The 72,089-nt window shown below is 42.7% G+C and overlaps 2 protein-coding genes across 2 annotated transcripts; both read right to left on the bottom strand.

Annotated features, from left to right (window-relative positions):
• Nucleotides 1-866: 866 nt before the first annotated feature.
• Nucleotides 867-2,849, bottom strand: foxi2 (forkhead box I2). The gene is made up of 2 exons (XM_070920846.1): nt 2,243-2,849; nt 867-1,456 (listed from the first exon to the last, which is right to left on the bottom strand). Exons 1-2 carry the CDS (start codon nt 2,847-2,849, stop codon nt 867-869), a joined length of 1,197 nt encoding a protein of 398 aa, XP_070776947.1.
• Nucleotides 2,850-15,299: 12,450 nt separating this feature from the next.
• Nucleotides 15,300-18,663, bottom strand: LOC139297796 (phospholipase A and acyltransferase 4-like). The gene is made up of 4 exons (XM_070920595.1): nt 18,649-18,663; nt 17,910-18,018; nt 17,474-17,742; nt 15,300-15,416 (listed from the first exon to the last, which is right to left on the bottom strand). The coding sequence occupies exons 1-4, from the start codon at nt 18,661-18,663 to the stop codon at nt 15,300-15,302; spliced, it is 510 nt and encodes a 169-aa protein (XP_070776696.1).
• Nucleotides 18,664-72,089: the final 53,426 nt, after the last annotated feature.

Here is a 72,089-nt window from a genome sequence, read left to right on the forward strand (position 1 = left end):
ACAATGCCTATTAGCATAAATAGCATAAATAGTCACAAACTATCTTTATAATTTACAAAAATACACATTTATAAAGTCCGCATGTATTTACATGAGCCTTAGTGCTGTGGTTTCAGTCAACGTAGAGGATACAAAAATAAGGCAAGCCCTGTCTGGGATCATATTTGTATTAAATCGATTGTCACTACATTTGGAAACAGTCTAAATATACAGGTAGACCCTTCTCGGCAGGGCACTCTCATCTCATGCGATTGTCGTTTTTGAGGTAATGGCGGTCTCACAAAGGCAACTTTGGCAGATTTGATTATGAATAAACAGTTTCAAGATATGTAATCAACTGTGAGAATTTGGCCGCTCCAAAGAAATATGGGCTAGATTTGGCAAAACTGGCAACAACAAAAAAATCACACGTACATGTACATCTTCAACATGACAGAGTGGTCGGGAAGGTTTCTGCTGAAACTGCCAAAGAAATGTAAGATAGATGTTTAAAATATTACAAGTGTTCAGTGGTTGTCTTACTTTGTGAGTAGCATTAAGAGCAAAGTAGGAGCTTTGATATAGTAATAAAGTAAAAGAATAAGAAGATAAGTGCTCATTTTCTGTTTGACTCTCCGGCTGGTGTTTCCACAGTTTGACTGCTTGTCAAGTTGAGTCAAGTTTGGCTAAAATACTCTCTCTAGGTCTCTAATCTCTCCGGTGAGCTGATCAGTGAAGGGGGTGTTGCGTTCGTGGTGCAGAGAAGCCGCTACCCAGCATGCACTCTGACCTCTCTGCTGAAATGCAAGCGTGTATTTGCGTGTTTTCAGAGGGATTCACCGAGCAGCAAGCCCCTAAAACAGTGAGAAGTTGGGGTGAATCGGCTCCTATAGCTCGGCCCCTTCCCGGGGATAAATCAAGCTGTTGACGCTGAAGCTGTTGTAGAAGTGACTGTTGAACTGTCCGCTCTGCCCGCTGCCAAACGTGTTGTAGTACACTCCACGGTTGAAATGCAAGCCCTCGCCGTGCTCCGACGCCCCCGTGTCCTGCCCGCCGTGGTTGAGGTGGTACGGGCTCAGGGCCGTAATGTTCCTGTTCGACAGCTCGTTCACCAGTCCCAGGGACCCCTGCCGGCTGGGGCCCCCCGAGCTGAGCGTCGACATGCCGCTGTAAAAGTTGTTAAAACACGGAGCGGTCGAGGCCAGTCCGGGTGGCGAGGACGAAGAAGAGCTCTTGTGGTTCTCGTTCATCGCCTCCATCTCTGGGGAGGACGGCCCCAGGAGCTGAGGACTGTCTGAGGGCTTCAACGAGGCCCCCGCCGCCGGCCTGCCGTCCTCCACTTTTGTGGCCCCTGCCGCTGCCGCCGCCGCTCCTCCTGCGCTGCTCGGATCGGACCGCCTTTTCCTTTTCCTGCGGAAATTTCCGTTGTCAAACATCTTTTCACAGTTTGGGTCCAACGTCCAGTAGTTTCCTTTTCCTGTAATTGGAGATGAGACACATAACATATTATAACTTCATTATTCCAGTAAAATGAAACGTTTCTTTTCACTTAAATTGATCCTTTTTCAACATATGACTCTAAAAACCAATCTGTCTTAGCAAACTTATCTCCCATATTTTCAAACGAGTTGTTCTCTCATATTTCTGTAGAAGACAGTTTTGAGCTTTTTCTGAAGTCCTGCACATCTGCAACAATACCAACACCCTCTTTAAACCGACTGTCATTCTAGTTTACAGACTAAAGTAGGATTTAAAAGTGCATTCCAGTCATGTTCGAGTACAATACATTTACACTATTTTGTAGAGTAAATACTACAGTAATATTTCAAGGAAAATAAAATATATCTGTAATTCTTAATAGGGGGCCTTTAATCCTCTTGTGTTTATTATATTGTGTTTTTTTTAAATTTCTTTGGAATTACTATTTATTGGAAAACACTATTTCTTTCTCTTTTTTTTTTTTAACACTACAGCTGCTACAGTTTTTTAATAACTCGATGCTTTTAAAATAAATAAGCAGATTACCACACAGCATCATTGGTGTTATTAGAGAACATTATTTGGAGTTGAGGTTCTATGAAAACTACGATGAAGTGTTTAAATTCAGTGGGTATTCTATTAATTATTAGGTAATTATAAGTTTCTCTTTTCTTTCTCGTGTATCTTTTTAAGGATTTCAGTGCCAGTTTAATTAAATGCTCTCCTGATTTCCACTCAGACTTCAGGTGGCTGTTGTGTGGACATTATTTATAGGAACGTGTACCTGGATCGTCCTCGTCCCTCGGCACTTTCTTGAAGCAGTCGTTCAGAGACAGGTTGTGCCGGATCGAGTTCTGCCAGCCGGCTTTGCTCTTCTTGTAAAAGGGGAAATTGTCGGCGACGTACTGGTAAATCTGGCTCAGGGTCAGCTTCTTCTCGTGTGCGTTCTGGATGGCCATGGCTATGAGCGCGGAGTAGGAGTAGGGCGGCCGGACCAGCTTCAGCAGCTCCTCCTGGCTGGCGATGGACAGCCAGCCCAGGTCGGGTCCACCAAAGCCAGGTGAGTTTGTTATGAACTGCCGCTGCGAGCCGTAGGAGGGCGGGATGAACGACGCCGGGTTGTTGCCGTGCAGGTAGGATGCGGAGGAGTTGACGCCCGGGCCGTTGAGCCACAGGTACGGGTTCGGAGACGACGCGTAATCTCCGAGGCCGTAGCCGGCGGGTCTCTGCGCGCCCTGGAGGCTCTGCTGGTGGTACATGCTGCTGAAGTTGTCGCAGTAGACGGCGGCCATGTCCGGGGCCTCCTGGGCGCCTTTAGGTGGGAGAGAGCCGACGGTAGGGGAGGTGTGCTGGTGGTGCTGGTGATGGGGCTGAGGGTCGATGGAGTTCATCACTCCCCGCGGGAAATCCCAAAGGAAACGTTGAAGCGGTTCAGGTGGCCTCTCCCGGTGCGCAGGCGGCAGCAACAAGTGTCAGGGAGGATGGAGGAGTTTGGGGAGTTTTAATAGTATAAACCCTTGACAGCAGCCGCATCCAGGCTCCAGATTACTGCCGACAGCCAATAGACACACGCTGAGTAACAGGGGGGTGTGGTCATGCTCTCCCTCATTCAGCTGAGTGGGTCAGTGGTTCCCAAATGTTTCCCCTGTCAAAAGCTCCTGGAGAGACACAGCAACAGGCTGCTGCTGGGCTCAGGTTGTACCTGAGGGACCCAGGCTGTGATTATATAACCTGAGTCAACAGACAGCAAACCTGACTCACGCTGCAGCTACAACCTTTACACTTTGAATATTCTGTGCAGACTGTGTACGCTTTAATCCTTGGCCATGTTTTCATCCAAAGTGAAGAGCTTCATGTGATAGGACTGTCACTAAAGACTCTTGTTTCCAGCAAATCAGTGATGAAAAGCAGAAGCACTAAAACATCTCACGCACAACACAGGCCGTGCTCTGCAACACTGAATCACACACGTACGACATGTTCCCTGAACTGTTCTTTGGAAGTTGAATTCAGGGAACACAGAAACACGGAGGGCTTCGTCCTGAAACACAGGTTGGGTTTCAAGTGATGGAAAAGCAGATTGATCGTTTAACATTTAGAAAATTGACGATCAAAATAAATTCTCATTTCCATATTTGGTTCCCAACCTGTGTTTACAGGTTTCCTGAAAAACGAAGCAGGAAACGAACAACCAGGCTTCCAAAGAGAGCTGTTTGTTTTAATTTCCATGCAGTAAATGCTAAAGGATGCAGTGAAATTACATGTATTCATATTGTAAACTGTCGAAAGGTCTCGACTGAAGACGTGTTTATATCGTTACATATCCTCAGGCCAGAAATAACTAATCTGTTTCTTTGAAGAGTTTAAAACTTGCTTTTGTGCCTAATTAAGGTGTCTGGAGAACATTCAGTTTATGCTTTTTATCTTTTCATCAAGGCATTTCTTAATCTTTCAGTTTCTTTCAGACGAGGATCTGCTTGCTAAAAAGCACATTTTATTAACTTGAGAGAATCAGTTTTTATTTAGCAGAAAAATTACATTTTATTCCCGAGGATGAATGAATAAAGAACGTTCTTCTGTCATGTTGTTTGTCAATACATCAGACCAGCTGTCTGATCGGATGAGTTGGATCATATCAAGATTTTACATATAAATTTGCTTATAAAATGATCTTTTTACTTTAAAGAAGTATTCATTCATTCACTGCATGTTGAGTGTGGAACTGACTTCTTAATGAGTCGGTATTTCTACTCAGTTATTGTGTGAAAGGACTTGAAGACAAACTCACCTCCTCTTTCTGGACATACATTCCTTTCTACCTGCTCACCAGGCTGAGTGGTGCTTAAAGACCTCCAGGAGCTGCAGAACTCAACCATGTGAAGCAGCCATGATACTGCCATGCAGTTTGGATTAACCCCTTAAAATCCAGTTTCCTAAACGAGCTTCAAGTTTGTTAAAAATGATATTATTCCACGCTGTCTGAAAGTTTTACGTCTTATATTGTTTTGTCTCGTTGCAAATGGAAATATCTTTGATGTGCCGGCAGCAAACCGACACAGCAAAGTGAAACTTATCCTGAATATAAAGATAACATCTGAACGAAACCCACGTGTTGTTAGCTGATGACCTAGTTTACATGTTTACATATCAAATGTTCTTGTTCATTCCTCTGTTTTAAAATGAATAATTAAGAAAACAATTGTATTTATTTCTTCACTTAGTCATAATTATGGCCTTGTTCTCGTACGTACACGCTGCTTTCCATCACAGTGTTCTTCTATGATTGTTCTTTGGTATCATTTCTCTAATTATGCAGTTATAGATTTTGTAATGTACTCAGGTGTCTCTTTAAAACCAGATCTCTAGTTATATTAAGGTTATAATAATGTTAATTTAAAATTACCAGACTACTAATCTACAAAACATATTAAATTGAGACAATGAATGGAATCAGGGCTGCAAACACTTCAACGTAGTTAAATGCAAAATAAGGACACTGTCTCTCACTGCAGCCTTGCACTTTAGTGTAAATCCTCTCTGTCGCTCTCTGGCTCAGATATTTTATCGAAAGAATCACTTGTGGAGGGACACTGCCACCTTGAGATGAATTTCTTTGTGGTCAATCCCAGCGCGCCGGCTACTCTAGTCTAAATACTCAGGGCTTTTATGTAGGATCTTACATTCACCACAAGATGGAGGCAGCTCACTGCTCAGAGAGGAGTCTGAACTGCCTGCGCAGGTCATGAAGCGTCCACAGGGGAGAGCTAAACGCTGCTGGAAACGTCTTTGGATGAAGATGCCAAAGAGCCTTCAAACTGTTGGACGTCTTCGCCTCAGAAATCTAATATGAAAGTGTGGTTTTACTGAGAGCTCCTGGACATAGAGAACGTCTTTGAAGAAGTTGAAGTATGCTTTCTGACAACATTAAAGGGTATTCCAGCCCAGAGAGTCCAGAGTAAGACTCGTAATAACGCAAATCACTTGTTTTATGGTCTTAAAACAAAGGCAAACAGTTAACATGAATGTTTCTTTGGCCTGGACCTGCCTGCATTTAGCAAAAACCCGCCGGTGTCGCATTTCTTCTTGGAGAGGAACTTTCTAATAAAGCGGAGCCTGACCCCCTCTGAGCCCCGCTGTGATTACTTTGGTTGGTATTGACACATTATCTGCCAACACTTCCCTGTTTTTCAGCATCTGATAGACTGAGGTTTTTCTCTAATGCAGCCTTTCCACTGAGATCCAGGCCGCAGAGTAATTGTCCGCGCAGCACCAGGAGTCGCTCTGTCTGACTGTAATTCTATAATATTGGGGTTGGCTATGACAATAATCCCCGGGGCTCATCGTGCGTTGCCAAAACTGTTTCACAAACTCAAATGTATGTATGAGAATCTGAGATTGCGGAAAAGGGAAGACTCTCTGGCTCTGAGGCTCCTGTCAGCAGACTCTTTTAAAAGAAGAAAGGTTTTGTGAAGATACAGCAGCTTGAGTTGGTGAATCGTGACTTTTGCTCTCTGAGTTAAAGAGCTCAAAGGATGGAAAACAAGAACGACAATACGGTTTTACATCTGGCATGAAGTGCAAAGAAAGCGAACAGAAAAAGTATAAAACATTTAGCACCCAATAGCATAGCTTGAGTGTTTGTGCACGTGTGACATGAGATCAGATAGAAATACAACTCATAGTCTTAAAACCTTAATGGGACGTTGCCATAAGAGCATAACAGGCAGCAGGATGTGAAAAAAGGAGCAGACAGTGAGCTCATCTCTCTCTGCCACGCTGTTTCACCGGTGAACCTGTGAAGAAACGCCAAAAAGACGAGTGGAACAGTTCAGGGCTGCTGGCATGTAGCTGCCACGTACTGTGTGTGAATTATGGAGAAAACACGGGTTCTCATTCGAAACCTATTTCTCATCCAAACAATACATTCTAGATCACGTGTTTCATTGTCAAGAGAAAGGGTCATTTTAGGAATTAAAGATGTAGCACACACCAAGACAAGAGCACATCATAAATAATTATAGGGAAGGTATTCTTATGGTAGTTATTTTTTTTATGTGAGAACATGTAATTACAGACAAAAAAGGCAAAAGACAGGGAAAAAAAGACAATTCCAGACACTTAAGTATCACAAACACATAATTTTAAATTGTTTTGTTTGTATTTTTTGTTAGCACGTGAAGATGTTGGAGATATATATTTTGGCTGTCAACAGACTGATAAATCATTTCACAGATAAATAAAGAGAGACAGATAAATGTGTTATATCCAGACTGAGGCAAAGACACCACATCTAGGTTTGTCAGAACCTTCTGAAAATCACAACTTTAGTTTGTTGACGGGTGGTTTCCAGGCTTAGGCATCATATATGCAGTTAAAGGACCATTTTTCACGCATTTACAGCCTTTTATCTCCATATTAGTACATTTCGTCATCCTCGTGGGATGAGGATGGATGGACGTCTTCGTCAGAGTTTTATGTGATCAGAAGTCTTGCTTCTGTTCGGCCTGTGGTTTCATCAGCAGAGCCTAGAGTACCGACAGGTGTAGTGGTGTATGTAGTAGGCGTTTCCTGTCATGACAAATGAGTTTGATTGTTTGTTCAAAAGGCTTAAAATGACACGTTTCGAACCAAATCACAAAGATGTTCTTTTGCTCTGTTGTCGACCCATTTTTGTCATTAAGGTGTGAAAAGATTGTAGGAGAAACACACGTGGAGATGAGGTTAAACGTTTTAAAAGTGGTCCTGTATGTTACAGAAATGAAATTCCCACCATGTTCAAAGGTAACATGAAGTCTAATAATATAATTAACGGCATAAAATATGGTGATTTTTCCATCTCGGAGTGGTCACACTGTATATAATCAATAAAATCCTCATGTACATAAACAGGTCAACTTGTTAGGATTTACTGCTTTACCATTACTGGTTGGGGGGCGGGGGGGGGGGGGGGGGGGGGGGGGGGGCTGAGCGGCACATTTTTGCATGCAAAGACTATTTATTCCAGTTTCCGAGACAGTCGGACCCATTCAGCTGACGCACAATCTCCACCATTTACCTCCAGTCTATTTCTGTGACACATTTCGGCCAACATGTCGGGCTCCGTGAATCCACCCGTGTTCCGCCGAGCGGGATCGTTTACACAGGAAGACTTTGGAAATAAACATTTGCACTTATTATATGTCGCATGCGTCTTGGGGAGCAAACACACACACACACATGCGCAGACACACATGCGAGCGCAGCAGAAGACAGATAAGAACATGTATGCGCACACAGAAGGCATTCATGGCAGGCGGTAATAACATAGTGCTGCCTGTGAGGGGCCAGCCACAGTCCTGCGGGCAGAGCGGGGACATACAGGAGATGTTATTGCTCTATATGTTTATAACGCTGCCATGGAAAAATAAGAGGCTCTGCCACAGGCATTTCCTCAGTGCCTCTCTCCCCAGTCACCTCTCAGCCTGTGTGGGAGGGAGGCGGGGAGCCTTTAGATGAGGGCTGGGCACATGTCACACTTCATCATTTTCAGAAATAGGCATCCTAATTTCTCTTTCTCTTTTTGCATCACCCCCCCCCCCCCTCCTCACCGCCCGGCTGTTGTTTCTTTACCCAACCCAACCATTTGTTGCATCTACTGTCTGGATTCACGCAGCGCTGACCCCTGCAATCCTCTTATTTACTTGAAATGTTGACTTGGGAATTTAAACATAAACATTTGAAGGAGAGTATTTGCTGCATGTGTTGTTTGGTTGGACCCTCACGCTGCTCACTACTGGCTGCTTGTGTTGTTTGGTTGGACCCTCACGCTGCTCACTACTGGCTGCATGTGTTGTTTGGTTGGACCCTCACGCTGCTCACTACTGGCTGCTTGTGTTGTTTGGTTGGACCCTCACGCTGCTCACTACTGGCTGCTTGTGTTGTTTGGTTGGACCCTCACGCTGCTCACTACTGGCTGCTTGTGTTGCCCGCCACCAGGCCAGGACTTTCAGTTGATTTCACTGCTGCTCTTTGAAGTTGCTCCGAGTTTGTGTTTCAGCTGCTGGTAATATCTAAAAATGAAAACATAATGTCTGAAGCTGGGTCATGTTGTCAAGCCTGTTGTTGTTGTTGTTGTTGTTACAAGTAACCGAGGCAAAAGGATGTAGCTTGTGGCCTGGTCAGCCTTACGGTGTCAGAGTGCTTGTAGATCGTTGAACAGCATCTAAAACCACCTTTTCCACTTCGGGGGCCGCTTCATGCAGCTGTGCAGAGGTGTGCAAGTCTGCATGATTTCTCTCTCAATATCTCTTTTTATAATTTTCACTACTTCCATCATATCTCCATATTTATTTTTAATTTTTCATGGATATTTTGGACAGACACATAAAACCACCTTACAGTTTCTGATTTGTGACTGTTTTATTATTTATCATTGTTAACAAAGCAGATCAATAAGAAATACAGAAAGCAAAAATAAATAAAGGAAATAAACCTCACGTGACCAGACATCTTTAAAATCCTTGATAAATACAAATCAAGAAATATAACTAATATCAACAACGACACACAACGATAATATAAAATCAATGAATGAAAAACAAAACAAAGAATGACAACCTGTTATCTCCATATTTGAATGATTATTGCGTCTCTCTCTCCTCTCTGGGACAGCAGACTTTCCGCCCTGCCTTCAAGTGGAGCCCTTCCAAGCAACTATAAACACTTTCACAACGTAAGTCCTTTGTTTTAAACATACTGAGACCTAAGAAAGTAAGATACACCACATCAGATTTTACATGTGCACAAACAGCCAAACTTCAGACAGTAGCCAGGCATGGAGCAGGTCGTGGATCCGTGAGCAGGGTTTCCATCTGATGCAGCTGTAGATGTCTGGTTTACAGTTTAACATCAGATTTTTACTTTACTTTCACTAGACAAGATGTATTAAATGATCTGGCTGTATTGTGTGTTACATTCCCCATAGAAACTATGTTAACGGCCTTTTATTTAGTGTGATGATGAGTTTCTACTTATAGAACTGGAGTTACATCCAGGTAACTTCCGTTTTACCTCGACGTGCTTCATAGCCTCCGTGGCCCTAACATGAACCTCAGCAAAGGTGACAGGCCCGGGTCTGAGCAGCTATGGTAGCAACTTGATGGAGAACATGAATATGAGGGAGGCATCTTAAATATTGTGTTGAACCAGCTTTCAAACAGAATATACTGTATTTATGACTCTGAGAATAACATTCGATGATTAGGGCTCTTTGAGCTCTTCTTTTTGGCCCAGCTTTCATTTACTTTCCTATCATATTCCTATTGAACGTAAGCTTCAAGGACGCACGAAGCGCAGGAAATTAAACGTGTTGTAGTTGCACTAAGTCACTCTAAATGATAGTGTCAGCCTATAACGTGAATGTAAATAATGGCTGAAATCATGTCACATTTAATTATTTTCAGATACAGCCATCCACGACTCCTCTCTGCTCCTCTGAAACCAACTCTCTGTTTGTGATCCAAAGGATAATTAGGCCTCGGAGCACGGCGGTGAATGTTTGGTCTCACTCTGCTCGGCTTTAAAGAGAATGCTCTTTTTGGATGCTGCAGCGCGAGCGCATATATCCCCTAAAAAGGCAGAACTGTAGCTGCTCGTGCCTCTGATGTGCCATCCAACTTTAAAATACAGCTTTGTAAGCTCAGTCTTCTTCAAAGCCTTCTTTTCTTTTTTTCACCCCCCTCCTTTGGCTTTTTTTCCCCCCTCTTCTGCCAGCCCCGACTCGACTCTGCCCGCTGCCTCGACATGATGACTGGAACTGAGTGAAGAAGTCGGGTGAGAAGCCTGAAAGGAACTGCAGCTAATTCATTAAACAAGCTACTAACTCATAAACTAAAAAGGAGTCATAGCAGCATGAAAAATACCAAGAAGCCGCCATAAAGCGAGACACTGAGCCACTGGTGTTTTGTGGGTTGATCACTGCTCTGTTCAGAAATCGCAGCGACTAACAAGTGTAAAAGAAAACACTCCTTTCATTCTCTTTGACTTGGAGGCTTATTGGTTTTTTTAGTAAGGACTCTGTGTCTTTAACGGCACAAACATCATTAACCCAGGCCATTGTTATTCTAATCTCTCCCTGTCAGCGGCCTCGGAGGCAGGGCCCAGGTCTCGTTGAAACAGTTTCCTCATTGTGAGCTCGGAGGGAGGGGTGGGGGGGGGGGGGTGGTGGTGGAGATGGTGAGGTGGCTGCTTCAACCGCTGCCACCTGAGCTGGCATAGGCATCCAGAAAACCTTACATTTAGGGTGGTCCAACCTGCCATCTCCAAACCACGTCCTCCTGGCTCTCCTCTTTATGTGGTCCTAATTCCACCTCCCACCATCCCTTTCACCCTCCCTCACAAAAAGCCCCTCACACGATGAACAAAGTTCCACTGGCCCTCATTTGTTGACTTATCTGGCATGGCAGCAGTTTGCCTTTTGAAAAAAAAAAAATCTTTAAATGCTGTTTGTCGGGCTTGTTTTGCAGTAGGGAGGTGGCGGACTGTTATCCCCCCCCCCCCCTCCTCGAGACATACAGGAAGAGCCCCTGCCATCTCCTCTACGACTTGAGCAGGTGCAAAGACGAGGCTCAATGACATCTTTGTACCAAATGGAAGAAGTTTGGGGGTTTGACAGCACTCCTGGCGGGGCCCGGCGCCGCCTCCCGTCCGCCTGCCTTTGGGGGAACTTGAACGTGAGACGTTAGTGGTGGCAGGCCGCGGAGGGGGGGGGGGGACCATATATCCTGAAGTGACAGTGCAGACACCAAAGGTAGTTGGTTTTTGGCCTCCACGCCTGCCTGTCTCGCTGCCGGTATCAGAGGCTGCTCGGGTCTTTTACTGGCGGTAGTAATTCATGTTGGCTCAGTGTTCCCTCTAAGCCCAGTTCACAACAGAAACTCACAATAGCAAGTCCTGTTTCGTAACTGTGACATAACAGCAAGATGCATTAACTAGTCTCCAGTCCAGGGATCTACACGGTAAAGCATCTCTTACTATTAATCAGGGAAGACGAACATTTTTTTTTCATGTGAAGAATTTGTTAATTGAGAGAGCACATATGCTGGAAATTTCAGGAAAGTGATTTCCGGTGTTGGCTAGCAGCTTTTTTAGGACACTATCCCAGATTTATGTCCACCGGGACGCTTTCCAAGTTTCTATTTTCTCCTCTACCTACATGTTGCTATCAGATGTGACAGCTGACAGCTCTGCCGACTGCTCGTCCATGATGCGATTCCCTCTCGCTTGCAATAAACTGAGATTTCAGGCCTTGTCCAAATGTTAAATTGCATTGACCTTTCTTACTTTTTCTGCTTGTGAAGAAGCTGGTAGAGCTACAGCCAAAATGTGAGGGTGAACAAGTAATAACACGAGTCTATTAATAAAAAATATAGTATAAACCTACATACACTTCACCTCGTAGTTCATGACTGTTGACGTTGAAACTAAATCGCCAAAGTTATTCTTCTTCTGGTGTTTTTTTCTCCGTTGCCAGACAGCTTCCTGTGCATTACCACCACCCTCTGCACCTGATTTGTACGTAGCATGGGGAAACCAAGACGGACTGCAATTCGATTTTCCAAAGAAAAAGATGCTACAGTTGACAGCTGGGGAAAGTGCAGTTCAAAGACAGCTAAAGTAGAATATAGAGATGGAACCAGCACTTCAAGCAAGTGGCCAGGAGGAGGACTTGTCTTTGAAGATCACTTCCAGTGATGCAGAGCATGGTGGCCAGAAAGACAGAAGTCTAAAACTGGTAAAAAAAAAAACGAGTAAAAGAGTTTATATACTGTAAAATTAGTCTTTATTCCTTCAAAATGGGACAGTTGCCTGTAACTGAAGCCATAATGAAAGCCATTATTGACTATAATTTTGGGACAAATTGTATTTGGCAACAGGCTGAATTCAGGTTCTTGCCAAATTCCCAAACGCAGCTGATATCATATGAACAGGCCGGTGGCGACGGAAACTGACGAGCTGGGTGGTAAAAACTTCATTTGACTTGTTTATGTACTTTGTGATTAAAAAAAATAAATAAATAAATGCAAACGTCCGATCATGTTTGACCTTGTTGTGTCACCATTCACTCTCCTGTATAATGCCAATACTATCAGTGCCAAGTAACATCGCTGCACATTTGTTATACACGGTGATTATTTCTGAGCCTAATGATCAGCCACGATAAGCGATCCTCCGCGACTCCCAAAACGTGGAGAGTATGAGGTTTTATTATTTTTGGAGCCTGTCCCACGACCCGAGCCTTTGCAGCCCACTCTGGATTTCATGGAGCTCTCAGGCGGTGACCTCGGGAACAATGTGGGGTGCTGTGCTGATTCTGGGGACCAGGCGAGCCCAACTGCCCCCACCTGCTAGCAGCTTTACAGGCCTGGCCACGGGCCCCGAGGCCTGTTTCTACACTGCAAAAAATATCCAATTCATCGTCAGATTTTAGATTTGTGTGTTAAGGATTTAAAAGTGACTTTTCACTCATATTTTGTCCAACTGCCAGTTCAGATCAATGTGTTCTCAGTGTAGTTGATTAACTCTACAAAGCCAGCCTGACTCTGGCAATCTCATATTTTCCAACAGGATTTGAATCAGGAAAACAACTGAGCTCAAAAGCTGGAAAGTTATGGTAGCAAACTATAAGGAGGGATTTACTGTAGGTGATGTCATTACTTTAATGTCACAAATCAAACTGTAGTTTTTAATTTTTTTTTGATGATTTCACGTCTGTACAGGCCTGTATTTTATCTCTGATTTATTTAAAAACAGGTTCTGGTAACTCGTTTGGGAGAGATTTGCTTATTTAAATGCCTACTTGGCCTTGTCAGATCTCAAGGAGAAAAGCAATATTTGTGGGTTGTAGTGTACTACTGTAGTTTCTGTTGTTTAAAATCATTTTACTGACACAGACGAAACAAGAGTCCTGGAAATAGATTCATACTGCAAATGTCACATTTCCTATTGAAATTTAAAAGTTAAATAAGACCAAGAATATTAGTTGACAACATGCACATTCATTTTTTGCAGGGCAGGCCTGTCTGAGCCTCCATGGGCATCAAAAAGAGAATGTGTGTGTGTGTGTGGGGGGGGGGGGGGGGGGGGTTATGTTACTGTGATCCTTCACTCAGCTGTCAGTCTACACACACACACACACACACACACACACACATGCACTTCTATGGCCAAATCAGCTGCCATTGCACACACATACACACACATTTTGTACTTCGATACTTGTGAGGACTATGAGAGGACCCACTTTGACTTAAAGAGGACCTGTTATATTTTGCCTTATTTTCTGTCATATATATATATAATGTTACAATGTTGGATATTCACACTAAACATTGCCAAATATAATATAGAGGTAAATGTATGTAAAAGTAGCCAAAAGCTCACGAAACTGAAAATGAAAATTGAAAATATGGAGCTGGAAATGAGCATTATAGGGGCCTGTGTCCTTATAGCGTTTTTTAAGAGAGAGAGTGTGCAGGCGCATGCTTCGAGTTGAAAAGTGACAGAGACAGAAAAGTCAATTTGTAGGCGAAGATCGGCCAGAAATGTTGCTGATGAGCGTGAGTGCTTCACATTGTTCACCCTACACATTGTTAGCTTGATGTTAGCTGTGTAGTAAACCCCTTAATTAGTGTTAAGATATTGTTGTCATAGAAACAAAACTCTCACTGCACAAGCGCTTCGCCCCAGCGCTCCCACCACCCTGCCAGCGTTTTTCTGCCAGAAAAAAAATGCTATGTGGACACAGGCCCTAGCTCCCCTTTAATACATCGCCTTGTCCTTAACGTTAACCATACGGTACATGCATACATACATACATCTGAGTCTTAACCTAAGCGTAACCTTGAACACAAAAAGTCCCTTTTATGGCCCAAACTTCCAAGGTCCACTTTCCAAAACCCTGCTGATGTCCTCACTCTCATGGTCTGAAAGTCTAATTGGTCCTCACGAAGATGGACAAACAAGAGGGTTGTGCACACCCACGCAGAATGTAGATCGCATGGTCTCGTGTGAATCTGCTCCTCCCCACCTGCCTCGTAACGGGGGTCCACATGTGAACAGTGGGAGATTGTGATGCAGCACAATGCTGGCACAGAGACGACGGGGGATAAACACCCTTTAAGCTCATAACTGGGCCGTAAGAAAAACATTACTCAGTGTCCTCCTCTTCCTCTGTGCTGCTTCGGCCTTCTCACGCTCGTGCCCTCTGCTTTTACGCTCAGTCCTGCAGAAATGTAAATTACAAACTGAACTACGATGATTATACTTTTTAATTTAAATCTAGAAGATATAAATGAAAGTGTAAACATCCTGAAGATCCAAAGAAAAAATTAAAATCAAAAATGGAGTTGTTTGCATTTATTTCGACACAATCTAATACAGTAAATATACAATAAAGAATTGATCACAAAATACATTATTACAGTAAATGAATTGCAAAAATGTGATGAATGGCTATATAAACAATATAATATAAACATGGTAAAATGTACATTCTTTACAGCTTATAGATTAAAAAAATAAGATTACTTCAGTTGTCACTCACTTTAAGAAAATTCTTACAAATGATCTTGTGTGCCAAATGAATCATATAATATACATTTCAGACGTTAAACAATCAGCCATGAAGCGAAACCTATAACAGCCATGCATTTACCGAGGTCGTACTTCACCAACAACGTTTTCAGTTTGCACATGTGCAGTAGTTTATTCACATAGCTTAAATCATATCATATCATAAATCACTGCCAGGTGAGTTCAAACAATGGCTAGATTTTCCCTGTCATGTCGCTGTCTCATTGCCGTCACTTATGATGTCTCTTTTTGTCGTCATCTTTGAGCAAGGAGAACAGAACGGCACCCAAAGCTACAATGCCTACACCTGCTGCAGCTACGCCTCCAATCACAGCTGCGGTTGTAACCTGCAAAAGACAAATGAGCGGCAGTTAATGGAAGTTAAGGGCGTGATGAAAATAGAATTATTTGACTTGACTCTCGGTCAAAGCAGAAAGTAACTGAACTTCTGAGAGTTGTTGCACCACTACAGGACTACACTACACTACAGCAACATTAGCTAGCTCGCTATCAAGCCTGCTGTGTCTCAATGATGACAGCAGTAGCTAAAACAAGTGTCCTCCATTTTAGACTCCATGGTGTGATCACCCACCTTAAAAGAGTCCAATGTGTGAATTTGCTTATCAAAGTTCACCAAAATTAAACTTTAGACAAATGCAAAATTATTATTAACTATAAACTCCCCCTTCTTCCCGCTCTTTGTGCAGTGTGTATGGTCCCAGGTTAGGGTTATTAGTATAAATTCATATAAGCACATTATTAGCTGAAAGAATGAGGGTATCAAAACTAGATTTTGACACAAGGCAGGCAGGTAATGAAGCAGGACCCACGTGAAGGCCCTCATCATGTTAGTTGACACTGTATTTAAGTAATGTACAGTGCTTAACAAATGTATTAGACCACCACCCAGTGTAAGGTGTTTGCCACCGCTGCCCTAAATTAACAGTATTGCTGATGACCAAAATATTTTATATTTCTGTAATGGTTAATCCACCAGTATGTGCAAGCCAAGCTCTTTAATCAAAATGATCTCTTTAATGCTAAAATATAATTATTGTTGTTATCCATGAATTCTCAAATTTACTATTTTACAAAAAAGCAGGAAAAAATAGTAAAGCACATTATTATTTTTTTGATTGAGATGCCAAATTACAGTTATTTACTTGCATTCCTGAACAGAAACATTTGTTTTGTGGTTGCGAGAATGCAAGCTGTCATCAGGGCCAAAGGAGGTCGTACAAAACATTAAGAGTTTTGGTTAATATATGTGAATAAGGACTATTTAGTTGTTCCAGTTTCAAGATTTCTAAAATATTTGTGTTTTCTCATTTTTATGACAGGTGGTCTAATAAATATATTCTCACATTCCTAAACAAAGTGACAGATGGTGATAATGTCACGACCCAATTGTTGCTGAGGAGCCTGAAACTGCAGTACCTCTACTGGCCACTAGTTGCTGACTCCAAGAAAACACTTTACGGCTTTTCATGAAGGGCATAAATACCATTCCCACAAGACGGGTTTCAAGAGCTATCGCTTCCACTCGTGTGTGTGTGTTAGAGAGCTATATTGTTGTTGATTGACAGGTGTCTCAGCCTATCACAGCCAGCCGTGGTGCGCGCTGTATTTCAGCGGGTAGCACCATCCTGCAGCAATGATGGACAGTAAAGATGTATTCAATCTGGTATCCTCTGACTTCTTTTGCAGTCTGGATAATTACGTAAAGCTTCATCTCAGTGAAGGTGACAGATGCATTAAGTGGGTTGATTAAACAAGCATTTTTTGAAAAACTCAAATCAGCTTGTTAATCATCCTCCGTTGTTTGACATACCAGGCAATCACAATTTATTTAGTACCACATCTGCTTCTTATCAACCAGATAGATTGTGTTAGATCTGTGTATTGTTACGAAGAGGTTATATGATGAACTTGTCCAGTGTCCAGGTGCAGACACACACCAGGCTGGGATTTCCCAATGAAACAACTGCATCTGTAATATTGTGTTATGATTAGTGAAGAGGTTTGTTTTTAGCTGAATGACTTTTATTTCTCTCAGTTTCTTCTGAAGAGAAAACTATGAATTAAGAATTGAGATACATACTTCGATCTACTCATTCATTCTAGTGACACCCTGTAATCTTGATGTTTATATTTTTATACTATTAGTCAGCCTCATCCTGCCTTAGACATTTAGTGTATTTAGTTATTACCTCGCTATATGGTAGTTTTCATTATGAGTGGCGGACTCTGCCATTCCTGCTCAGCATTCAATTGGCGAACCACAAAGTGGGTTTTATCGTGAAGCAGGAAATTTAAACCACCAAACCAACCAGGACATAAGTTAAGGTAAGTTGCATGTTAAGTAGTGTGAGTAGCAGCAGTATAAGAACCAGAGGATACCCACCTGTCGAGACTCTGGCTTGCCGTATCGCAGCTCTGTGACAAAGTGCTCACAGTTGTAGGTGGCGACAGAGTACGGCAGCTGCCGACCCACCATCCTACAGGCCTCCCTCACGATGATTCGGCGCTCGCGAGGCTCGTACTCGTCATCCAGGACGTTGTTGACGTGGAAACGACTGGAGCCAACCACCTCCCAGATCTTCTGACGCCTCACCTGTGCTGTGCTGCTGTCCACTACCATCAACAGGTTACCAAAAGGGCTTGAATCTTCACCTGTGTGTGTGGAAGAAGTTAAAATAAAAAGGCTTGGAGAAGAAAAGGGATGCAGACAAAAAAACTACCCTGTATTTTAGTAATTAACTGACAAAAGGTGGCAGACAGAGGGTTATACTGTAGATGGTCTTCTAAGAGAAATGTAGTAAATGCAGCACTCTACTCACTTGGAGGCATCAAATGAACAATTTCATTTCCACCGATGTAGACAGCCCAGTGCTCATATGATCCACGGCAGATCTCGATCAGGTCCCCGGGCTTTGCACCATTGTCAAACTGAAATAATAAGAAAAACAGTAAAAATGTAGATATAAATAAGCATAATAAACTTGACATGTGGTCACTGTAAATGGTCTGTACTTAAAGGAACCCCCATTTTGTTTAGAAGACCTAAGCTAGCAAACATGGAAGTAAACAATGCACATTTAAAAAAGCTTGAGGACACTCACAATACGTTTTGATGAGAAACACTGAACGTAAACATAACTTTGTTTAAAACTCCACAGGGCACCTTTAATAACGATGTTTTGGAAGTCACCTTCGTACAATCGACTGCTGTTCCTGCTTGAAATAAGTTTACCCCCCAGTTTACATAGAGACTTGGCGTGAAATGTTGTGGAAAGAGAGTATGTGCACAGATACAATCCAAACTAGTCAGCACCGGGAGGTTTCACTTCCAGCTATTTGGTGTTTCGTATTACACGACGACGACGACACATCTTACTTCTAACGCATTGTATTTGTTGTCTATGTTCTATATTCTTCCACAAAGACTCGGTAAAATGTCTCTTTTTAAAAAATGACTTTCTTTTTCTTACTTTAGCCACTTCTGTTATGCACTGTAATCCGTGATCACTTAAGACATAGACGTCTAAAGACAGCAGAGCTCAGCAGCAGGAGACTCACCATTGTTGGAGCCATGTCTTCAGTTCTTCGTCTGTCAGGTAAGAACAGGGGCTTCGACTTGCAGCCAATTTATTGCTGCTGGAACTGAAACCTAACTGCACTTGCGTTTCAGGAGCAAAAGTGTGACACGATGACGGGTGATAAAAGCCGATATGCAAACAGAATAAAGATTAGATAAACACACTCTGTATAATCACGCTGCAAGGCATGTTTTACTTGAGAGCGTAAAGGCTAAGTTTCATTTCTAGTGAATTGCACAGCAGGTGAGCTCATGCTACTTCAAGGCTCTCTGGGTTAAAGTTTCAACCAAATTGCAATTGTCACGTAGTGCGAAAACCTCTGCATGCTGCACAGCAATGAGGCCAAACTACTCATCATCAGTTCAAAAAAAAGAAAAGGAATTCATGTCTTATTTCAAGGTTTTCAGAAAAAAAACAACTCCTAACTTGAGCTGAACTGAAAGGCAAATAATGAAACATTATCTAGAATTTCTGAAGTTTAATTGTGGAAATGATGTTTTTTTTCCCACCAGTTTACTGTTTCAGAGGGTTTTGCAGTGACCTGACCTTCGTGCTACTTTGAAGAAATCTTACCAAGTCATTGTTACTTACTCAGTAAGCATAACTGTATATATTTAACATACTTCTGTAAAATATTTTTCCTGTTTTTAGTAGTAGATTCAGATCAGAATTGTCCATTATGAACATTATGTTTGGCAAGTGGGATGCAACTATATGCAATGCACAAAGGTCCATGAAGGGTAAAACCAGCCTACTCAACAGTTCCACTGCACACAAATAATAATTGTCTTTATTGATTGATTAATTAAGAGGGCTTTTGGTAACTTAATACACAATGAAGAGATCTGGTGAAAAGACAACAGTGCTTCACTTGACCAACTCACACAATTCAAGATGGAAGATAATCAGTAGCCTGTACATGCAACACACATGTCCATCTTTAAGCTTATTATGGAAGCAAACCTTCACCTTATTACAGAGAGTCAAAGATCGACAGGTTAGTTAATGAAACATCCTTCTGGAGTACATTCATTTGTCAATTAGATGGCTCACAATACAGTAGTGTATGGAGGGTTTTCAACAGTATCCATTGAGGAAAATGTTTTGGAGGCGCGTAGTTGGGAACATATTTTGAGTCCCTACATGTAGCTGACCCAGATATTTTTCTCATGAGTCGCTGGAGATCAAATCCGAGCTAAAACGAGAGCAAACATTGGACTTAATTTTATCGAGTGGCCAGAAATAAGTCACCAATCGCACGATAATGTCGCTCTGCGTCAGCTGAATCATCAACAACTTGTTAAGGTGATAGTATGTCAGGGCTGTGTGTCTGCCAGCTTGTTTTGGAGTTCCTCTGCCCCCTAGTGGCCAAAATCTATGAAAGCAGCTTTAAAAATCTAACACACGTGCACAGGTGTAGCAGTGGCAGGTGAATGTTTCTTTCTTATTTGCAGGGAAGCATCCAAGCTGCACGACCTGGAAGTTACATTTCTCCCCAGTTCCTCATTAAGTGCTTAAAACAGGAAGCCCTCAATCAGGGATCCCACCGGCCTTTTAGCTCCGCAGGATGTTTGGAGAAATTCCCCCCAGTCAGATCAACGCTGCTGTGCCTTTTATTAAATACAGCTGTAATACAGTATGTCCTGCGTCCCGGCCAAGAATCTTTTTTTCTTCTTTCCTTTTTCTTCTCTCTCTCTCTCTGTATTTTCTCCTCACTGTTCAGCTCTCCTCTGGTTGTCTTCACCTCATTGACAGCGGACAGAAGCCAGTGGAGGGATTTGACACCAAACATTCATCTCTCTTCCTGTCTGTCAGCGCTGCCTTTTACCACCGCACCTGTTGAACTGCGTGCCATGTATGCCGTCACCTGCCCACCGCTTCACCCAGCCTCTCAACATCACATACTGCATGCTTTCTCTCTCTTGTTCATTTCTCTCTCGCTCCGAGCACTAAACTAGCCCATTGAAGTAGAAGTATTTGAGCACTTGAGCCTGTATACTTGCAGTTTCCGCATAACTGTGTAAAAAATGTATTTCTGTTGAAGAACTAAAATCCATTACATGATTTTGACACAACATAACTTGACTTTTGTCATATTTGAAATCAAGGTGCTCTTGCTTTATTGGTAATTTAATTCAATTTTACTTTTTGTTTAAACCTTTTTCGTTGTGTCATTGTTTTTTTTTTATGTTTGTAATATAGATTATTTGGTGAAATGTGAAGGTTTTTTTTTTACCTTTTTGAAAAGGAGATGATGCATCTCGAGAGTTTTACAATTATCAATCAATAATCTGGTCTGAATCTTTGCACAGCAGGTAAATTGTGAAGTACGTAATCATCCAGTATGAATTCCTAAGGATTCTGGGCTCGCTGTATTTTGTCTCCCTCATTTTTTCTTACCTGCTTCGCACCTTTTGTCTTCCCTTCTTTCCATGTCCTTGTTTCATTCGTTCCTGCCCTCTCCCATTTTAATTTTCTCTCTCAATTACTTCACATCCTTTTGTTCTTCCCACCCTCCCGCTCACCCTTCCACTTTTGGCATCTGACCTTTCACACTGGAAACTGTAGTGTGTGTGTGTGTGTGTGTGTGTGTGTGTGTGTGTGTGCTGTGTTTAATCAGGGCCTGAGGCAGAAAGCAGAGCTCTCATCTCTAACGCCACCCCCCTCATATCCCTCCTAATCCCTTCGTTGTGGGTCCAGACTACCTCTCCTCTGGTGACTGAGGAGCAACGATAAAACCCTCGATGAGCTTCGACCGGCGGACGCTCACTTTTCCCACCACCTCCTCCGACAGTCAAACCCCCCCCCCTCCCACTGCACCCCACTTACTGTAGGTTCAAGCAGGCAGGGCCGCGTCAGATGCCGGCCTTTGATATGCTAATACCTTCCTCTTTCTTCATGTCTTTTTAAAGTATTGACTGGTGGCGCAGCGTGATGCTCGGCCGGTGACACCGAGGGAGGGAGCAGATATTGTTGAGAGCGTTCTGTTTAGTCAGTGATTTGCACTCTTTTCCTTCAGCGTGTCCTAAAAGAAAGAACCTCTTCAATCAGCTGAAAACAACGCATGTTGAGGACTTTGTGATGGAGACGGAGGAGTGGCGACCAGCTGACAGACGGACATTCACCGAGCAGGAGAGAGTTGTCCCCTTTTATTACCTTGATCTCAATCTCAAAGTAATAAAAGTACACACTTTTATTATCTGGCCTGTTTTTTTTACTATGTAAATAACGACACAAATTCACACATGAGAGAAAAACGTACATATCATTTCATTTCACTCATTAAACGCTGCTTTAAAATAAGACATACTTTAGGAAGGGCTTTTAGGTTTGATTTTATGGCTTAAGGGTTAATATGTCATTTCATAATAGATCAATAACAAGCCATTAATGACAACAACTATTGGGTTGCCAGGTTGTCAAAGTGTGTATCCCCCTTCAGCTTGCACTTTTCTCTAGCTTTCTCCTTGATGGCTTATTAGAAAGCGAGAAACGTATCACTCATGCTAACATGTATAAATTCAGACTTGATGGCTTATCAGAAACAAGGTCATCAATAAAAATGTCATTTGGAAGTAATGAATACAAAGTTTAAAAAAGTATTCATTATTACGATAACTGCTGAAGGGTACTTAATGACTTGTATACAACATGTTGGACTTGAATTTGACTTCATAACTTTACACCTTTGCTTATTACTGAACTGTAAAGCCGTATTAAATGTTAATGAATCATTAATTAACATCACTAAAGCCATATTTTTTCCAACCATATAATCTCTAACTTTGGTTTATAAGAAAGTAACAAATATTCTGAAAGGCAAAGGGTAAACTTTATGTCCTTGTTTGCTGAATAATAACGTCATTTTGGAGAAACTGTCCTGCAGATTTTAGGGAAATGAAATGGTGACTGTATTTTGGTGTCTTAGGTATCGGATTGAACTCTGGTGCTAACTCAGCCTACACTACATTTTACAGCAGAACAAGCCCAGCTGAAGCTACCTACCGTCCCAACATCCAACCACAGGCGGACCGTAAATCATGTCGGCTGTTTGGCAGAAGTCGTGGATCATCGTACAATGGTTAATTAAAGCCAGATCAATCCCGGTGCCACCGGTTCTTTCTTTACACCGCGTCTACAGAAGGCAGTCCCACGGTACCTTCAGCCCAGCGAGCGATGAGGAGGAGGAGGAGGAGGAGGAGGATGATGAGGCCTGTGATGTTTGCTCAGGGCTAGAAAAGAGGCTGCCACTCATATTTGTACAGAGAACAAAGCCACGCAGGCTCTCTGGCACCATATGAAAGATGTGTTTTCACAGCGCGTACAGCAAATACAACTGTTCACTTTTCTTTTTTTTTTTTTTGCTTTCTTTTCCAAAAGCCATCGCCAAATTTCAGGAAAATTAGTTTTGTGCCAGTTGCCATGGTGACTGGTCAGCGCAGTGGGCAGAGGATAGTCGGGGGCGGCTGGGGGCAGAGTTCACATCTGAGTTCCTTATAACTGCAGTGGTGGCATACTGCGCATAATTACACTGAAAGGCTGTTTAGATACTAAAAGGAGAACAATGGTGGAGGTGAACTTAAGACCAGACTTTAAACTTGGATGTGATTTTCAACCTCTGCACAAAGTGCTGACGTTTTTTGTGTCTCCATCGTTGTCCATGTGTCACTTGTTTTGGAGATATTGGGTCAAAATAGATAGATTGTGCTTTTTTGTTTAAATTGGTCATTTTCAAAGTAAATTTAACCAAAAAGGGGCCAATAATTTCAATCATGATCAGTTAACAAACAAACAAAATATTTGTTTTCATGACAACTTGAGCTTCTCAGTTATACTTTTTATGGTAATATACACAGTCTGTAATATGTCCGAGTCTTCCTCAGATGGGACAGACACGCAGTAATCGTGTCAGCGAGCTCACATGATGCAAAGTGGGACTTTCTCCAACTGTAAAAACAAAAGCTTCTTATCTGCGCTAGTTGGTTTCAGTTCTTCCATTCTTCTGGATCTTTTTTTCCTAGCCAAGAATTTTTGCTGTGAAGAGAAAAGAGAAGAGAGAAAAGATGCCAGCGACTGTAGAGTTGTCATCTCTGAGACTCAGATGACATGCCAATGAGCTCTCTGCTGCTCTGGCCAGTAAAACTCAGAGCAGCGAGCAGCATGGGATGATGGGTGATGTGAAAGGGGTTTTTGGTCCCCTGTGCAGACTTCCTGCTCTGGGCCAATCAACCAAGACAACTCATAACACAGTGTCCCGGACAACCCCAGGAACTGATCTGACCCTGAATGCAACTCTGACCTCCTCTGTAGGCCGTGGCCTCAGTCAACGAATTGATTTGTATCAATCAAGTGTGCATGTGTGCCAATATTTAAAATTCATTTTTCTCTGTTATTGATTCTGTAAAACTTTCTTACAATAAATTACAAAATTTGCCTCTGAAGAAAAATGTATTCCCGCCTGTTTCCAGTGCGTAGATAATGGATGAATGGATGATACCATCGTTATGTCTCATCCCAAGACACAAATTTAAAACAATCTATAAGTATATAAACTCAAATCGTTCATGGTCAATTTTCTAGCCAATGTCGGCTACAGCGTCTTCTGCCACACATGGCAATGAGTCAGTGTGTCTTTATAGTGAGAAAGGTTTCTTGTTGTAACAAGATTTGTTGATTTTTGAACAAGACTATCTGAATAATGTGGTGCAGTATGTAGTAATACCATGAAAAATATCATGTTATCACTTGAAATGGTAAAACAAGCTCAAACAAGATCATTTTCTTTTCATAACAAGAACATTTTTTTCTCATGGTGGCGACAAAACGCTGCCGTACAAATGTTCCTACATTCAAGTGGAGTAATTTGCCTATTTTTTCATTTCTTTTAAGAATATAATATAATGGCGTTTTATGGGGGGGTGTTAGAAAACATAGCCTTTGGAGGAAGTGGGCAACACTACACCTTGATAACATCAAGGGATTCATTATGATGACACATGATGGACCCCCCCTCCTGGATGAACTTCTTCTGCCTTATCAACCATTCTGCAAAAGGCCAAGTTTGCTGCTGACCTGCTGTGTTTTATGTGTTTTGTTAAGTTGGTTGAGATGAAATTTGTGGTTCTGTTACAGACAGTTTTAGTGATTTCAGTCTGTGCTGGAAAAGAGCCGTGGAGGAAACGAACTCTTCAGAGTTCAGTTGTCAGAATCAGCAGACAGAAGGTGGATGATGATTCACAGGGAGACGAAGCCGCCTTCTGCTCGTCCTCTGTGGTCTCCTCTGAGAGCTCATCCATGTGACAGAAAGAAACGGCGGATATTTTAACCAGCAGGCAACAGCTGAGGGGTGCCCAACTGCTGGTGACTCATTCAAAACATACTGCTTTCTGTCGGGATGGAAATTATGCCCATGTGAACAGAAGAGGGAGGAGCAGTGAAAAAATTGCAGTGGCTTTTTCAGCTTGAAAACGGTGAAAGTAACAATCCACGACAGTTTCGTATAAATAAAGATCCATTTTGCTACCAGGGATTCAACCGGGTCATGAAAGCTTTTACATTTGTGGTTTAACACGCAGTGTCTGGTAGCTCTTTCCCAGGAAAAACCTTCTGTTGCTCGAATAAATGTCGTCTCTGGTTTGTGTGGAATAAAGACAAGAAGAGGTTTGCATGAGAAGTGATGGCAACCAACAGTAACAAGAAAAGAAAACAGGAAAAGAGCAGAAAGTCGGGCCTCGCAAAGCTTCGAAAGTCACGGCTGCTACATCAGAGGCGACTGATTCAAATGAAATAGAGTCAAACGAGCCCTTATACAGAACTTATATATATATATTCATGTTTTTTTTTTTACCCTATAAGTCAGGGTGGGCTGCATGTCCTCTCAAATCACACATTTCATCCATCATCACACACATTTCAGTTGGAAGATCTTGATTGACGTCCAGATATTTTATTTCCAAACACGCTGATAACGTCCTAACAAGCAGGTATAGAGCTGTCTCTGCACAAACAGAATGACATCACCATCGCTTTATCAGAAAGCTTTCCAGAGGCGGAGCTACTGAATAAACAGTACATATCTCAGACAGATTACAGTTTGAATTTGCCAGCAAGTGATTTCTACGATACATCACTGGCAGCTTCTGCTCCGCCGCTGATGGAAACTGTTCCCATGTTTGCACCGACCTCTGCACAGATGAGGTAAGAGCGCTGGACAGTTTTATCTAGATCTTAGTTCACATGTGGCTGTGAGTCAGTGTATCTACTGTATATTCATTACCACTTGTACAAATGACTTGATGATAAGCCGGTGCTCGCCCACAGGGCACGGCACAGAGCGCTATTGTTCGGCAGACCTGTTTTCTGACACAGCAGCTCTGTGTGAAAGCCTTTGACAGGACGAGCCCTCGCACCTTCGCCTGAGAGTCGTCAGCTGACTTTGGCCCGGCGCTGCCGGACTGACACGTCCTGACGTTGTTTGCACAAGGCCTGGCCACGGATGATTGATTACCCCTTATCTCCCCTGGCGAATCAGAGCCTTAATTGAGCATGGTTTGGTTACAGATCCCTTTCTCTGTCCATGAAAGGCTTGGGCAGCCCTCTGGCTTCCCCCTCGCGATGAATGGCTGCATTCTGGGCCAGACCATGCTGTGGGCGGGCCTTTGTCTCCCTGACTGATGGCTTTGGGTTGTTGAACAGCTTCCAGGAGATCGTTACTGACTTGATCTGACAGAGCTGGTGACTGGCAAGGCCTGGCGGCATCCGCTGCCAGCACAGACAGCTGCAGAGGGCGGGGGGCACAGTGACCCCCACTTGTATAACTTAGGTTGCCCACTGCAGCAACTTCAGTTTCACAGCTTAAATGATTTCCTGCTGCAGATGTGCCCCTGAGCAAGGCACTTAATCCTTAATCGCTCTGGACCCGGGTGGATGGTGGGCATACAAAGTGCTGGACTCTGACCCCTTTAACCGAATGTCCCTAATCTTAACCAAGTACGTGAACGTAACAATATGAAATCATGCTTTATTTCCTACACGTGTATATTAAATTGCAGCAGATAAAGAAAAGTAATGTAACACAATGTCATTTTGAAACCTTACAGATACGTCGCATTGTTAAAAACATAATTCGGGCAGTGCAAATTGATAGTATATTGTCTACAACAGGGCGGTCTTCGATCTGTTAAGACCAGTGACAACTTGGAGTAGTGTAAAAATGTTTATTGCAAAGGAAGTGGCGATCCTAGGAGCACAAAGAGACGCGATGAGCAGAATGAAAGCTGAGCGGCAGAAACAACGATGAGTGGCTGGAAAACCGGAGAGGAGATGATGAGCTGATGGCTGGCAGGTGCACAGATGGGAACAGGTGAGTTGAATGCAGCAATCAGGAGAGAGCGGGGGGGGGGGGGGGGGGGTACACCACACACACACACACACACACACTAAAACCAGTGACACAGCCGTGGCCATGACGAGATTATCACCAACACCTACTTGAAATTTTAGTTTGATGCAATTTTCATCAGATCTTCTCTCCATTTTAAATGTTTTTTACATAAAAAAATAAAAACAATGATCCCAAAAGTGGGACATGAGAACAACAGGAGGACAAGAATCAGCTGCACAGGTTCCAGATGGAGTGACGGAGTGAAATGTTGCCAAACCTTCCTTGAATCAATGAAGGATAAAAATACATGACGTGTCTGTTTCATGGTGAGGAGGAAAGGCTAACAGAGCGGGTGGTGCTGCTCTTGTTGTTGTGGTTTGGTGGTGAGATGATTTTGGCAAAGTGGAGACGAAGGAACTGGCTGCCGCTGCACTTTTTAATTAGCTTCTGTTTCCAAGCTTGACTCTGTTTTTTTTTTTTTATTTGTTACCGCACAATAAAGCTCTGTTCAGAGTTTATCTACGAAAAACAAGAGCTAACCTTTCAAAGCAGGGTCAACGAAAAGTGTGTGAGTGTGTTTTCTTCTGTGATGAAGGTCACTAACAGGGCTCCCACACACGTTTTGTTTTTACTGAAAGGACGACAGAAACTGTGGCTATCTCCTCTCGTCTTTTCCCTTTCATAAGCTTATCTGGACCACCTCCAACCTGGATAAACATTTTCTGAAAAGCACAGAGCTCCTGCTTTGTTCCTGACTGTAACAATGATAATGATTGAGACGGATTGGTCTCATTGGGGAACCAAATCTAAATATGCAAACTCTAAAAGAAATATCTGAAGGTTTAAGTTAAATATGTCACGCTAAATCAACTGTTAAAGGTAGCCTTTTTGCTATTTCCTGTATATGTTGTCAAACATGTAGCGAGGGCCGACAATGTGAAAACCTTTCACATTCAGATGGATTCAGAGCGGCTTTCGGACGCAAGAGAAGGGACGACGATCTCCAAAGCGAAAGCTCCTCCGTGCACTTGCCTGTGGAACTGAGGTGAGACGAAAGCCAGACTGGTCCTGCAGCACTGACCTCGGCTGAACTCCCCACATCACAGGAACTGATTCCTTTTAATGCCTCTTTGCCGAGCAGACGCTTTCCTGAAAGAAAATCTCCAAACGGCAAACACTCTCGACACGTTTTTCCATTTGTACAGCTGGATGTTTAATGAGGCGGTTCAGGTTAAGATTCAGGTTAAGTGCCGAATGTATTACAGCAGCGGGGGCTCTCTGGAGACCTGAACCGATGACCTTCTGTTCATTAGCTGCTTTTTCTTCGTGCTAATGGACACAGTAGACAGGCTGGAGATGCTGCAGCAGCCTCGTATCTCGGAGATTGTGATTTGTCTTGTTTTTTTTTCTCTCAGCATCGTAGCGCTTTGCCGTCTGTGCAGCTCTTAGACAAACCTGCCTGTAGAATAAATTTGATCTGACTTTTAATCGAACACCTGTTGCGAGCGAGAGGAGAATAAAATGCAGCTCACGGCAAACGAGAAGTCAGACTGGGCGTGCGGTCCTGTCGCCGTTTTGTCTTTCATAAGCTTTTAGGTGGCTGTGACAGAAAGCAGACTCGTCACGGAGAGCCAGCATCCCTGCTGCGGCACCATGGGAAAAAACAAAACCCTCTGATATTTAAACCACGTCAGTTCTCCAGTGACGTTTGCCCTGTCTCCCACCTGCAGTATGAGTCACTCTTCAAAGCACACAGTCTTTACACAAACATGAAATATATGAATCTTATCAAGCTCTGAAAACTGAATCCTAATTTTTAAACCTGCAAGTTGGGAACACAACATATCATCACCCTTAAAGTTGATGAGGCAAACTTGTTAGCAAGCAGTTGCTTATTTACACATCCAGCAGTTACGGAGCAACATTAGGATTCAGGAGTCGTGTTTCTGGCCACCTGGAGAATCTAAATCCAATATTCACTCTCTTTTAGCTCTGTTTTTTCCCCCCTACCAACTCCTGAGGGAAATATCTGGCTCTTTAGCTGCTAAATGCTGCACTATGTTCACCAGCGAGTCTCTGACTGAGCAGGTCGTGTACGGCAGGTTTTTAGAGGTTTGTCACTGAAAACAGCCGAAAACGACGCTATGAGTGAACTAAGACAGCTAAACAATGAGCTGAAACGCAAACGCTCCCAAATAAACCAGAATTTTCTAGAAATTAAATCTGTATCATGAAACACGAAACAACCAGAAAATATTCTTACTGTAGGCCTACTACATTTTTAGGTAAGCTAGGCGTAATGTTGGCTGCTGCGCCACTTTAGTCGAGGCTCAAATATCTCAACTATTGAGTGAATTCAATTTTGGACAGATTTGGTGAGTTTTCAATGTCTCAACATTTAATAGATCAATTGGCACAAAACATTCATGGTTCATAGACGATGTATCCTGATGACTTTGGTGATCCCCTGACTTTTCCTCTGACTTTCAGTCTCTCACCTTATGAATGGATTGGGTGAACTATTGAATCTATTGCTTTGAAATTTGGTAACGACATTCATGTTGTCACCGTGAAGAATTGTGATGATGTTGTGACCCTGCCTTCATCAGGTCGCAATATTTATTTGTCCAATACTTTGGTTTAAGTTTAATATCTGCAAAACTAATTCCCAGGTGTACTTTGTGTTTCATGATAAGCAAATGTTAGCATGCTAACATGTTGAACTAAGACGGTGAACATGGTAAACATTATACTTGTTGTAACATCTGCATGTTGGCTTTGTCATTGGGAGCATGTTAGCAAGCTGACGTTAGCATTTAGCTCAGTGCAGCCTCACAGAGCTGCTAACATGGCTGCAGACTCTGTCTTGTTTTTACTTGACAAAATGAGATTTCAAGGACTTAATACTGACAAAAAATGACTTGTCAAGGAGGTTTTTCTGCGCTGCACAGCTCCAGGGAAATCATTGAACCTCTCACAATGCTGGCAGAAACTTTCATGCAACCAAGAGACATTTTCAATTAAAATCAAGTGAAGAACCCACAATGTGAGACTCAGACTTTATTGTGCCCGACAGAACAGACCACTGCTGTAAAATGTATTCACCAGGGCCTGATAACAAACGAGGCGACTGTGTTTTAATTTCAAACATGACAACCAAATGTAGATCCTGAGGGCCAGTTTAGGACCCATCCTGCACTCCCCCAGCCCCCCCCCCCCCCCCCCCCCGACATCCCTGTTTCCCACTGCTGCACTGAGCACCTGTCTCTCTAAAATCACAACAGCGCACAAGAGCCCCTCGTCTCAGGATCGCTAACTCACCGTGAATACGTAAAGAACAGTTGTGCGTGTTAGTGTAAACATTACGTTTGGCCGGCGGCCATCCCATCCTTCCATCCAACAGCTGAGGCTGAACAGAGGCTGAGCTGAGGCCGATCCCAGAGGGCAGCTCTCCTCAGAAAGAAGCTTCTATCTGACCCTGATGGAGAATCAATCACAGTCCTTCTCTTGGAGCAGACTGACCTCCTGTTTCACAGCCGTATGTTTGTAAATCATAGTTTCTCATGCACGGGGAAATCACTCGCTTACTTTCTAAACCCCCCTTTAGGTGGAGTGTCATCGCATAGATCTGTGATGGGCAACTGGAGGACATGTGGAGCTAAAAAATGCTGCAAATGGGAAGTTAAATCTAATATTTGAAAAGTCGGGTTAGACTGGAAGTTAACTTTGGGGGTGAGAGAGGCCGAATTGTTGAACTGATAAAACTGTTCTACGATGTCTTATTATATTGTTATGATGTCTGTTTAAAGGCTTAAGACTCAAACGTTTTAACTGAAAGCCTTTCTTACGAACACTGTGTGTTTGAAAGATGTGGGCATTTACCAGACAGGGGGGTCTAAGATATAGTTGCATGATGATGAAATGTATGATCCAGTGTTTTCGGAGCTTGATCTCTCTCTGACGTCATGATCTTTCGGCCTCTGCTGCTTTGATTTTGATCATTAAAAACTAAAATTATATTGATAAAAAAAATGCATAAATAAGCAGTGCTAGTTTTTATTTATTTTTGAGTGTGACGTAGAATACAATCAGCAGCAATTTAAATCAAATTGCTTTCACCCTGACCTCTTGTTATTGCCATCAAAATATTGTTGTAAACTCGTGAAAATGTTTTAAGTAAAGTGAGAAAGTTAATAGTAATTTAACAACATAAAAACAAACCTCCAGGTCAACTTAGTTGTGATTATTTTGTCCTGTTTTTCAAGTGCTTTTTATGGTTTACTTGTATTCTACAGTATTATCAATGTGATTTGAACAAAATATTAAACTATAGACAGAAAAACAACAACACTACAGGTTATCCCAGTTTCTTCTTGCAGCAGAAAACATGGCGATTGGATGTGGATAGTAACTGTATATCAAGGTGTAGCAGATTTAGTAAACTGTACCCATGTGGTACTCCATGCAGGTTTAAACAAACCATCAAAATGATTTACGGCTACTATCCAACCCAGAGCAGGAGGACGTCCTGTACTGTTCATCTTCTACACCCTATTTGTCTCCATCACCCAGGAAAAGAAATCAAAATTAGCAGTGTGTCCTCTTCCCACCCCCTGCACTGGACTGTGTAGATGATAAAGATTTAATAGGCGAGTGAAGGAGGGAGGGGGTGGGGGGGTTCTGTGTGGCAGAGGTGGCCATACATCTCCTCCTCTGCCTCAGTCCAAACAAAGCTCTCTGGGTACGGAGCGCTGAGGACCGTCTCCAGGAATAGCCCGATTCTGGCATCGCTCAAGGCCTTATAAAGCCAGGTACAGAGTCCGGATGCCAGGGATCGAGCTGTCTCTGGGCTCGGACGCCAGAGAGGAGCTGAGATACTGCAGGGTTTCTTTAGTCTTCACAGCCAAGCCATGTTTCTCTCCCTCTACCCTCTAACACTTTGACAGGAAGCCCTGTGATGGATCAGGACTCATCCGTGACTCTTCACACAAGCTGGATGTCTTTTATTGCACTGGAGAGCTCCCTGTGAGGAACCTTTTTGATATAGGGCAAGTTATAAATAAATTCAACTTGCCTTCAAACTTCAAACTCTTTCAACTCAAACGTCCTCTTTTTGCTACCTGCTAGAGCGGTACAGAACAACGGGTGACCAGCTGCCTCTGGACGGCACGCTAGCAAATTCGTATTTTAGTTCACTTGTATTACTCACTTCCTCTACGTGGAGAAGATTTCCAGCCGATGACCGAACCCAACAACGTGGATCCAGTCTTAAGAAACACTTTAACCAAGTTTCATTCAACTGCTTTTGCAGCTGCGTAAATCCCAGACGAGTGAAGAAGATTTGCTGCTTATAACGTGTAAATGTACATCCATATAAGGCCAGAATGAGAAGCATATTTTGATTTACAAAAAAAAAAAGGCTTACATGGTGCAAAAAGTGAAAACCAGTGTCTTAAGAAGAAGTTCATACTGGTCTCACGTGGTTAGCTTTTCACTCAGCATGTTTCCATCCCCATCTGATCACAACAATACATCTATATATAATGTATAAAGGTGTCACAGATGTTCGTTTAAAAGGTTGAAAGTAAGTTTTAAAAAACGTATCGTGAGAGGCCACAAATAACACAGAAAGGCAGAGAAACACAACTAAACAGAGTTGAATATACAGTGAGGAGAGTCGGCCTTCGTGTGTGCCTATACCAATGAATATGAATCATGAGACCTTTTACACCACGTGAACATGTTTTCTGAGTGAAAATATACAGATGGGTGACAAATTAAAAAGGAAAACAATAAAATTTGTCTGTCTGAGATGATCTGATCACTGTGAAGCCCGTAGCAGGTGATTTATATCATTTTCATACTGATCCACCCGCTGGGCCCTCTGGAAGATTTGCATTTGTTATGTTTGTTTACTAATTTATTTAGCTTTTTGTTTCATTTGTCACCCATCAGAGTTTTTCCAGTCCAGGCCTGTTACACACATTTAGAGTTACACACATTTTAAATTACAATTTCCGTATTTGTTAGCGTTCATTTAAAGACAATAGTGCATTAAATCTGTATGTGTGCTGAATCAGAGCAGCTTCCCTCACTACCAAGTATTCAATTCTGGTGGAGGAACATTGATTCCTTGTATTTTATTAACTTTTATTGGCCTAAAAATAGTGAGATTTAATGATACTGAGTGTAAAAAGGGCGTGTTAACCATGCAAGGGTGTGTTCAGTGTTAAAGAGACTGGACAGACAGACAGGCAGACAGACAGACAGACAGACAGAGGGTTGTAGAGGAAAATCAACGACGTATGGTTTCAGAAACAAGGCCTTTATCCACTGCAGCATCTCAGGCCACAGAAGCTGTATTTGTTTATTCTGCAGATTGAGCGAAACCTCTTTTTAGTCACTGCCAATGGCCCCATCTTTCCGGTTTTGATGTCGATGACAACATCTCCTCCCGGAGTAAACTTTGTTATCTTTGTGGGAACTTTTCTCCCTCATTTCCTGACTTCAGTCCACAGCTCTCCTTACCTGGAGCCGGAACAGGAGGCTTACTTAGACACAAGGTCGGCGAGACCTCGGTGGTGTGAGGGTGAGAAAAACAGAGACAATGTGTTCGAGGTGATCTCTAATAATGTGGGAGCTGGAGGTTTAGGACAGCCGGGTTTCCTGCTCAACAGAGTCTGTATCTCTCCCACTGTAAATCACCTTCTGAAGGTCTCTCACAGGTCTGAAGACCTTCAGAAAATAGTTAAATTTATATACAAAACATTAGCAGGAAATGTAAGGTTCAATCCCAATCATCAAAACCTTTCTGTTCCATCTCAGTTCCTAATAAGTGTTCCTTCCAAATGATCTCTGCAGTCATTTTTAAGCTGAAAGGGAGACAAAATACAGTTTTGTAGTTGTATTTTTGTCCATTTTCTGACGTTTCCTTCAGCTGAAGTGCGTTGAGCCTCAGTTGGCAAACAAACCAGGAACTAACCACAGCTGACAGTAACTAATAGCCAACAAACACTAATGTGATAATAACCAGTGTAATCCAATCCTAACCCCATTAAGACCTCTTATGTTCATCTGTGTGCTGGAGTTTTATAAACACACATGCTGGCACATTTACGCTCTCTCCTCTGTTGTTTATAAATGCCGACTTCGTCTCGTCCTGGACGCCAATAAAATCTGTTCAAAACACCGTGTTTATATTTCCACGCATTAAATCCACACTTCACTTCACACTTCACTGTAGTGATATCAACAGGTCCGCTGCAGATAAACAGCAGGTTGGCTGGACGCCGTATGGATTTCTGCTTTAAGCTCATGAACTTTGGCATAACTCAAATAACTCACCTAGATTTTGGCTTAATCACTCAGGTTAGTGGGATGTTTTTTTTGGCATTTTTAATTGTTTCCTGTGCCAGGAAGTAGATAATGAGAACTAGTACCAGAGCTTGCATTAAGATGCAGCTCGCTAATTTAAAAAAATCATCAAAAACAAGGGTAAAAAAGGTAGAAATCCAGTGTGCAAACAATCGCAAAAATATTGCAGATTCAGGCAGGATAAATAAAAGAGAAGCAAATGGATCGCTGCGATTGTGCAACAGAGAGAGAACTGCAGTCCTCGTGCAGAAACATGGACATGTAAAGCCTGTTTACATCCTGAGTGTCGAAATAAGGTACGCACCGTATTTGTGTCATTTCAACAACCACAGACTGTCCAGTATGTTGTGCAGATCGTTGTCCACTGTGATAGTTTGTTTTCCTCTCAGTATCAAAGCTCTGTCTCTTCATAGCAGCCATAGCAGCTTTGCTTTGGCACTAAGTGGTGGTGATGTGAATGTACCATGTGAAAAATGATGCCCTCTCTCACCTAAATCTAGCTAATTATTGTGTAAATGTAGTAATTGCAGTTGTTTTTAAACTCTTCCTCTGGGTTCTGGCACCATGACACAGGCTCAAAGCCATCTGTAACACACGGCTAACTTCAGGAGCTAATAGAAACATAATTAGCATTGTGCGGCCTATGAACACCGGCTGCTGCTGTCGTACATGTAAAACTGGTGAAAACAAGTCAGTTTATCACCACACAGTGTGTTTGGGTGAACTGCAGAGGTTTGTACGGGCTCACAGGGGATATGAGACCAGAGAGCAAGAGGGCCAGACGAGAGAGTGGGAGGCAGTGATTCATCTGAGTCCGACAGACTGTAATTACTGCATTGTCACAGACAGAAATAGGGTATATGGACTCTGTTTAAATGGCCTTTTAATAGCACAGAGGGGTACTTAGTGATTTCTAATCACTGGTGGCAGCAGCGGGTGTAATTCCGTTCCTTAATCTGATCTCATTAGCGGGGTCCTCGTCTGTAGCAGTGATTTATATTGATCGTCAAAAAACTCGTGGCTGAAATGTTGGAAGTTAATTAAGCGATAAACGAGGAAACAAATTAGTGAGTTCTGAATGTTGGTGTTGTTGCGCAGGGAAGTCCTGCCGGGGGGGTGAGGACACAAAGTCAGTCACACTGCAACCTGCAGGATGCTCATGTCGCAGTTACAGACACTTATTGTGCTTATTGATGCGTTTATGAATTATGAAAATACACACATACGCCTCTAATTCTTCTATTGATATCTATCTATCTACCTATCTAAGGGTAGAAGGTGCCAAATGCTGTACAGATTATAAAGCCCCTTGAGGAAAATGTGATTTGTGATATTGGGCTTTATAAATAAAATTGACTTGGCGTTTTAATTTGAATGACACTGCAAATAAAGGCTGACATATTAAAGACACTATATTTAGATGTATATTAATCACAAGCTCAATCAAACAGGGAGTATTCCAAGAAATCTGTGCAATTTGTTTGTCAGATTTGTCATTTTCGTATTGGCTGAATTACATTTTTACTGTAACAAGAAAGACTTTAAGACTTTAAAAGAGAATTGGAGCAGCATCCATATGGTCGCCGCTTCGAATCCCACGACTGTCTGGGAAGATGTTGGTGGGTAAATAGCTGAGGGGACCAAAGGTGGGGGGGGGGGGGGGGGGGCAAAAGAATATAATATTTAGTAGAGCATAGAATATTAATGCTCTGCAGATGTGGGATCTGACATCTGGTGACACGAGTAAATGGCTAGAAAGAGAGAAAATGGGAAGGCGACGGTGTCACTAGCTAGAAATGGATATTAACATGATGAAGACATGAGACAGAGAGCTGTATGAAGAGTTTTGGAAATATAAACTGTTATAAAATGTTTGGCAGCAATTGAAAAGTGACATAATATGAACATAATCACAAATGACACAAACGGAGTGGATTCATACATTCACAAATTCAAACTCACATCCGCATCTCCTGTTATAGTTATAGTTAAACACTGTGATGGAGAACAGACAGTTATTATCTCCTCAACCAGACACACAACGTTCATTACGACATTATGACTTTGCAAACACAGAACAGACTGTAAAAGACCCTGAAGTCCCTTCGAAAAGGTTTGAGGGAAATGAACCTCGCAGCGATGTGGGTTTTTTTTTTTGTTCAATTAATTTCTATCTATTTAACCAGAAACGCTGCATTAGCCATCAGGTTGTGATGTTGTGTTGATACCACAGCCAATGAGAATAGCCTCAATAGAAGAAGGACAATCCGGACTAATGCATGTACCCAGGAGAAAATAATTGAATTTTTATCTATTTTACACTATAATGAATCCTTAGACATTAGCACGGACTGAGCTCTGAGGACTTCGCAGAGCCTGGATAATTACTTAGCAGGAGCTGAATCTATGGGCCAGTCAGAGAGAGAGAGGGGGGGGGGGAGCTTCATTATACTGGGGGCTAAAGAGGACACCGCGGTGGTGGAAGAATCTGTTGCTAAAAGCGCACACATTTATCTGTTGTCTGGTTTAGTTTGTGGAGCACAGAAACCCAAGAAACTCTTCACTATCAGATCAAAGAATTCATGCAAACTCCAATCGGTTTGCGTGTGAGATTATCTGTGACTCAGGACCACGTGAGTGATTATTTACTGGTGTGTACACGTGTGTGAGTTTCTAAACAAGGCTGAAAGTGCAAAGTCCCACTAGTGGCCCGAAGCTGCAATGTTCACTACTTTGTTTTTCAATAAACACAACAGGCAGTGGGGGGTCAACTCCTTGTTGTTGCACTTGCGACTCATTTGCATCATGAGATCATTTCCTGTTTCACAAATCAAAATGGTGTTGTATGTGAATGTGTAACTGTGTGTACTGCATATGCATATTTGTGTGTATATGTATTTATTTATATTTCACCAAACATGCCTCTGTGAGACGTTGTGTGTGCATGCGTCGGGTTGAGATTGAGCGTTTCTGTTCATGCTTGTGTGCCTGTATATATATATATATATGTATGTATGTGGATGTGTATCAGTATATATGGGCTGGGGTCGAGCCCATTGTTTGCATTGAAGGAAAACTTCACCAGTTAGTTTCACAAACATATCGGCAGAGGAAGAAACTGCGTAGCTGAGGGTGTTTTTTTTAAAGAGCGGGGTGGCCTTTGCTGCTCAGTCGACCATTGCTTATGAAATCATCACCTAAATCTCCACAGATACGCAACTGTTGTCAATGGACTCGTCAGCCTCTCCCCCTGTCCCGCCCCTCGCCCTCTGTTCCTAAAGAAAAGGCCTTGTCCTCGCCTTCCCTCTTCCAAGAATCCGGAGGGGGGATTAAGACGAAGGTCCCAAAACGAGACGGCTGAAGACCAGCGTCCTCATGAAGAGTCTATTTCACACATGAGTGTGCCTCCATCTCATGCTGTTGGCTAGTCTTTGAATGGGCAGAAGGAGAAAATGGAGGGGAGGGGGGGATTCCAATTGATCTCTTTAAGCTGTTGGGGCTTACTTAACTCATCCAGGAGCCGCTGCTCTGCTGAAGGTATCGCTAAGGCCCCACTTTGCATGAGAAAACCAGGATTAATCCAAATATTTATCCGTGCTGAGAGAGATGTTTTCTCAGTCTTTACATCCCCGAAAGAATTCTGCACATTATTTTCCTTTGAAACTCTCAGATTAATACATTCTCTCCTCCCTGAAGTATAGTTTGCGTTGTGAGCTAGATTTGAATATAGGAAATCCCATACATTGAGCGAACTGGAAATGACCAAAAGCATGGCATACATATTTCATACAGAGAGAAATCATGGTCCTTTGCTCCTGGAATGGGCTTCTGGCAGCGTGGAGGCTGGATGGAAAGTGAAAACGTCTCACTGAGGCGTCACCGAAGGGAGTGCGTGAGCGCTGCAGTCGACTTGGCTGCCCGTCTACCTGCAGACAACAACAGCTCCGCTTGTGAGACGTGTCTGATGTCAGAGCTGTCACCACGGTTATAGCCGGTAACGACATCATTTGACAATTCTCTCAGAAGACATCGAGAAACTCCCTGGGACACCCGCCTCTCCGCTGCGAGGTGTCCATGGCAACCGCGAGCAAGCCGAGCATACAGTAATTCAATTGATACCTCACACTCTGCCCATTCAGCCCGACTCATCTCTCTCTCTCTCAGCCTGCCACTCTCAATCATTGTGTCTGCAGAAATTCTCCATCTAATGAAGTCATTTTTGATTATTAGTCATCTTTAAAAAAACACATCACTGAGCCACAGTGACATGTCGCTGTATAACAATGAACACGAGTGCTGCAGTTTATTTTGACTCAATCCCACATTCACTATTGTGAAGCCTCAAATAATCACTAGCACATCAAATGTGCATCAATTTGGGGTTTAAAATAGTCCCCAAAAGTGGTATTTTTACTCCTGTAGAAGTTTACTACAAACTACTGGACCCAGCTTTGCATTATTTGTTTCTTAAAACAACTGAAAAATCTGCAAGTGCAATCATATAATTTCCAAAATTCTCATTTGTCTTGATGCCAGTGCAGCAGGGTGCCCAGTTCTGTCCTTCGTGAGTTGTTTTCACTCAGTTGCACTGAAGGTTTCACTTGTGTTGCAGTGGACTCTACTTACTTCTCTCTTTCCCTGCCTTTGTCTTCCTCTCTCTCCATCTGCCAGTGTCTTCCTCACTCTATTACTTCCTTTCACCATGCCTCTTGTCCTTTCTTTCTTCTCACCTTCCTTTCCCTCTGCATCTTCGATTTTCCCTTCTCCTGTCACTTCCCATCTCCTTTTACTGCACGTTCCCTCACCTGCCTCCATTTCTTCCACTTCTCTTTTCTCTATTGTCTTCTGTCTCCTTACCTTTCCACCCCCCTTTTCCTTCCTTCCTCACCCTCCCCTCCAGCACTTTCTCTGCCTCGCTGTCTTTGGGAACTGTTCAGTGTGTGCTTGGCTCCAGAAGTATCTCGAGCTCTGCTATAAATCGTGCTGTCAGACAAACAGGCTAGCGTTGGGTCAACCCGGTAGCGTAGTTTTCTTTTCTTGCTTTCTTTTTTTGCCTTTGTCTTGGAGCTCTTTAGTGAGGGGCGTGGACAGGACAGACCACTCTTCTCCGCCGCTCAGCCTGTGGTGCTGGGGGTTTTCGCTGGCCTGATGGTGGGGGGTGAAGGGAGCAGGGAGGGCAGGATTGAGGGTCCCAGAGAGAGGAGGGACTCTGCTGCGGGCCCTCAGACAACTCAGGACTCCGCTGGGGGAGTCAAACAGAGCTATTGAGGCAGGAGAATAGCCAGGCCGGGCCAGGAGGAGGGCTGAGTCCAGCCCACGCAGCGTGAGACGCGGTATCATGGGAAAGATAAGCAAAGGGGAGTCGTGAGCTGATCCGCCTCTCTCATACACGCTGCAGAGAGCTGCACTCTCAAAGACAAAGTTGCCCTCTCTACACTTTCTGTCTCCTGCAAACATTCAGCCGCGGTGCTAACAACGCCAGATACTGTGTCAATATGAGATAAGATTTTCAAGTGTTTGATTTCCCATCTCGGACGTTTCTGTGTGGAGTTCTGCTTTATTTTCACCTGTAGTTTCCTCCCACAGGTGTGTATGTGAGTGTTAGTGATTGTTGGCCAGTAACCTGTGACCTACACCATGTTGAACCTGTCCTGGCCTTTCACCATAGGAATTTGGGGATTTTAGTAAGCTAAAGAACAGATCATATAAGACCCAGAAAAATCAATCAGAATTGTATTCCTGGCTTGAGGGAAAAAAAACATTCAGAGCATCAAGTAGAGAAACGTTTTGACACACTGCTTTTGAATATTATATTGTCAAAAAATATATTTGAACAGTTAAATTAATGAATTCAACATAGACAAAATGAACCTAACCAGTCCCGACCGTGTGGCAGACTCAGGCCTGTGATACTGATTTGGAGGAAGCAGGTGAAGACAATTATTTGCTCATTGCCTTCACCCGCTCACTCATTTATACCTGCAACACACAGGTGATCAACATAAGTGGAGGAGATAATTATTAACCTTGGGTTCAGCGGTATTAAACTAACACATATGGGTTCGACATATTGTACAGCAAAACCCAGACAGACCCACTAAGTTTGATATATTTGATGAAAATCAAGACTGCAGAGGGGCTGAGAAACAGTTAAAGTGATGTTGACGATCAATAACATACAGATCGTTTTCTTTGACATTACCTTTCTTCCTCTGCATGAGTGCTCAAAAACCCATTCCACTTCAGGAACCGCAGGGCACAGATCTTAACATAAGGACCCGCCTCCACCAGTAGAGGGCACTGGAGTCACACCTCCCCTGGTTAACATAATGCCAACGTATATACAGCACACTGCTACAAACACTTAAAATCACCACACCCAAACCACAGGCACATGAAGCAGGCAGGCTGCAAGAGGTGTTACAGTCACAGGGCTACATTTTGAGGCTAAAGGGATGGAATTGGTGTCTTTGAAGAATACAGCGTCTCTTTTTAGGAAAGTAATTCTGTCCTAATTAAAAATTCATAATCCCTCTATAACTAACCAGCTGTGTAATCTCCAAATTCTGCTCCTGAGTCACAGCTCTAAACTCTGTACTGTACATTTGATACGGATCACGGCTGAACTCATTAAAATGGAGTATTAATTAATCATTTAAATGAAGGTAGATTCTTGCTTTTTCTATAAATATTCCACACTGAATTTCATGAAAAATATATATCTCATTGCACGTCATACTGAGATTCTGCCAACAACTGTTCTTGGCCAGTCGAAATAAAGTGTACATGGAAAGACAATAATTATAAAGCAGGACGAGGAAAAAAAGGGATGGAAAAATGGCCATTAAAAGAAAATGAGAGTAAAGTAAACATTGTGTTTAAGTTACCATGAAGTAGAAGTGCAGCCAAGAAGTACGAAGGATTCTCTGCGGCACATTTGGTGGGCTTTTTTTTGGAGGGAATATCTTAATTTAGAAAACAAGCCCAAAATTATATAGCTGAACAGATTAAGGGGTAAAATAGCCAATTATAGTTATGTAAATATATGAGAAGAAATAACGTGAATAAAATACAGCTCAGACAAATGAGGTCAAGTCTACAGCAGACACAAAATATAGCAGAGTAGCCTGATGAGGTCTCTCTGTGCCATGGTTCATTTAGAAACTGTAAGATTTAACGGCTGTACAAGTAAAGTGGTCAAACTGTTTTAAATATATAATGTTTTAGAGTTTAAGAAAACATGTACACAAAACAACTTCTGAATAATATTTTAGTGTTTGTGTCTCTAACCTGGGGAAAGAAATATGACATTAGAATTACAAATTTCATGAATTTGTCTACATTAAACACCACACAAATAACAAATAGCAAACCAGACATTAAACGTAAGTAGTGCAGTAAATGAAAATAAAGCTGCGTGCCGTATGAAGCCGACTGGCGGCCTGACGTCTCACTCTCTGTGTCAGGTCTCTTTCGGTGGGAACGTCTTCATTTCGAGGGGAGCAGAAAGCTGTTACGCAGCAGGCTCATTCACTCTGGCCTCAATGGGACAAGCACAACAATGGGCATGATCAATGTACGCAGGGCCAACAAAGAACAGATAAGGAGTTTCTCAAGGATCAACAAGCTTGCCTTACCATCTATATTGCCCCCAGGAACCCCCCCTTTGAAAACACTGCCTGAATAATCTGATAGACCTCAAGATCCGATCAGCATTCACCTAACCCTTTCTGCTGGTGTTCACTTTCATCTGAACCTGCCTTCAGCCAATGAGAAGCAGTCTAAAGAGCACAGTGGGGCCTATTGTCTGCTGCATCTGCAACCGATGTGACATCTGATGTTTTCTCATCAGTGTGAACAGTCAAAGTTTCACAGAATAAAACACTTTCAATTCCAAGTTGGGGTACATGGAAATATGGGACAAAATCAGTTCCCAAGGCCTGGTAATTTCATGCACTTTGTATTTAAATGTAATCACTGCCATGACAATAAGTAGTAATTTTGGCTCCACATCAGCTTGGCAGAGAGAAGTGTTGCACGGAGGTAAATGAGGCACAACACAGCACAGGCAGCCAAATAGCTGTCTTCTGTTGTTGCCTCAATTAAGTCAAAACACTAAAGCGCATATCTTAATCACAACATGCTCACAGGGGACGGGTACAAAAAAAATGGACGTGAACGCTTATTGTTTTTGTCATTCTGCGCATTTCATGTCTGAAAGATCAGTTGAAATCCTCATCAGTTATGAGCTTGACGGAAAAAAAAAACATATGCCGACATGAGCAGGAAAGCTAGCAGCGCGAAAGCTCAGGAATCTGCGACTGTGATGTGGGTCCAGGGACATACTGACTATTCACACTTGGACACTGACACACATTGTGCAGACAGAAAGAGATTTGGCCCAACACTACCACTCTGTCCCTGCTGGTTTCTGTGAATCTGTCCCAGCTACAGAAGACATCTGGGGAGACCTTTGCTATGCTGTTACGCTACCATGGCTCTATCACATTTTAGGTGAGGCAGTTTTTTTCTGTTGTTTCTCCTGCACATTCTGTTGGCTACTACATCTGTGCATTTAAATACATTTACAGTAAAACTTATTTAACGATGTGTGATGAAGCCAAAGGCAACTTTCTACAATGCGGACAATAAAGCTCTAAAACTTATTGTAGTTATTTTTCTATTCTCAGATCTTCACCACCAGAGGGGCGACATGTAAAGTTTGTCTTGGGGCTAAGGCCACGGAAAAGGCCAGAATTATATCAAAAGGGATTATCCTTTGTTTGGTGGCCATTTTAGACAACTCATCAGACTTGGCTCAACTTTGATTAGTCTAAGCTTTACTTTGTCGGCCTCAGCTTGCGCGCTCTGCTGTGCTTTAAGCTGAGCGCTAATGTTAGCATGCCCGTGTGCCTGACGTACAAATATTAACAACTATGGTTAACATGATTACATGCAGGTCAACGTGCTGATGTTTAACATGCTAACACAACGATAAACAATGTTTAATCTTCATGTAATGTTTCATGCATTAGCTTGTTAGCATGCTACTGCAAATGCTGCCACAGCGTTTTTCAATCTGTAAAGAACACAAAACTGAATCCTCGTATGAAACAAAAGCTAACAAATACTCACCTTCGAGGAAGTGCTACCAGTAAATGTTACGCACTTTGTGGTGCATGATATGCTAAATTACATAAATCAATAGTTAGTCAATCACTGAGTAATTATCTGTTCATCTAACTAATTACTTAATCGCCTAATCATTTAGGTTAATATAAATCCAACTATTATGGGGAAAAGATATTTTTGACCTAGATCTTCTCAAAACCAGCTGAAGCAAACTTTTCCGCTCGTGTTGGCTCAGATTCTAACTTCTTTACTACAGAGTACAGTTGGGAATTTAAGGGCTTCAGGGCCTCGATCTATCCTGCTTTAAGTCTGGAGCCAGCAGACACTAAGGCCTGGGGGGGGGTCACATGGAGCTCATATGGATCTCAACGCAGTGATGTCTTATTCAGAGGCTCCCCCCTCAATGTGAGAGGAGCTGTGTGTTATCGTCTAATGAATGTTTCTCTGACGTGAAGCCAGAGAACTAACAAGTCATCGTTTTACGTAATCAGATATGATTTAGTTAGATATATTACAGATTTCAACTTTTCCGTAATTTAAACTTTATGAATGTAAAATCAGTTATGGCACCTTAAAAAGCATTTAATCAGTTGTGTCCCTGGGGGGGGGGGGGCACCAGCACTGAGGCTTGACAGTTGAATTGCATATCTCTCAGCAGCTACATTAAAACTCCATCATGAAGGATTACATTATTATATAGATGGTATGCAAACAATAGCTAAATAAATGACAATCAAATCAGAAAAACTGATGCTTTCACTTGACACATTTCCACTTTCCCAGGGATCCCTTCTCCAGGATTGGCAGAAGCAGCAGAAGTCAAATGACAAAATACAAACGTAATTTCAGGGCTGCTAGCAGCTCTCTTACTCTGTGACTTCATACATGACGTCACTGACGACTTCATGTATAAACAACATGTAATATTTATTGTTTAGCTACTATAAGCAAAGTGTAAAAGTATATGGAGTGGCGACACTCCAGTTTCCTGCCTTTCTTGATTATACTATCAAATAAATCAAAGTGCCTGTAAAAAGAAATCGTGTTTTTTTAACCTCACGTTGTTGTCTTTGATAACACAGCCATGTTGTTGCACCAGTCGGCCTTGCCCAACACGGCGTCCCTCAGCGCTCTGCTGCAATCCCTGACTTGTCAGCAGACACGAAGGAAAACACAAGTGGAGCCTCGCGTAAGTGCTCTATCAGGCAAACTGTATCCAAACAACTCAGCTCTAATCTGCAGAGCATGTTCCATCAATCAGGCTGTCATGTGGTGAGAGTGAGCGAGAGTGTCAGACAACACAAGAGGCCGAAGACGAACAAAGTGCTTCTGACCTACTTCCAGTCAAGACACATTTATCGAGAAAGTGCTCGGAGTTCTTTACAAGGTGATGAAAGACATAAATACACATTCAAACAAACACGCTGTAAGTTTTTAGATATGAGGCCAAAACTGTGGCTGAGTCTATGTGTGATGTTAATTGTGTGTGATTTTGTGTAAATGTCTGTGTGTGGGCCGTCAAGGTCGGTTCCAACTCTTCCACACCCCAGAAGTGTTTTTCTTTGTAACCGAGGAGCCATTTCTGCTGTTCACAATGAAATACGGCCATTCTTCCTCATCGACGAGCGCTATTAGATCACAGCTGCACGTTGCAGTGTCCAGCCAGTTATGTTAAGAGAGACATGTGGGAATTCAATCCATCGTCATGATCATCTGAAAAGAAAGTGATGATGGAGAGTACAGCCCACCTGGGAGCAGTGGCTGCATTACATGAGGTGTTAAAAATGAGCTGATTCTGATTCAATTTGTTTCCAGTTTAGTTTCAAGCATGAGCGTAGATTCAGGCAGGCTCAAGTTTAGGGAAACACTCTGCAGATACACACAGAAAGGAGAGATAATGTTACGCTTTATATTGTGCATTAATTGCTCATTACTCCTTTCAAAAGGCAGAGCTTCGATGTACAACCCCTGGCTGTGAGCTCAGCTGCAGCAGCCCTGCCTGCTGGCTGAAGCTGTGGCCGTGTGTGAGGTTAATGCTCCGACTACGGCTGCATTTGTGGTTGAATCTACGATGCTATGGATGTGGTTATCGTCAGATGGATATTGCAAGAACAAACGCTCTTGGCGGAGGTGGAAAAGTTAGTGTGTCAGAGAAGACAAGCTGTTATAAAGCCAGATGGACACTGATGTTGCAGTACCTGCTTCACCCCCAATATGAGTCCAGACAGGGGACTTGTTGCATGTCACCTCCCTCTGTGACCATAGCAGAATAAAACAAGGTCCAACACAGGAAACACAGAATAGACACATTCATTGACTCACATTTTACATCGAAAGGTAACTATTGCAACTCCCACTGCCTCGTGTCCTCAAGCTCTTCTTGTGTTAGCATTCAGATTTATGTTAATTCTCTGTGTGTTCACGCTCATTCAGATGTTGTGTGTCTAAGGCTCTGCCTGAAGGTTCAGTAGTCCAGAGACCGTCTGAGTCAAACTTTGCTCTGGTTTGTTTCTGGAGTATCACACGAGTCAAACCGCCAAACGGTAAACGGTTAAAACGTGGACACGAGCGTCCTGACTGAAGTCAGTTTGCATGGACAGAGTATTAAACTTGTCCCAAATAAAAGTAATTTGATTACACTGTTTACATTGGTTGCTTTCTGGAGCAGAGCCTTTTTATAATGACTGGCCCCCCCCCCGCCCCTCTACATTACAGTTTCCCTCCTGTTTCAATGTCAAACCCTATTTGTAATGTTGCTACCAAGGTTAAATACGGCTTAAAGAGAAGCCTGTTCGGGGTCTGTTTATGTTTTAACCTTGAGGCTATTTTCCTCTAAATTTGTCAAAACAACAGAACTTGAAGCTGTTTTAAAGAAACATACGAGTGGAGTCACGTGGAAGAGATTGAGCCTCTTGAAAAATACCAAAGAAAATGCCCAAATAAGAAGTTTATTTGTACATTTCAGTGCTAGAGAATGCCAAAATGAATAATAGCTGGTGACATTTTAGAAGCAACTATATTGGTTGTTTTCCTGTTAGTTGTTTACATGGCAACCTAATTTGAAGTATTGTCCTAATCGGGTTATTATTGGAATTTTGCAGATCAAGTAAACAAGCGTCTAGAACATTTGATCATTTTAAAAAGGCAAAAACAACACATCAAACACGACCCACCTGGATTCCACATTGTCACATTATTCTCCAGCAGATCTCAAATCCCATGAAGGGGATTCATTCATTCAAAAGAATTGATCCCCTTTATGTTGTGATCCAGCAGTTGAGTGAATGGGGTTTGCTGATCAGTGTGCTGCAATCCTGGGGGGGGGGGGGGGGGGGGGGCTTTGGGGGTCGGGAGTGAAAGGGACAGTTGTCTGATTGTGTTTGTAACTGTTGGACAGCCAAATCCCCACAGACTGAGGGGTTGCAGATGCAGCACGTTGAGGAACGTCCTCTTGTCATCCCTGGATTAACCCCCACATACACATCAGAGGTTATCTGCTGAGAGTAAAGAGCAGGGATGATGATACCAGACACACACACACACACACACACACACACCTACTAGGGGCGTAAACAGTCCCCCAACCAACCCCACTCCCATCACACACACACATCAAGTCCTGGTCTACTGGTCTACAGCTTGTGGACCCCCCACACCACATCCATCACCGCCAGCTCGGAGGTGACGTCACTGATAGCACCCTGATTGATCTGAGCCCTGAAGAGGATCAAACACTGAACTGTAACCGGGGTTAGGAACACAAGATATGCATTAATGTCATTTTTTGTTAGGCAGTACAACCCCTCTCACACTGCTGAGTGGGGAAACAGATGTTTACCAGGAAGAAAACAAACATCTTGAAAAAGTCAAGACAGTCAGTGGTCTGTGGATGTCAAAATGTGGCCAAACATATTGTTTTATACCTTTTATACCAATTTATTTAAGTTAGATTTCATTTGAAAATGTAACATGTACATATCCAAGTTATGGAAGTATTCCAATTGTCTTACTGAACCGCAGTGAGTTATTGAATTATACTTTATATATATTATATATATTATATCTGTGCAGCTGATTGGACTACAGTGCTACAGGATGTTTGCATGTGGGGAAATGACCATGGTGACTTTTGTATACGGTGATCTCACATGTATATACCAAATCACGCCAATCTTATTTATATAGCCATAAATCACCAATTACAAATTTGCCCCGAAGGCTTTGGGCACAGCATGGGAGTAACGTTGGCATGTCGGTCATAGACTGAACGTGTCATTTATGAACCTAAAGAGACCCAAGCAAGTGGTAAGCACTATCCAGAAAGATCTGTCAATCAAGACAAACTGAACCAAAACTTCTATTTAAGACTTAATATCTTCTTGATGAAACACTCATTTTCAAAATAACCACACAATAGAGGAACTACTGAATTAGCTATTGAGACCCTGATTGAAAAAAATGATATTGCTTTGCCATTCACCTCTGCAAAGTCCTTCTTTTCTGCTCGTCATTTCAAGATTATTTAACACCCAAAATACATTACGGCCCCAGATTCACAGCGGGATGCAGGTGGCAGCAGTGGATAGTTTTCATGTCAATTTTCCTTTTGCAACTATATTTACACAACAACATTGCTACAGGCTGTTGCATCAACATCTATTTACAATGAGTTTGCCAAAACCTTTGATGCTCTATGAGTCACTACCTCTGCTGCCATAAATAAACCAACTAACAGAATATTCCAGTCCACGTATAGAGCCCAGGAAATAAATATGAAAATATTCAGCCGCTAGCTTCTCTGCAACACAATATGAAATCCTTTAAAAGAGGAACAGTCAGGCCACAGGCAAGAGATGAAACCAATATTACTGTGTGCAAAGTATTTGTTTTCCTGAGATGAAAAATGAGGAGGAAAAGCTAAACCTATATGCAATCTATTAACAGTATAGGAGCACTGAATCTTTATCTGTATTTACAATTTAGTGGAGAAGAACTTTAAAAAATACTGTAGAGCTGAAATCAAGAGGCTGGTGCAAAGGAAGCATCGCTATCTTTTCAGGGAAGTTCTTCTTTTTATGCTCTCAACAGAAAAAAAAAACCATTTGTTTAAAGCCTTAAAACAATCTATAAAGTCGATTTTCTCCTCTTCTTCTTTTTCTTCCTCCTCGTTCAGGAGTTATGTGCCTCTCAGTGGCGAGCGTGAAGGTAGCATGATGCTATAGTGCCTCAAAACATCTCGGAGAGAAGATCGTCTTAACTCAAGGTCCGCTTCCCACCTCTGTCTGCAGCTTGGTTTTCACCTGCAGTCTCCCTTTTTTATTTGTCAAACTACTATTTAAGGTCATGAAGCAACTTTCATACTTAAAAAAGTAGTGGCAGTGGCTTCAGTATGGTTTGATACAAGCTTCTTCTTCTTTGTTCCGCTGGTCCTCTGCTGATGCACATACAGACGCCATTTCCATGCAAATCTGCTGTGATGGAGGCTCTTATAACTCATCCTCAGTAAGTCATATTCTCAGCAGACTGACACTGTAGATTAAGTATGCCGAGGTCAGCGGCTACCTGAGCCCTTGAGGCATATCACGCTGGATGTAATGACTCGTTGTCAGAGCCGGTGTAATGCCTTATTTTCAGGTAATACACCACACCGTGCCTTTGTGTCAGACTCTGACACCGAGTTGGAAATTATTCTTGTAGTTTGAGTGGAAGCTCTTTCTCTCTCTTCCCCCAATTACGATTCTTTGCCACTTTGTTCCCCTGACAGCCAACCATTTATGTATTTTATTTAAACCCTTTTCAGCTCACCCATCTCTCGCCTCGAATGAAACCCCCTTCTCTGAAGTGCATTAAGCCACGGAGTTTGCCACGGCTGCAGAGGCGCGACTCGGTGGGTTAATCAAAATAAGCCTCCACATGCCAATGCTGACCCGGAGCTCTATTAATAGAAACACCTAGATCCTAAGTGATGCCGCTGATTGTTGGCGGGGAAATTGAGGGCCAATGCTCGTTTGCCAGAATTCCCCAAAGTCTCCTGCCACCCCGTTCTCCCAGAGAGAGTCAAATAAATTAGTGCCTGTTTTCATCCCTGCTTGCTTTCTTTAATTCAGAAACCAATTACTTCAGATTTTCCACTTCAGGAGAGAGACTGTGAGCAGCAAAGATAGAAAAAAATCGGATGAGAGACAGAGAGGGAGGCAAGAAAAGGCACAAAGACAGTCCTTCTTGGACTTAGTTTCATATGGACACGCCAGCAAGGAAAAAATATCTGTGCTTTTCTGTTCCCTGCATGATGAAATATCTCCCAACAAAATCTTGTACCCACTGTGCAGCAATAAGTTTATCCAAAACAAATTCATCCCTGATAGAACATGGCACACTTATTGTGCCTCCATTAAAAATGCATATATCATTCCACCATCTAACTAGTTATGGTGAGCTGCTTTTTCTTCATACGCCAATTGAGAATACATTCCGCCAGCGCTGGGATGGTTTCACTGGAGTGGGGTTGCTTACAGACGCATCGCAGCAGCAGTGTTTTTGTGATTCTGTATCTGCAGAATAGGCAGAAAAAAGGATGTTACATTATGTATGACGGCAGGAGTAGATAGACATCTAACATTACTCCGAGATGAAATATCCCCCCCCCTCTCTGACCCTGTGATCTACACTAGGAAACCCCAAACTCCAATCTTGCCTCTCATCCCTTCTCCCTTCTCATCCACCCTCCTTATTCTCTCCATCCTTCCCTCCCCCCCCCTCCACAGCTGGAAACGAGCAGTGAGACGTTTCACTGAGGCAGCTACTGCTGCTGCTTTGGTTCAAATTTACCTAAGAGCACTTGACGAGGAAATTACACATGTACAAGGAAACTGCAGCTCACTTAAGCTACTCAAGTGTTCAGTTTGGTGCAGAAAAGCATATTGGATTCATACTTAGAATACTGAACCGTGGAGTTTTAAAGGAGGAGCTGAACTCGACTTACTGTGAAATCAGATATGATGGTCAACAGCATTTGTTGTTGAGAACACGGTTTGATTACCATTTTGCATTATTCTGCTGTCGTGCATCATCACGTTGTATACAGATATTTAGCACTGTTGTGTGTGATTACTATTATAGGGGGTTACAGCCACACATAACAATTAAAGATTTACATGAAATCAAAACCTGTTTTGATTCTGTTTATGGTTAACATGGTTGTGTATTTACATACTGTAATTACCGCGCTATACAGTGATTTGTGTTGTTAGTGGCAGGGTCTGCCATTCCCGCACTGGATTCAATTTGCTCACAGAGCATTCACAGGATGATTCATGTTACTGTTCTAATTTTGTCTCTTGATAACAGCCACACTGTCTCTCTTTACACTGTACCAGAACTGCATTAAGTTACTGCTGATGTAAACCCAACATTTCCTAATGTCACTGCTTTACTTTAAATTGGCAAAAAAAAACAAAACCCAAAAAACAGGATGGCTTTTATTGTGAAGCAGTCACAGGAAACGCAATGCATTTGTCACTGAGATTAGTCTGACGGCAATCGTTAATCAAACATGCGTCTGCAAAACAAGATAATGGGCATTTTCAACACTTTTCATCAGTGGATAATGTCAGAAAGAACTACAAATGAAGAGGTTGTGTGATTAATACACTAGATAGGTGTTTGGATAAATATGGTGTATTGTGTGTCATTGTAACTCTAATTCTTCCTGTTTTCATCAATTGGAGCTGAGCTGAGCAGCTGTGGAGGGGGTCCTTTCGGTGCCAGCCAGATATTAGGACTCATTCCCAGAAACTGAGACCTAATGTACAGCTGGCAGTGAGGCGGCGTTGTTCTACGGATAATTGGATATTGTTCTATTGTCAGTGATTGTGGCGGGAAATGGAGAGAGGCGGTGTAGCAATTTCACAGATGCAGCCTGTCCCTCAACTAACACACTTCATTGAGGAGCTCCATGTAAGCGTGGGAAAACGAGGATCATGAAATTAAAGAAAGTTTCCCCTCGCCTGTCAGCTGTGGCCAAAGCCCCCATGAGCAAGGCACTCAAAGTGACACTATATACTGACACTGCCGTCCTTTGAGCCCACTACAGCTCCTCAGTGGCCACCAGTAAATAAAATGGGGCAGCTCACAGTGTGAATGTGCAAGGTTGTGTGACCTGGAAAAAGCAAGAAGAAGATAAAAACGTCCAAAACTGAAGACGTGTTCAATAACCAGAATAGTCAAACACCAATTGATTTATTGTCCAGCATGGCGTCTTTAAGCAACTGATAAAAGGACATTCCAGAAAACTCAATCCAGACCTTTTGAAAGCCTCCAAGGTGAGGGGGGCTTAGGCTGCTTCAGTAAATCAGGACTTTGACCAAAGATAGCAGGGTGCAGGGTCAGTGATCCCCTGCCCCTGGATCGTTTGGCATTCCTGAAGCCTGATGCTCTCTGCTACATTCAGAGGGATCCAGGAAGAGCGGCTGAACTCAGTAAAGCCCGGCGTTCAAGGTAAACCCGTCTCCCGAAGAAGTGGATAAAAGAGCATATTTTAAGGCCAGGCCGTTAGAGAGTAAAGATGTTTTATCAGCAGCTGACTATCGCTGCAATTTTGGTGGGTTTTCCAATTTAAATCAATACTGTAGTTGAAACTTAACATTAGCATTTCTGCCAAAACTATATTTGATAGGAATTTTCTGATATATTATTTCATCATGGAGGAAGAGCCAGGAGAGTTTACTGTGAATCTCATCTCTATGAGTTCATAAATGGCACTAATAGGATCTTTTCTCAACCTTTATCTATAAGGGAAAGGGCTGCTGAGCAAGCTTTTTTTAAGCATTTATATAACAACACACATCATGAATCCTGAAAGTATGTCTACCCCAGCAGTAAATATGGCAGCAAATCCACAAACTGTACGAGTGTCATTATACATTTCAGCTAGTTAGCATATGAATGCTTCCAAGTTGTATCAACAACTTACAACTATGTAATCACACAATATTCAGTTTTAAAAGTGTGAGACAGAAGAGACGGATGCTAAGATGTCCATATATGTGCACTTTCCAATAAATGAATTCTAACTAGCGACCCTGCAGGAAAACCCAGTGAATCTGATCTTGAAGCTGTCACCACACCCTGCAACACTCATGCGCTGCGTGGGACAAACAGTCCGTGACAAGATGCACGTCACCACTGCAAGTTAAATTACAGTTTCTGTCTGCCACCTTCAGTTAATGCAGGACATGTTTTTTTGTGGAAAAACAGACACGAAGTAACATGGACACTTGAGTTTGAGCAGTTCTCTCGTCGTTGAATTGCAATAATTAGAAAAAGTTCACTGTAATCAAGTTAAGTAAAACGTCCCTTCATGTTCTGCTTGGCAGAAATCTGATGACAACTTCCCGTGGTGATGTGAACCATGTTTTTCATCAGAATGTTGTGTTGGCCGTCCAAGTGACAACTCCAGGAATGCTGAAGCCACAGACTCACAAACAATGCTGAGACGATAAATAAATTAAATAGCTCTGAAACCGCGAGCAGCCCAGAGGTCCATTTGGGTGAATTTATCCCTGTAGACGAAAGCCAGGGGAAGTTAATTGAAGCAATATAAATGTGTTGGACAACCACAAACTGACCTGGAATGTGATATAATTGTAGTTTACAGTTGGGACTTCATGCAGCAAGCAATAATGTGCGAGTCAGAAGGGTTCTTGGCAGACTGAGACCAGAGTTTCACTTTCTGAGAAACAAGACAGCTGTAATTGTCTCCCAATAACTCAAACTATTTCCAAATGTAATATTTTTGCATAAATGATGGGTATTATAAATTCAGCAAACATTTCTGGCGATTGGTGGGACAGAGATGTCACAGAGATGGATATTTGCAATGGTGCCCATATTGTTAAGTGTCAGAGAGTCAGTTGTGACTCCCAGATGAATGTCCTTACACAATAAGAGTCTTCATATAACTAAAGTTCTTAATTTACATTATATTAAGAGAAGTATCATGTCCAAAGCTGACATTATGTCTTGAATGCAGCACAAGAGGAAACGTATGGAGTGTAAATCAGAAAGAGTTCAAACTCTCTCTGTGAATGTGTTTGAACTCCTCTGATACTATATGTGTAGAATAAAAAAACTACAGGGTTCCTCCTCCGGTGACCATTTCATGGAGATCTGAGCAGTGGTTGCTGAGATACAGCATCAATCGCAGGAAAGCAAAGTGTCGAATGAACACATCCCCCTCCTTAGAGCCAAATACGAAATGTGAGTTGTCAAAATTAATTTTGTAACTGAAGCCTTTGGAGTCTCTGCACCGGCGTGTCCTCTGCCGACTCTTTCATCTTTCCCTTTTTCTTTCACTTTTAACTTCTAGTCTTTTGTATCAAAACCGCCATTCAGGATTTTGGACGAGCAGGTTGCTTCCGCACATCCTCTCTGCCTGAAGACAAAAAGGGAATCACAGTCTAAAAATAGACAGGACCATTCTGGGATGCCTTTGATGGGCCAGTGCTGCAGCCAATGCTGCAGAAGGAAACAACTAATCCTCATAACTAATGTCCAGAGTGAAGAGGAAGATTGTTTTGGACCATCATCAAAGCTGAGCCCCCCAACCCAAACCCTTGCAAGTAGGAGAGGCAGAGACAGAAAGAGAGAGAGAGTATTCAGCCATGTGCTCTCCATATGCTTCACACAGTGAGTGAGGTCTCTGGATTTCCGCTGTGATGCTTCAAACAGGCCTGTCTCTCCCCATCATTCTTCCACTATCACCTCCTCCTCACAAGTCTAAGCTGCACAGACTCAAAGAGAGCGCCACAGAAAGAAATGTGTGTGTGTGTGTGTGTGTGTGTGAGACCAGATGAGAGACATCAACCAATCAAGAGAGAAATTGAAAGTTGCTTCATTTGATGTAACAAAGAGACGTGAACATAAAGGTGTACAAAAAAAACATCAAGTATCTTAAGGAACACATAGAAAACAAAACACAGGGTGAGAAGAACGAAGTGTAGCAAGAGTTTATAGATCAAGACACGTTGTGGTTCGCTCAGATACTCAGTTCACTTACTTTGAAGATTACATTTTACAATAACAATAATTTATTGTAACAACAATAATTCTAACTAGAGGTATACTTAGTTCACACGTCAATCAATCTCCATGAGCTCCACCTGCTGATGAAGACCGCTGAAAGCTCCGGAAAATGCTAGTAAGTGGACCTTGTTGTTGTGTTAATGAATCAGTAATGATAATACAGGGATATAATATATATTTTGTTAAAAAATAAATGAACATAAGAAGGTCCCATTCTGCATTATGAACTCCGTTAACTAATAATTCAGTATTCAGTACTCTCAAATAAGATTTTGAATACAGAACTTTTACTTGCGATGGAGAATACTTATAGTGTGGTATTACTACTTTTACTCAAGTCAAACGTCGGCCTAGTCTTTCCACCACTAACAGCACACATACATTTCTAGCTAGCTCCAGGTAACGTTGTACAGGCAAATAAACACAGACTGCAGATTCCCGGGAACAAATGTGTGTGAATAAAGGGAGGAAAAACATTTGCTTTGTGTTAAATCATAAGAGAGGGAGACCAAGATGACAGTGAAGTGCTCTCATCGTACTCCCCCCCCCCCCATCTCCATGGCTCCATATGGGGGGATACGAGGGATTAAGACACTCCAGTTGACCGGCGTGCCTGTGTGCCATGTGACCCCTGAACATCGGCTAAAGGATTAAACTGCCTGCAGGTAATTTATCAACAGGGCAGACTGCAGCAGTGAGGCGGGCAGGCATGCAGAAATATGACAGACATTGATCACTTCAGCACGCCAAGGGACGCTAAGCTACAAATGTTCTGTCGCATTATTGTTATTACTGATTTATTACCAGAAATATGATGGGGCATTTAAAAATATATGCAAAAAGTGCCAAAAAAAACTACCACTGATTTTTCTACATATCCTGGCTGACTGAATACAAAAAAAGACTTTTGTTTTCAGGGCTGAGTCAGAAATATACTGAGCATAAAGACGGACGGCAGAGAAGTAGATTATTCTGCAGGAGTCGTTTGAGATGTTTCTTTGGACCTTTTGATGCTTCTTTCAACTGTGAAAACGTGTTTCTTAATATCACTTATCCAAAAAGTGTGTTTCTTTCTGCTTTTGTTATTGTTCGTTTAATATTCATGTTTTCATCCACAGTTTTCAGTGTGTTTTATTTATCTGGTTTCACAGATGAGTGAATCAAGTGCATTTTGTAAAATGGGTTTCCTGTAAAAGTATAATGATGCTGACTTCCTGGTGTTCCTGGTGGCAAATGTGGCAAGGTGGCCTGTGGCTGGACTGGTAGTCCACAAATTCCTGTTGTACTTAATGAGCCACTTCTACGTCTGTTTATTCCAAACAAACCGGAAACATTGGTTTAAAAACATCCAGGAAAGAACCTACCAGCAATGGGAGAGTAATAAAAACGAGATGAACTCACTTGCTTACTCAATAATATTTTATTATCAGCTGTCACTTTCTCTTTCGTCCTAATACGTTATTATTTTTACTGGAATATTGCCCCACAGCAGCGATCAACCTCTCTTTATATGTTCTGCATTATGATGCACCGTGTGACACAAAGGGACGCGAGGTTTGAATGGAACCAAAACCAGACTGAGTCACGTCAAATTAAAGACATTCCTGACACGTTTTCAGGAGAGAGGGATATTTTATTGTTTCCTTGTGGTAATTCCTCACAGCTGCAGCTGTGTTGGTGGTGGCACACCAAACAGTCAGGAATACATTTGGTCTAAATCCAGGAAACATCACAATCAATAAGAGAAAAAACTTATCATCACTAAGGAATGGAGGGATTTCCTGCAAAGGGAGTGTGGAGATAGCGTGCACCATTGCTGTGCTGTTTTATGAGGCACAGTCAAAAACACTTGACAATATTACACGGATGAGTTACCTCAGGAGCTAAATCCGTGAAGTATTTATTTCCCCTTTTTACAGATTATTCGAACCTTTGAGGAATCGCTACAGAGCTGTAAACACAACCCCCTGTGGTGCAGAGACAGTGAGCGCCGTCCTCGCAGAAAATGTTTCCTTCTCTATTTTGTTTCTCCACAGGCAATAAATGGTATCTCTCAAACGGAGGCATAATACAGCAGTGTGGGGAGAAAACAACAATAAAGAAGCATAGAAACTTTTCTTCTCCTTGATCCTTTCTTGGAACAGAAGTGAGCAATCTGGGATGCGATGCTCCTGCACCTACACAGGTGTTTAGAGGGTGACTCAGCGTCGTCTTGCGCTCCTCTGGGTGTTACATGAGCTGAGGAGCAGAGCTGAACACTGAGGGCTTCATGGTGGAAGGTCTGGAAGTAGTCCAGCCGCAGTGAAGTGTGTGTGTGTGTGTGTGTGTGTGTGTGTGTGTGTGTGTGGGATGCACCTCTGCAAACTTTGAAAATGAATAATTTCTGAAGTTTCTCTCCCTTTTTCACTTGGCTCAGCCTAATGTTAGTTAGCCATCCAAACGGGTGGTTTAATTCAAGAAATTAATTAATTAAATTCGATCTCCGTTTCACTGGATGTATACAAGATGTGTACAGCACAAAGTGGTGAGTGACAGGAAAACACTGTCTGACAAAGTGACAGAAACAACAGAAACACATTGTTTGTTGCAAAGGTCTGTTGATGTAGTATATGTGATGTAATTTCTGAGTGAAGCAGACCTTTATTTTGACTTAAATGCCTTATAAAAGTGGCAGTAAGCCTGTTTTCCATGTTATAGTCAAGCTCTTCAACAATGAACGTGAACCCCCTGCATTAAATGAGGCTCCATGGGCCGCATTGTCTCCACTATAAACAAAAGAACACACTAGATATTGCTTTCTGTCATGCCAATAACATCTTAAGCAGAACCACACTGAAGACAAAGGAGAGAGTGGAGCTAATCCAATTTGCAGAAGAGAACAACTCAGTCGAAAAGGGCCCACAAACTGTAATTCAGACGTAATCCAATCCTACAAATTACAGATTCTCCCTTTTATATCAATAACAGAGTGTGTGAGTGCCTGTGCAAATGTGTGTGACGGTGCAAAAGGCTCATATTAGAGAATAAAAGGCAGAGAGAATCTATGAGAGCTTCATCTTAAATCATACAGTGGCAGCGGGGTGAGCGAGATCATCCTGTTAGGAGTCTTTCACAGTGTAAACAACACAAACAAGCCTCAACGTAGCCTCATAAACATCTCACACAGAGTTTAATATATTTAAAGGTGCAACATTAAGCATTTTGCATCAATAAATCACCCCCACATTAGACTTCAGTATCTTTACCATAACAAATGAAGTGAGTTTTATATTCTCTGCTGTAAATGAGAAAACGCACATGTCTGGAGTGCAGCGCTGAACAGGGGACAAGAGTTGGTATCTTTTTGTTCCAGGAGACAAGACTGCGGAAAATGTGGCTTCAGTTTTGAGACAAATTAGCACCACGATCAACAACTAACAGTAACACAGGCGACCAGTCATCTCCACCGTGGTTTGTTTACACTTATTATGTCACAAGTGACACAGATAATAGGACAAATACATAATGGTGTTTAGAAATTCTCATGTAACCGCAACATTAATCAAAATCTGTCTTACATGAAAACCTCATTGTGCAACATTATTAAAATATTAGGTGTCTTTAGCCCATTATGTGCACAGTGAGACCTTTTTGAAGACAAGATAATGATCTGTTTCTTTCGTAAACACAACATTTTCCTAGAAGGTTTAATAGCATCTCAGAATTAAAACCCTCATCTCCCAGTGGGGTGGTATTTATATGCAGCAGGGGTTGCACTTCATTTAAGCATTGGCAAAACAACTAAATCAAGCTTTCTGAATCGTTGATTTTCTTGCAAACACCATAATGATCACATCTCTATAAAATGACTTAAATGGTATTAAATTAGTGGGAAAACAAGAAAAGGAAAAAGGAGTCGAACTGAATTTCATAACCTACGTTTGCTGGCACACTGTGGAGTCTATACATTAAATAAAATATCAATTGATGCGCAAAACAATGAATATTCATTTGACTCCTCATCTGTCATGCTGTTCACTTGTATGGAAACACTCAGCTCCATCACTCATCAGTTTGACACCCAGCACCCTGCGTAGCTTGTTTTCCTGTTTAGCATAAAAAAGTTTTTTATTTTAACTTTTTTGTGTCACATGTTTTCATGCATATTCAGTCTTCTTCTCATCTAACACACTGCTGGCAAAGAAAAGGTTTATTTCAGGATAAAAATGGATTTGTCAGAGTTGCTGCAGTTTGCGCTGATGAAGACGCAACTAATTACTGAGCATCTCCTGTGACACCCGCTGGGATTTTGTAGTTCTTGTGGAACAGGACCATCAAAGATGCTGCTCGCTTCTGTGGAGCCCAAAGAATAATATTTCCCGATATTTAACATTTTAGGTTTTGCCAGTTGGTATTTACACATTGTCTGTTTATGTGGGATCTTTTGAAGTTCAACATGTACTCTCCAACAAGAAGGCCAAAACGTAAACAAGTCCCATAACGCAGCTTTCCCACGGCCATGAGAGTCCTGGCAAAGTTATGGAATATGACAAGCCATGAAAACTCGGTATGAAGTTTGGGGAAAGTTCTGGAAAAGTTTGGAAATATAAAATGTAAAGTGTGTGTGTGTGTGTGTGTGTGTGTGGGAACGCTGATGAGGAAAGTTACTTTGCCCTCTCTTCTTCGTGCACACTGTCCGTTAAATCCAGAATTATGAAGATCGTGTGAGGTTTGAACTCTGAATGATACATGCAGCCGATGCCAGTGCATTGTGGGTATCTAATTTCTTGGCCCTAACAAGCCTGTGATTGATGAGACCTCAGCTTATGGCAGCGGAGCGGCAAAGTAAAAGAGCCAACCTGCGACCAGACCTGGGTCAAAAAACGTCTCGCAAATACCTCTCCGTGTCTGATTTATATATCTGGACTGCCGAGGTGGTGACACGTCAGGACTATTTAAATAATGTCAAGAAAGATGTCAATCAGAGGGAAGTCTACAATGTTGGCTCAAACGCTTTCCTGAGATTGTCAAAATTGTTGGCACTTTGTGGCAAAACTGTCTTCCAGCGTGTAACAGACTCAGCCCCATCTGGCGCCTACATAGGCTAAAACAAACCACAGACATGACTTGCAAATAGCATTTGATCCAGGTTCAGTGAACTCTGAAAACCTCCTCTTTTTTTTCGCCTAACAAGGCGGTGATTGATGACATTTCTGCTAATGGCAGCAGAGAAATGAGCTAAAAGGAGCCCTCTGCAGCGGAGCAGAAAAACATTTGGATGTTAAATGTTTAATCTACAGCCACTGGTGGCACATACCCCCATGTCTTTGTGTGTCTGGGCAGAGTGAAAAGTTCACTCTGTGTGTGGACTCTGAGTCAGACCTGGATCCTGAGTGTATGTGCAAATGCTTCTTTTATAGTAGTTTGATCTAGCCTACTTTAAAGCCAGATGGGTGGGTTTCACCACATGCGACAACACCACGAGCGCCAGAAAGTTATTTAAATACCACAAGAGCGTTTGAAACTTAATTTGACGCTGTTTGCCGTGATTGACAACTTATCTAACAAACTCCGATGCTATAAACTCCACCCATCTGGTACAGCGAGTAGATTAAAACAAACACTTTAAGTGAGAATTATTTGCAAATAGCTTTTAATATGTTTTTTTGTGAGAATGTGTGTTTGTGAGTCAGGGGATGTGACTTTGTGAGGAGAGGAGAAGCAGCAGAGGAGGAGCGGTGTGGTTTTAATTAGGCTGCTGCTGAAGCGTTGCGGGTTGGGACGCGGTGCCAGGACGTCCCGGGAGAAACAGCACTGACGCCTTCGAGGCCTGCCAAGCGCGGCCACAGCCTATCCCAGAATGCCTCTGTCACCGTCACCGTGGGGAACGGCGGGGCCACAGAACATCTGAGAAAACAATCATTTTCGCCCCCACCGTCGCTACGGAAACGCTCCCATTTTTCTGCCCGGGGAGACCGGGAAGGCAAACAGGCCTGGTCGGCGTCTGTTTGGTGGACGTTTGTGTTCTCGTCTCTGACGTGCTGCGAAATGATACGTCACGTCTGATATCTTACACGCAGACGCATCACATCCCAAAGAAAGTCATGAAGCAGGAGAGAGGAGAAGAAGAGCTTTCAATCCTCTGAACGAGGCGTGGAAAGAGGGAAAACCTCTCCACACGTACGTATGTATTGTTTACGCTGCTGCTCTTACAAGAAAAACTAATCAACGACGTTTCATTTGCCTCAGGACACTTAGAGCATAAACTGGAAAGCAACGAGGAAAAGAAAGCACCACAGATGCACAGATATAAGGAGCACCGCTCTCCACTAAGGCTCGATTAGTCATTAATAAATCTGTTATTAATGCTGTATAGATCATTAATAAGTCATTAAAGTTCTACTCATCTCCTGTTTTCTGTGGATCTGAAGAGAGCTTCTTCAGCTTCTTCAGCAGCCTGCATTATGAACTCGGTGCATCAAGTTTGAAGGGAGGATTTAACAAAAGAAGGTACAGAGTTGCATTATGGGAATTGTAGGATCCAGTGTTTTTGGGGCTTGACCCATACAAGAGACTAAAAGTCAGGATATCTCTTTTTTATTTGTCTCTCACACATTCCCCAACTTCATTTAACTGCAATACTAAATCACTGGAGTACCAGGTTGTCCTTCTCTGCAGGACAACCTGTGCAAAGTATCCAGATAAAAACATATTTAACCATTAACATTTGTTTGAAAGTGAGACACATATATCCGATTATGGATGACTTACCAACATTTGTAACTGCAAACTTACTGGCTTAGAGACTAAGTAAGTTATTAATGAAGTCTCATGAGTTTCTCGTGTTATTACAAAGCTATCTGTTATCTGTTAATTACGGGGTAAAATTCCTTCTGGTCTTCCTGATGAAAGCATGAGCTAAAAAAAAAAGGCACAGTAGACTATGCTAGCAAACTTGATTTTTATAACACAAAGTTCTTAACAGTTGAGAGACAAGACAGACAAAATGTACACACCACAACATATTCACTTTTAAGATCTTTAAGCTTTTAGATGCTTCTTGGGACGGGAGGAGGACACAGCATACACTGCCAAAAGAGATTTATCAAACCTGGCAACCCAAAAGTTTCTCTTACAAAAGACTTACTACTGATCTTGACAGCATTAACAAATGATAAATGCCTTGTTAGACTGTGTAACATGTGTGTGCAGGTGAGGCAGAAACCCAGCGGAGCTTATTACAGATATTAATCGAAATGACAAAGTTATACAATATTAATGACAAGATGTGCACCATTTATCTCTGTCACAGTTGGACCTCAACATTCTTGTGGCCTTAATGAATACTGCAACTTGTTTTGATCGTCCCACAAACACTGCGCGCCACTTCACCGTATGATCGATACCCTGATTAAGATCTCCCCGGCGTTAACCTCACCCTCAGCTGCCACTCCTCAGGGTCTGATGACGACATGATTGCGTTGCTCGGAGATCTTTTTGAAAACCGCTCTCACTGTGCAGATCAAAATGCATTTCAGAGAAGCTTCATCTGCATTTGTGTGTCACACGCTGTCATAACCAACACCGAAAAAAAAAAAAACCCATAAACATGAACGGGGGAAGCATCTCATGCTGTGCAACGCCCACCCCCACCTCCTCCGCTTATTCCTCCAATCGCTGCTTTATTGGCGTTATTCGCGCTGTCCGCTGTGTCTAAACACAAATCAATAATACTGACAGTTCTCGTAAAACACATTCCTCAATATGGACTCAAAGTGGAGCCATTTGTGGAGCCCTGCAATTATGTGACGAGCAGAAGGGGATAGAGAGAGCTGGGGAGGGAGCGAGGGGGGGGGTCCGTGGGTTGACTAATGAATACCCCGGGGGATTCTCTCTCATCGTGGGGGAAGAATGAAAGTATGATGGTGCGAACGACATTCAAGCTTTCTTTTATGTGTGACAATTCCCGCTCTCTCTCTGAGTGAACATTAAAACAGGACGAGGCCGAGCGCGGAAAACAAATAGGCAGCCCTTGACTTTGATTATAGGTTTGAGCAAATTGGAATCTGGGTACAAAGAGAAAACCACACTTTGTTGAGGACCCATAATGGATTCTTCAAGAGAGTGTGTGTGTGTGTTCACGTCCATGTTATCTGTCGACATCTGTGTGTGTGCATGCGTCCCACGGGAACGTCAGTGTAAGTACATCTATTAAGGCTCCAATATAAACTTAGCCGTCACGCGCTGAATGTAATTGGCCCTGAAACAGAAGTGAGGAGATATTTTGACGTTTGTTAGTGTTTCCAAAACACATCTTACGTCCGTACAATCGATCCCACTTCATCAGACAATCGCTCTTAGCCGAAGCAGAATATGTAAAGACCCAGATTATTCACAACATTCAGTATCATTGGCTGGTGTCGTCCTGTTCCTTCACATTGCACATGAGAATTAAAGTCAAGCTAAGCATGAAAATATATAACTCATTGTTAAAACCCACACCGTCAAGGTGACATATAAAACAAATAAAATAAATGAGTGGAAAAACATAAGAAATGCAGATGCTTCCATTCAGGAGGACTCAGTGAACACTTTCATATGTAAGATAATGATGTGAATCATACGCTGCAGCCTTCACAGTCACCAGATCTCACCGACCTCCACCAGCAACGATGGTGTTCCTTCCTTCAGTAGTTCCACAGACTTGCCAAGGAGACCTGAAGCTGTCCTGGAGGTTTGTGATGGACCAAGACCTGACGAACGCACTTCATGCTGGGTTGTATATTCAGTTGTCACACGTCTGTATCTTCTACTTTTCTGGTAAACTTTGGATTTTGGATAAGGGGTTAAATGTCCAGCGCGCTACTGTTTAATTCAGTTTAATTCAGTGTTGGATGAACATTTAACTGCTTCTGTGGATCTGCAGCGCGACGGTCCGTCTCTGCAGCTAAAGCAGCGGTGGGGACGAGAGACTCCTCATTTGAAAGGTGTTCAGCTCGCTTTCATTACGACGAATCGCGCATTCATCACGTCGCCACGTCTCCGCAGCTGCGAACAGATACTGAGGAAACATGATGGGAGCGTTACAGTAAATTCTCAAGTCGAACACTTACGCGCTTATGCATCTTAAACAGTTAGCCGGTGCTTTTAAGCTCACCGGGCCCCAAATCTTCAGCAACCATCATCAACCACCAAGCCTCGTCATCAAGAATGGAGATCGTCCACAGCGTTAGCGATGTGACGCTCTGAGATCAAAACCAAATTACGTCACTGTGTCAGCGCCGCGAGCAGATAAAAGCACGTGCAATGTTATTTTACACGCCTAATGAGGCAGCTATATTAACTGTGAGAGTGCCTTACTAATTGTCATCCCTTGTGGGTTGTTGTCAGTGCAGCGTTTGCCTTGAGAGCATGGTGCCCATCCGGACGCATAAATCATCAAGACAAGGTTACAGGCACTCAGATTAATAGAGGTTAATACGGGTGGGTGCTGGGACTTCCAGGAGATGGGTGGCTCTTACATGGTGGATGGGTGCAGCTCTGTGTGTGTGTGTGTGTGTGATGTGAAGAAAATGAAAACTTGACATAAGCTTCCAGAATCCAGCTTTTAATGATATTTCTGCTTCACTGGATAACGGAGCGGAGAGTGACAGGAATCACAGAGACACACTGAGAGAGAGTGTATGATGTGGGCCAAACATCACAGCAGCACACCAACAGAAACACAACACATTTACTGTAGATGTTCTGTTAGATCCTGACTACATATTTTCCGCAGTGAAGGGAAACAATAAATAATTGGGATAGAGCCCGTTTTTATACCTCTGCGTAGCTCTGGTGTGCTGATGGGGTTATGAGGCTCGCTCGAGGCCTGAGGGCAGAACATGGCAAGCTGGGTGGAGTTGCTGTCTCAATAATTTTCTAGGATGAGACGTGAATCTCTCATGACGAGCACGAGGGGGTGGCTGGCAGTGACGGGCGAAGTTAACCTGGAAGGGTGTAAAATCCACGGTTACCAGTCACACCTGACATCTGTCATATCATTTATCGAAAATAAATGTAAATCGCATCTTATTATTCCCATGAAACACTACGGAGAGATGTAGCTCCTGCACTCATGCGTATCGTTGTGAGCAGAATGACGGCTGAAAAAGCAAAGGTATAAAAGTAATGTGTGTATCATTGACTGCGTGTGCGTGTTCAGTGACGTCACGTTGGGAACCTCGGTTTTTACGTCAATATTTCCATTTAAATTCAACAATTTCATTGGAATGAATTCAGAGACAGATTTATAATTGCTTCCATTTACATTTTGTGTCTGCACCTGTTGCATAATGATCCTTGTGCAAGAGTCACAGTATTTTTTTTGATGTGATTTTCCGGCTAAACCCATCTATTCTTGCTTTTAGCCAATAAAATAAAACAGCATCGCAGTTAGACCTACGCTTAGTTACATCGTTCTGCAAATTACATTCGCGAAGCTATTGCAACGTGCTAGATCACGTTAGAGAGGCTGTCTGAATCCAGTCTAAACCTTCCTGCCACGTCAGTAGGCCTACAGACAAATTACTGAAAGACACTGTACTAAATATTATAGGAAACCATCTGGACAGCTCGCATGAATTAAAACAGAGGATACTGTGGGTGTCAGGAGAGTGGGGTGTAACATGACAATAACAACAACAACAATGCATCTCATCTCAGGGGTGGGGTTGCTGCTCAATCAACAGTGTCAGTGAAAACATTCCTCAGTGCTTTACCCCCCCCCACACACACACACTTGGAGTTCATCTGATATGTATGTCAGTAAAAACAGAGAGCACCAAAGCAGAGACTTGAACATCCTTACTGTGTGCTAACCACTGAGCTGTCCATATTTAAGGCTTACTATCATCAGGTGTAAACGCCCTGCAGGTGTGCTGCTCTACATGCAACCCCAACGCCCCGCTGGTGTTAAAAAAATGAGGAATTTTGACTGAAGTCTGCCGTCTCGAAGGAGAAAGTATTCACAGCTGGCACTTTCTGTGAAAGTCAGCCTCATCTTGGAAGGATGAATTCAAATACAGTCTCCATTTAGCTAAAAGAGTGTCACCTGATGTTGACACTCTTACACTGAAGACACAAGACACAGATGGTTATACTGTATATATATATACACACAGTATGTATATATATATGTATATATGTATATAGCTACGATCTCTAGTAGTGAGCCTTGTCTTTATACCAGCAATCGTCTGAGAAGTTGGTGGATCTGTCAGTTTTAAATGAACCTCTCAGATTTTTTTTTATTGGTTTCCTCCCTTGTGTTTGTGATTACAGTGGTTATGGGGGGGGGGGGGGGGGGGAGGATGAGGGTGGGCCCCAGCAGCGTCAAGGGACATGAGGTGAAATGGAACCCACGCACTGAAAAGAGACGAGAGCCCCGAGGTCCACAGTGGACTTTTTCCGTCCCATCACACCTGTTTACGAGAGGAAACGGTGATGTCACCCACTTCACACTTGGGGACAATGGTGGCTGGAAGAAAGCAACAGGTCGCAAGGGGCGGTGGGAGGAGAGGGGGAGGAGGGAGGAGGGGAGGGAGGGGTTGTCGAGGGGTCTGAAGAAGCTCTCTGTTTTATTTACCATGGATACTATGTTTTGGCCCCTTCGGCTTGAGCACAATAACACTTGCGGGTTCAAGTTCCTGCCGTCCCCCTATTCTCTGTCTCCTTCCTTTAATTCTGTACCAGCCTCTCTCTCATGCATCATATGGCCAGGGCTCAAAGACATGAATTTCCCATCTATTGAGACTTTTCTGTAATTACCTTGAGAGGAGGAGGAGGAGGGGGAGGATAAAATGGGGAAGTGAAGAGAGGGGGGCCACATATTAAAAGTGCCTGAAAAAGAAATACTCTGCATTCTTCTATCACTCTTCACAAACGCAATAAAAGAATGAAGAGGAGGGTGGATGGGGAGGAGGAGGGGTTGGGTATGAGGGTACATAAAAATGGGGTGCGTTCCAGGAGAGTCGGTCCCCAGAGGGAATCTGAATAAATTAATCACAGCGATTGGCTTTCTTTTTTTTTTCTCGCCTCCTCTCCTCTGGCAGGACGCTGTCATCTAATTGGGCCCTGCCTCCGTGCAGGGCTCTGATTGGCCGAGAGGGAATGTGAGAACCTGGAGACCCCGGCCAACGAGGCTGACAGGAGCTCAAAGGGCAGCTTCTCTCCCCGACTTGAATGGAGAGGAGCTGGGGAGGTAGGGGGAGGTAGAAGGGGGGGACACTATTATACAGCTACTAATGGAGCGGCGGATTTGGAGTGGGATAATTAAAACCAATGGAGGTGGGGGGGGGGTGAGGGGAGTGTGTATGTCTGTGTGTTTTCACGTGTGCATGTTCACATGTTTGTAAGGGAGGAAGAAAGAGCGAGAGGCCATGAGAGGCAGAGGAGTGAGAAGAGAGAGAGAGACAGAGAGAGAGAGGGTGAACCCCACCAACAAAAGCAGGGATGTGTCCCCCCCGCCTGCTGTGGGCTCCCAATAGCCAGACATCTGCCTCATTATAGCCTGCACTTCACTGCATGCTGCCCATTGTCCGCAGCCATTCTGTTTGTGCACACCATTCTGAGGCCGGCAGAAATAGCTGCACAGCCACAATGTCCCTTAACACAGAGCGAGTGGTGGCCCGGAGGAAGTGTTTTGTTTTGAAAAACCTGCCTTGAAATCGGCCATTGCTGGGGAGAGACAGCGATACCTGGGAAGCAGAGAGGGAAAATCACACTGCTTGTTCTGGACTCCCCTCCCCCCCCCCCCGCCAACTGAATCTGCAGGTCTCACTCAAACCACAAGCACTACACCAGGTGATTTTACTGATTAGCACACTTTTATTAAGACAGAGAGGATCTAATCAGTGACATCACCTGCTGTAGTGAGGCGTGTCTGCTCTCACAGGCATGTTTGTGGACATGTTGCGGGGTAAACAGGAGTTTGAAAAGTCCATGTAGTTGTTCTAAGATGCTGTATTATTATCCATGCTGACTCACTGTCATGTATTCTTAGGACACTGAAACGGAGCAGAGCCTTCATTAATGTTAGTAGTGATACCTGTGCTGTATTTGATATTACAAGTCAAAGTGTTTGCTGGGAAAAAGGTCAATTGTACATAGAGTTGGGTGAGTTTAGGTCATTCCCGGCGTAGCTATGCCCAACGTTAAACTGAGAAGAGGTCTAACCAGCCAGCTGAAAATAGCTGTGTGGTTGAAAAACTCTGAATGGTCTCAACTATCCAATAACTTTCAGTGAACATTCACTCCAGGAATTCATGACCTTGCAGTTGTCGAAGTTAATGCAAAACCAACCTATTTGCAAGATGTTGCTTCCAAACTTTTAACTTTAAACTTCGATAATGCTTTTTCCAGTTTCAATCAACCAAATCATCCAATTTAGAACCGCCTTCCAAGACAAAATCAAATAAACATCGAGGCTCAATCTTCACCAACAAACTTGAGACAGAACGTGGTCGAAGGCACTGACGTTACCTTATACCCCGAGTTACAGAAGAGTTTCCAAATTCAGTGCAATCGGATCTTTTTTAGTCACAATAATGGAAAAAGACGTGATATCCTAGAGGGACTGACTAATTAAAAACTAATTAGCAATATTTAACATTCATAAAAATCACCCTGCTGTGTCCCACAGCTGGGTGATTCACCCAAAAGTCACAAACTGGACTGTCAGCTTCTGCTGCTGCTGTCACTGATTTACAAAACCTCCTGGAAGACATTTGGCTTTCCAAAGGAGACAGAGACCCAGACAGCTTTTACAGGACGGCAATAATATACGAGTGTGTGTGTGTGGCAGTAGTGGGTCTGAGTTAGAACAATGATGAAAACATCTTGAGATGAAATGAAGTCTCTTGCACCAGCTCTGTCAATCCATTTTTGGATTTCTCACTGTTACTAATAAACACAATAAAGTTTTCTCTTTTGTTGTCTGCCAATGTTTTTGTATTGAAGCAGCTGATGCTTCATGTTCTGCGCCAAGTTAGAAAACAAATATTTTGGTTTTTTTCAGGATTGGAAAATCCACTGAATCAGCAATTAGACCATCATGGGACACCAACTCTTTGATTCATTAAACCTGATTCACAACCAGGATATACTGAAAACCACATACATTCTCATGAACATACAGGTTGTTAAATACACTGTAAGTATGCACACACACAAGCCTGGCTGCTCTCATTTCTTTCAGGTATTGTTGTCATTTAGCTAAAAACTGAAAAGCATCAGACTAACTGGATGACTGGCCAAGTGCATGTCATCAGTCTGGTTGTCCCACGGTGGGTGAGGATTTAGTCCAACGTTGAGTAATAGCTTACTCTGAACTCTAACTTTCATAACAAGCTATGACAAGATAATCTGAGCGACTTTTGCTAATTCTCTGCACTAATTACATTTGCAGGGGTTTGTGTGTTAAAGGTGTTAATGCATTTGGCTAATTAATCTCTGCAGAAGACTCCTATGCTGCCTGCACTGCTGCACACATTCAAGACAGAGAGAGGGAGGGAGGAGGAGGAGGAGGAGTAGCACTTTCATCACTGCAGATTTTATTAACCTTTTATTCCACTTTTCATCTTAAGGGTCTACAATGACTCAGAGAGTGAGGGGAAAATACAGGACTTGAGCTCATTCCTTTGATGTCGTCGGCTGATGAACAAAACAGGCGAACCTCAGAGAGCCGAGCTTCTCGTGTGAATATTCAAACAAGTGAAAATTAGCCATTCATTTTTATATTGCTTCTCTGAATTTCTTTTATACATTCTGTCTTTGCGACACTGTATTTTCTGGGATTTAGATAGATAGATATCATTTATGACACAAACCTCTGAACCACTTCTTGATTTGTAAGGAATGCAAGCGCCCTTCTCAAAAAAAGTAAATAAATAAAAGCGCCAGGACAACCGTCGCCTGCCTGCACATACCAAACGGGCACTTAGTTTCAAAGTAGCGCTGCCCACCCTGGCCTGCATACTTTCATATACCGTGCTCCCTTTCTCCTCGGGGCCTGAGGTGAATGTGGCCTTTGAGAGTGGAGGGAAAGCAAACATGTAGCCGGCAGCTCTCGCCTGGGAAAAGAACATCCAAACTGAGTGGGCTGTCTTCAGAGCGACAGCCTGAGCAAACAACCTGAGAGGGCTTCATGAGAGTGGGGGGGCTGCTGGGTGACTGAGGGGCTTCATGGAGCCAGCCGGGGTCCTACCTTTCATACAACAGAGGCTCTTTAACGTTTTCAGGCTGCCGTCGGAGTGAGAGACGGTGGGATATGATACAAAACGACATTTGAAAAACACAAAAGCTACAAAATGATTGATAGCACAAAACCAAACAAATTAGGGCGCCCCTCTGTAGCTTCACTTCACTGCAGCGAGAGGGAAATTTCAATTTCAATACCCTGAAATTCATACAGCACTCTCACTGTGTTTAACCCGGCCGGTGTGCGATGTTTTTAAGGTTGGGATTTTACTATTGAGTTACTAAAGTTATAATACTAAAAGTCAGATCTTTAATCGGGTGCTTTGGCAGAGACGGAGGAAACACCACAGTCTCGTGTAGAAGCCGAATTAGGGTTCACAACATTTAGATACAACCCCAAAATATGATGAACAGCATGACATGAAACGCTGATTAAATATGTATCTGCATTTTTAAAATGACTCATGTAGTCGACTCAACTTATTCAGAACTCCTTGTTCTAAATACTGAAAGTCTTGATTCAGAACTACTAAATTGCATAAAATGCATAAAAGTTGGAAATTCCTACAACTGAAAGTAATGTGATCAGGTAGATCATTTTACTTGAGAAGACTCTCTAACTTCTCTAACAATCTTTGACCGAGTGCACAGTGGAGAGAAATTAACCAACAAACAGCCGAAGGTTTTGGTAATTTACTACAGCTACTTTAATCTGCCGCTGGCGGAGTTTGTCATCACAACCAGCCAGAGCGACTGTCAGCCGAAGCCACAACAAAGAAGCCGGCTACCTGAATGTTTGGTACACGAGGATTCAACATGAGATGAATTTACCTCAGAGCTTAACGAATCAGACTATTTTACCAACCTGGAACCAGATCCTAAATGAATCCTATTAGAATCCAACCGTATTCACACAAAAAGAAACCAAACAGGAGCCACGAGACAGTCAGTCCAACCTTTTTGAATCTTTTTCTCTGTATTTGATTGACAGGACCTTCTGGACCTGAAAAAGCATCCAAACCACACACCAGAGCTTAATATGGTGATTGGCTAAATTGATGCAGCTCTTCATGATTGCTTCCTCACTTTAGATTGAAGCTAACAAAACATCCGACAATCTTGTCTTCTGCAGCTTTGAAAATGGTAGAAAACGTGGATCATTCTTTGTGAAATTAACTTTCGGTAATGACTTCTTTTTAACTAAAGGGATTTTTTTTTTAAATAACCTGGAGTATTGGTTCTAGCCTTGAGCAGAGAGTCATAAAACATTTTTCATGCTATGTGGAGACCCACTGGAAGTAGGTCAATACCTCGTACTAGGCCCCAACCTATAATTCACACGACTACTCTAAAGATTTTTCTTACAAAAAAGAAAGTACAAATATTTTTCACACTATCTGACTGAACAATCTGTGCTCTGTCGGCTATGGAAACATAAACGTCTGCATCCTGGGCAGGTAGATAAAGTTAATAAAGGTACAGAGCGAGAACAAACTCTGTGAATAGTCTATCAATGAACAAATGAAGAGGTTTGGATGTGGAGCGATGTGGCTGTGAGTGGTAGCAGGGGGTTTACTGGCTTGTTTATCCAGCGTCCCCCAAGTCGTGACTACTGTTCACACAGCCAGGATCAGAGCCCACAGATCCAGGCTTTGAGTGTTTAGCCCGTGGATTAGCTATTGTGCCGGGCTAGCACGATCACCCCTACCCCCAGCTCATTGGCCACCCCACCCGCTACACCAACTCCATTGTGGGCACCCAGCACCGAGGGGGTCGTAGCCCAATATTCACCCAGTTTGAGAAAAAGATGGCTGATTTGGGACTAAATTGTCTTCTTATACATTGAGCCGTCGGAGGAGTCAGCTTGCTGCATATCAATTTCAGGAAGTTTAGATTTCAACTTGTCCAATTGGCGCCATTTTAGGAAGACATTAAATGCAACACAAAGTTCAGTTACTAACTATCCTGTGACAGCGGATGGATAATGTCCTCTGTGGCTCTGCAGAATCTGTATTTAAATTTCAGATATGCACCATTGTAATGTCATCAGGTTTGTCTTAGCTTGGGTTAGGAGGGGGAGTTGCGTGCTGTAACTGTTTCTTAGTAAGACAGATAAACTGTTGTTCATCAAGACATAGCTACAACACGTCATTCCCAGTCCCACTAAAACCACAAATCGTCCTTTAACATTTAAGTTTGAGTGCTAATTAAAGGAACAAGATGAGACCTGTTAC

This window comes from Enoplosus armatus, chromosome 15, assembly GCF_043641665.1.
Source record: "Enoplosus armatus isolate fEnoArm2 chromosome 15, fEnoArm2.hap1, whole genome shotgun sequence".
Classification (NCBI taxonomy): domain Eukaryota; kingdom Metazoa; phylum Chordata; class Actinopteri; order Centrarchiformes; family Enoplosidae; genus Enoplosus; species Enoplosus armatus.

Coding starts and splice junctions, on each gene's coding strand:
- foxi2 (XM_070920846.1), bottom strand. CDS start 2,849: ATGAACTCCATCGACCCTCAGCCCCATCACCAGCACCACCAGCACACC. Junction 1,457..2,242: donor GAGGGACGAGGACGATCCAG/GTACACGTTCCT, acceptor CTCCAATTACAG/GAAAAGGAAACTACTGGACG.
- LOC139297796 (XM_070920595.1), bottom strand. Junction 17,743..17,909: donor TGTTCATTTGATGCCTCCAA/GTGAGTAGAGTG, acceptor CCACACACACAG/GTGAAGATTCAAGCCCTTTT. Junction 15,417..17,473: donor GCAAGCCAGAGTCTCGACAG/GTGGGTATCCTC, acceptor TGTCTTTTGCAG/GTTACAACCGCAGCTGTGAT.